Source organism: Silene latifolia, chromosome 3 (assembly GCF_048544455.1).
Source record: "Silene latifolia isolate original U9 population chromosome 3, ASM4854445v1, whole genome shotgun sequence".
Classification (NCBI taxonomy): domain Eukaryota; kingdom Viridiplantae; phylum Streptophyta; class Magnoliopsida; order Caryophyllales; family Caryophyllaceae; genus Silene; species Silene latifolia.
Window position 1 is genome coordinate 130,381,902 of NC_133528.1, and position 72,089 is coordinate 130,453,990.

Consider the following 72,089-nt stretch of genomic DNA (forward strand, 5'->3'; position numbering starts at 1 on the left):
AAACGGCATAACCGTGTAGCAATAGGTTCCCCATTGAGTGACGAAGGCGGTCTTATGCATATCTTCTATGACCATCTTGATTTGGTTATATCCTGCGTATCCATCCATGAAGGATAGTAACGCGCGATCTGCTGTATTATCTACCAATATGTCGATATGTGGTAGAGGAAAGTCATCCTTTGGACTTGCTTTGTTTAAGTCTCTAAAGTCAACACAAACACGGATTCTCCCATCCTTTTTGGGTACGGGTACTATGTTAGCTACCCAGTCTGAGTACTCGAAAACTTTGATGAACGCAGCTTTGAATTGTTTATCGACTTCTTCTTTGATCTTGAGAGCCCATTATGTCCTCATTCGGCGCAGCTTCTGTTTCACGGGTTTTGAAACCTGGTTTGATTGGGATTGTATGCTCTGGGATGTCCCTGTTGATCCCTGGCATGTCTTTGTAGGACCAAGCAAAAACGTCTTTGAACTCGTGCAAGAGGTCTATGAAATTGGCTCTTTCGGTAGGGCTCAAGGTCGTCCCTATCCTAAGTTCTTGGGGTTCTAGTTCAGTTCCTACGTTGATGGGTTCAATATTTTCTATCACTAGTCCCCCTTCCCCCTCTTGTAGTATTTCTTTGGCTATGTAGGGAGGTATTTTGATTGAGTCTGGGTCTGGGTCATCCTCATTATCATCGTAAACAGAATTGCATTCAAGATAACACGAAGAGTAAGCAGAACCTGATTTATTCATATTAAAATTTGAGAAAAGTTGAAACAAGGAAGCCATCTGATCTGTAGTCAGTGGCGGTAAAGGGACAGCCGTTGGGACATTTCCCGAACTACTGTTGCTACTTGACACTAAGCTAGGAGAAACGAGGGGAGTGGGAATGACGACAGGTGGAGACTCTCTAGGAGCTTCTCTAGACTCCGACTCTGACTCTGACTCTGACTCGAATTCATCGTCTTTTGGTTCTCCTTTGAACATCTCTCCTTCTCCAGTGGTGAGCTTGAAGAGTCTTTCTTGATTGTTTGTCCACTTAATCGATTTTCTCCATCCTTTCTGCTGATTGGTGTTGGTTTCTGTGATTAACGCGGTGGGGTTGAAGTGATCGTCTTGAAGTATCATGGTAATGATCTCATCCTGCGCGGCTCTAGCAAATCGATCTTCTCCAAATAGTAGACTCACAGCTTGTTCGTCTAAGCAAGGTGCTTGACGAGTCTTGACGGTAGGAACCGTTTCTGGAGGAATGAAGTAGCAATCGTGAAAGATCTCGATTCCGGCTAGCTTCCTTTCGAGATAGTGCCAAGGCTCGGGAAATCCGTGAAAGATATCTTGACTTCCTTCCCTAACGAAGTATCCATTTAGGGTAGGGAGGTAGGGTCGCATTTGGATTCCCACGTTCTTACGGTTTTGAACTTGAGCGAGCATCTCGAGAACTTCCTCTTTAGTGGGTTTGTATCCTAGTCCAAGGGGTATTCTTTGTGAGTTACCCACTTTGTAGGGTGAAAAGGTGTTTCTTCGGATAGGATTCAAAGGCATTCCCGGAAAGTATCCCTGGGATTTGAGTATGTGGTTGACCACTAAATTAGAGTAGGGATTGAAGTACAAAGGTGACAACTCGCTTTCTATGACGCATATGCTATGGAAGCCCCCAAGTTCATGTACTGGATCCGCAAGGACTTGATTGCTTGACTTCTTTTCGATTATCGCCTTGATGGGTGACGAAGTGATCGTCACCACCTTACCATTTAATGGGATTTTGATTTTCTGGTGGAGGGTGGATGTTACTGCTTTGGAAGCGTGAATCCAGGGTCTTCCCAGAAGTATGTTAAAGGATGCCTCAATGTCCACTATTTGGAAGTTAACCTTTCGCTCAATTGGCCCTGTGGCTATGGTTAGGTTAACGAGTCCTACTACCTTTCGTCGTGTACCATCATATGCGCGAACACCTTGGTTGGTAGGGGTCCAATCCGACTCTTTCATGCCCAATTTGTATGCCGTTTTCAAGGGTATGACATTGACTGCGGAGCCATCATCTACCAAAGTCATTGGCACATTCTTCTTTAGGCAAATGACACTGATGTAAAGAGCCAAGTTATGACTAGCACCAAAGGGTGGCAAATTTTTATCCGAGAAAGTAATAGGATTACTTAGCTTTGATGATTCTTGGAAGACCAAGTTGACCATGTGGTCGGGTGTGGAGTTATGTGCCACATTTAGTTTGGCCAAGGCTTGCAGTAAAGCTTGGCGATGTGGGAATGAGCTTGCCACTAGTTGCCAGACTGAAAGATCAGCCTTTATCTTCTGTAGTTGCTTTAGCAAATGGTCAGTAGAGCCATCTTCATTATCATTTGGTGTGACCACATTGGTTGGACCGTTTGCTATGGGGTCGTTTTGGGAAGTGTTTTGGTATGGGCGTCCCGAACGAGTAAGGTGGTCTACGTCTTGGTCTTCATAATTTTGGACTATTTGCTCACTGATTTTGACTAGGTAGTGTTCAGTGAGATACTCATCTTCATCATCATCGGCCCATATCCCATTGATGGCAGCAAGTTCCCTCATTGTCATGATTTCAGCCTCCAATTGGATAATTTGGTTAACTAGTTCATCGACCATAGCTACTACTTCTTGCATTGTAGTGTTTTGAGAGAAGACTAGTGGTGCACGTTCTTTAGGTATGGCGTTGGGATCACGTAGGGTTGCCATTGCATTCTCTAGTTCCATGACTTGCATATTCACACTTTTTGCCCATGCAATGAAATCGGTGATGGTGGGAGAAATGGTAGAGTAGTTCCTTTCATTCTCTATTGCATGAATTTCATCTTCAACTGGAGAAATGAGGTGTGAACAATTTATGGTAGATTCTTCACTTGTAATCACTAGAATTCCAAGAGGATTCTGAGTGTTGTTAGGCTTACCTCCAGGCGGTATTGGTAGGCGACCGTCTTCAATCATGTCTTGAAGTACATTTTTCAGTTTGTAGCATTTCTCTGTATCATGTCCCTTACCTCTATGGTATTCGCAGTACGAATTCTCATCCCAGAACTTGGATTTCTTTTCTGGTTCGGGTGTAGGGCCTATTGGTTGAAGTTTACCCAGTTTCATCAACCTTTTTAGAGCATTGGAATACGTGTCCCCAAGATTTGTGAATTTCCTTGGTGGGGTACTCTTCTTAGACGGCTCGAGAAGGTTAACTTCATCAGTTTTGCTAGTAGAGCCGTAAGAACGACTTGATGAGCCTTGATATCCACGACCTGCCGTTTTGGACAAGAGTCCTTTACGGATGTCATCTTCGATCCTTGTTCCTAGTACGGTTAAGTCTTTAAAGGTCTTAATGTTTTGGTACCTCAAATGATTTGTATAGATGGGCTTTAGGTTGTCCACGAATTTCTCTACGAGGGTAGCTTCGTCTGGACGTTTAACAAGTTGAGTACTATTCATTTTGGGTAAGAACCTCTAAAGTGCGCATGTTGACTTGAATTTCAGCATTATCCGCGTATTGTTTGGCAAACTCAATTGCGGTATCATCCCAGGTAGCGATCTTCTTATGTTCTAGAGAATAGAACCATTGTTTTGGGATGGTGTCAAGAGATGAAGGAAAGATCCTTAAGAACATCTTGGGTCTAATGCCTTTGATAGACATGTAGTCCTTGAAAGCACGGATATGGTTCAAAGGGTTTTCATGCCCCTTAAATTTAAGGATATCTGTCATGTTGAAGTTGGTTGGCAACTTGGAACTCACGGCTTCATATTTGCGATTGTTTTCCCTATAAATGTCATCCCCTTTGAGATACATCAATTGTTCCTCCAAGTATTGGAGTCGTTTCTCAGCTGTAGTCATACCTATGGGAGGGTTTTCGTCCCCGAAGTTATTCACAAATTCATCAGACACTTCACTTTCTCGAGGAGGCATCGTCGTTTCCACGGCATATATTCGGCCTTCGATTGTATCAAGGCGATCGTACACTTGGTCTTGAGTGACTTGGAGACGAGCTAGCGCAGCTAGGATTTGATCATTACCATTCTGGAGTTGGTTGAAGTTCACGTCGCTTGTTTCAGGCATCTTGGAAACTGGATAAGAGATCGACGACGAATCAAAACACGATCGACCATTCTAGCACACTTACTTGAAAAGAAATGTTTTGACTTGTGAAGTGGGAGTGTGCCACTTGTGTCAAGTGAGTTTTGAGGAAATGACGAAGTTTGAAAAATGTTGGTTCTAGTTAACTTTAGTGTAGTTGTAGGAGTGGACTCGAAGTGAGGCTTTGAAATGGGTTTTGAGGCCCGAATTTTGACTCGACTGAGGAGTCTATTGATCGAATACGAAAGAGGGGGAGGGGGTGAATTGAGTATTAAAAACGATGACCGCTTTTTCGAAATATATGATATAAATTAATTACTTAATTTTATTGATTAAAATCAACTAATTAAATTATTAACAATAAATGCAAAATCGAAATAACAATAATAAAGAGAGAGAGAAAGAGAGACACACGGGATTTTTGAAGTGGTTCAGTTTCACAAGTCGAAACCTACGTCCACTATTCTCGATTAATAATTTTTAGTACCTTTCTCCGGATTACAAAAATTATCAATCCACTCGTATAGTCAACTATATGATTATAACTCAGATTGAGTATCGCTAAATACTCTAGGTTGCTCTTACGTTAATAAGAAAAGTACAACGACAAATACTAATCTCACGTTATGCGAGTGAGTATATTATCCTTGTGTACTTAGTATCCTATAACGATTTTTCTTCAAGTGATTGACAAATTTGATGCGCAATTTTTGTATAAGCAAATTTGGAAAATAAAAATTAAAGCTCAAAGAATTTTGCTTAAAATATTTTTCTCTCTAAAAGTGTAGATGTGTGTGTCAACAATTAATGTTGAATGAATGAGAGTATTTATAGTAGAGTGAATTAGGGTTTAGGAATGTTCTGGAATTAGGGCATAGGAATGTTCTGGAAACATAAATCCCTAAATGACTTGATGAACAAGTAAGAAGCAAAAGGAAGGAGGAGTTTGGCCTCCTAGGGATTCGACCTCCCTAGGGTTTCGGCCCACCTAGGGTTCGGCCACCTAGGGTTTGGCCGGCCTCTAGGGCTCCTTCGGTCCACTTCTTGCTTCTATAGCCCACAACAAATCGAGATAGAATTTAGTTAAAGCCCTAGGTTGCATGACGATATAAATATCGTGTTACAAACCAATAGTTTATTTAACTTAAATTCTAATTAATTAATTCCAATTAAAATAAACACTCTCTTATTTTTATAAACCATTAAAAACATATTTTCCAAAAATTAACGCATCATTTTTGTCTAGCAATGAAGTTATGTCTATTAGGTCATAACTTCACTAACCTTTAAATCAAACAAAGTAAAACCATTACCGGATGACGACCTATACTAACTAATCTTCAGTAGATCTTCAGTAAACGAATCGTCTCTTCACAAGTCTCTCATCTTGAGTCTCGTGGTTGTTTTCTAATCTTGATCTTGCTTGAATACATCGATCAAGTGTATTTGAAGTTGTACCTCCTTGGTCCAAACTTCAAGCTTGCGTCATTGTAATTGTTCCTTTCTAAATTAAAACTTAAGCACACAATTACACGCATATGTTTATACATTAAGTCCACATACAAATCATTACTGTCATTATCAAAACAATTAATTAGGACTAAAGGTCCAACAAATTCCCCCTTTTTGATGATGACAAGTCTCCTATGATTTGTATCTAAGTCTAGTTCCCCCTCAACATAATACTTCCCAAATTATAGAACAGTTGAGCGTAGAAACTAATAATCTCTTCAAAGTTATAACTATAGAACGCCATGAGAGAATTAACTTTGAGACGGTCGCAAATCATAAAAACAATTCCCCCTCTTGGCATCATTGAAAAGATAAGAACAAACATAAAACTACCAGAATAATATATTATGAGACAAGAAATAATCATGAAAAACATATTATATTAAACGCAATCTAGTTCTTAATTAGCATAATAATATTATAAACTTGCAATCACAAAAGGAATAATGCGGAATTGAAAAAGCTAATATCCATAAGAATGGATTTTTATTGTGAGCAAAGGAATTAAAAAAGATAAGGCTAGGTGAATGGATTAGGGCAAGATGGTCAAGGGTAACGTGGGCTCGGCGGGTTGGACCTAGGACGGGTTCGGTATTCCAAGTCCTCGAGTCGCGCATGACAATGGTCTAGGAGTGCAGCTTGGGCAGTCAATCGAGTATCGAAGTTACCAATCCTCAAAGTCATAGCTTTTACTGCTTCATATATAGTTTGCATCTCAGACCTCATCTCCTTCCCAGATTGCAAGAGCTCATCACCAAACTTAACCAAACTAGCCAAACCTTCTTTCATAAGAGTAGACTCAGAATGTGTTCGCACGGCGGCCTTAAGAACACTATCGATTCGTGTATCAAACCGTGACAACACGGTGTTTATACGAGCCGAGTTTACTTCACTTGGTCCACTAGTATCAACTCTCCTTTCTCTTTTAATAAGATCAAACAATTCTTCTAATTTCTTGTCTTGTTCATTAATCCGTCCAAGAATAGAAGTAAAGTTTAAATCCATCTTAGAATCCAACATATCAAAACTCACATTGCTTTTTCCTCCTATTTCTCCTTTTTCGCCTTTTGTCTCGAAACATAATTCGTTGCCATTAATAACGAGCTTCATATAAGATAAATAAAGATCGCTCATCTCGTCATTTGATATCACTCCATAACTATTCTTCCCAATAACTCCTTTCTTCTCTAAAATTCGAGATATCCAATTCCCATAAGGCAAACTTAAAGTAGAAGCTAAATCATCCATCTTAGCTGTTACACTAGCTTGAATAATTTTATGAAACACAAGCGAGGGTAGACTAACCTTTTCTCCTTCAAGCCAAGCCTTCATCATAATCATCTCATGTGCCCCGAATTTATCTCTACCTTCTTTTCGAGGAACAATGGTAGTCCAAAGAAAGTTCAGAAAGAACCTTAAGATTGGCGACAACTTCGCAGTTAAGATAGTCTCAGATGAAGTCGCATCTTGTTTGAAATACCGTTTTACTATCAACCTTTTTTCAGGTAACATACTTCCCCATTCTACGCTTGGATTGATTTCGATTCCTCCTCCAGGAACTCGAGCCAAGTCGCAGAAATCACCAGGTGAGACTTTTATGGAAGTCTCATTAACCACAGCAAACAAATTTTCTTCCTTAAGATGAACAGAAGCATAAAATTGATATACCTCAATAGGAAAGACAGGACCACTTACAATAACAATATTTTCCCATCCTTGATCTTTGAGAAAATTCTTGAAAAAACCAAGTGCTTTATATTTCTTTAACCAATCAAACGAATAAACGCGTCCTGCGTGAATGCGATATCGAGCAACTTGATTGATATTGCTTCGTTCTACTTGAGTTAAACGAAGATTATTCAGTCCATTGTTGGTGTAATCATCCATATGCTGTGCGTAAAGAACTCGTGAAGAACCATCTTGAAGTATATAATTTCCAGTCTTTGAACTTACCTCAATTTCGGAAACCAACTTTCCCTTACCCTTAACCAATTTCCGTCGCTTCTTGTCGTTGTCGGGCATGTCGGCGGTGGTCCGTGGGGAACGAGGGTTGTCGGCCGGTGAGGTGGAGCGGGTTCTTGGCGGTGATTGGGTTACTTTCTTTCTAATAACAACATGTTTCTTGGATTGAAAACGGGTTGTAGGTTGATTGGTCATTATGCATAAAGAATTTGAGTTTAGGTAAGAATAGATTCCTTAAAGATAGAGAATAATACCAATTTCCTTATTTCTTTAATGCCTTTCCTTTTTTTTTCGGCACTTTCCTTTTTTTTTTTTTTTTTTTTCTCGTGCCTTTTTTTTTTCACGGCACTTTTCCCTTTTTTTTTTTTTGACGACATTTTTTTTTCGTGCTTTCCCTTTTTTTTTTTTTGTTTTTTGTTTTTTTTGTTTTTGGTATTATCTCCTATTTGATATAAGATTAGGAAGGAATCTTGTGATGAAGTTTAGGCAGGATTTGTGTAGGAATATAATAAGATAGAAATATCTTTATTATATTTGGCAGTTTATTGTAGATTTTGTCGAATTTTTGTAAGGAAATGTGATTATGCAAAATATAAAATATTACCATACACATAAGCAAGATATAACACGTAAAATAAATATTATTTAACATAATTAAACTTGCAACAAAAATATACGGACACAATCGTACAATCTCATCTTCTTAGCCAGTCATTCAGGTTCCCAGACATAATTATGACGGATTTAATTATCACTAATTAAACCAATCTCAAGTCTCAATAACTCAAAGCGTTTTCTAGCTAATGCCTTAGTCAAGATATCAGCCCATTGCCTTTCGGTACTACAAAATTCAAGTGAAATGTTGCCTTTCTCTACAAGATCCCGTAGAAAATGGTGTCGAATATCTATATGTTTGGTCCTCGAGTGCTGGGCAGGGTTCTTAGAAATTACTATAGCACTCGTATTGTCACACATAATAGGCATACGACCTACATTTATACCATAATCACATAGTTGTTGCTTTAACCAAAGTAATTGAGAACATACCAGTCCTGCAGATACATACTCGGCTTCAAAGAGAGAGACATTGCAACTGAATTTTGTTTCTTTGATCCCCATGTGATAATACAAGGTCCAACAAACGTAGCAAACCCAGAAGTGCTTTTCCTATCTAAAGAGCATCCTGCATAATATGCATCTGAATACCCTACTAGATCGAAATTACACTCAAGTGGATACCATAAGTATAAATTAGATGTACCAATTAAATATCTCAAGATACGTTTAACTGCAATCATATGTGATTCTTTAGGGCACGATTGAAATCGCGCACAGACACATACGCTAAACATTATATCGGACGACTTGCGATTAAATATAAAAGTGAACCAATCATACCTCGATATGTAGTCTCATCGACACACTTACCATGTTCATCTATAGTCATCTTCTTTTCAGGTACCATAGGTGTATCGTATGATTTTGCATTTTCCATACCGAACTTTCGGATTAGTTCCTTGATATATTTCTGTTGGTGAATCTTTATACCTTCCTTTGTTTGTTGAATTTGTAAGCCTAGAAAGTACTTCAGTTCTCCCATCATGCTCATTTCAAACTCAGAAGCCATTAGATCAGAAAAATACTTGCACAATTTTTCATCAGTAGAACCGAATATAATATCGTCTACATAAATTTGCACAACAAGTAAATTAGAACCCTCGGATTTTAGGAACAAGGTTTTATCGACATATCCTCTTGTAAAATTATTTTGTAACAAAAACTTGGATAATCTGTCATACCATGCCCTTGGAGCTTGTTTCAAACCATATAAAGCTTTGTCTAATTTATAAACGTGGTTTTGAAACTTGCTATCTAAAAATCCGGGAGGTTGTTCTACATAGACTTCTTCCTCCAAATAACCATTAAGAAATGCTGTCTTAACGTCCATTTGGAATAATTTCATTCCTTTATGAGCAGCAAAGGCAATAATGAGACGAATAGCCTCAAGTCTTGCTACAGGTGCAAAGGTCTCGTCATAATCGATCCCTTCTTGTTGATTGTAGCCTTGGACAACTAGTCGAGCCTTGTTTCTTGTAATAAGTCCTGCATCATCCAATTTATTTCTGAACACCCATCTTGTACCAATAACAGTTCGATCACTAGGTCGTGGCACCAAGTGCCATACCTTATTGCGTTCGAATTGTTGAAGCTCATCTTGCATAGCAGTTATCCAATCAGGTTCCGCAAGAGCTTCTTTAATATTGGTAGGTTCAATGGTTGATAGAAATGAAAAGAACGAGCAGAAATTATTCAAGGACCTTCTAGTTTTAATGCCTTGCTCTAGATCCCCTAGGATTTTGTCCAAAGGGTGGGAGCTTTGATGTTTCCACTTTTTGAGAACTCTAGGCTCATTATCATTTGATGAACTCGCACCATCTGCAGACGTGGAATCATGATTTGTTCCCCCTGAGTTGAACTCGGGATTTTCTTCAGAAGTATCACTAACTTCATTAGAAATATCATGATTTGGATCGGAAGTTACAACATCATTAGGTAGAACTTCAAGATCTTTTTCTTTATCTAAGGAAGGGTCGATAGTATCATTAACTATGGACTCATCACTTCTCTTAGGATTGTTTGCAGAATTTTCTAGTTCATCATTGATACCTTGAATATCTTCATCTTCATTTAAGGGCTCATTTCTTGCTAGAAAGAAATCGGGCTCATCTGGATCCTCTTCTTCCTGTTCAACTTTATCAAACACATTATCTTCGTCAAAGCGAACATGAACACTTTCTTCTATGCGTAAGGTTCTTTTATTGAACACTTTGTAAGTTTTACTATGATCCGAACCATTATTGTGAACAAAGCATTTGCTCCCGAAGCAACGGAGATGTGATATGTTGGGTTTTCTCCCTCTTAAAAGTTCATAGGGAGTCTTTTTCAAAATAGGTCGGATCATAGCTCTATTATGCACATAGCATGCGGTACTAACAGCTTCTGCCCAAAAGCTTCTCGGAAGGCCACTACACAAAAGCATAGTAGGAGCCATATCCTCTAGGGTTCGATTCATACGTTCCACGATACCATTTTGTTGTGGGGTACGTGGTACGGAGAAGTTATGCCCCACACCATTTTCCCTACAATATTCTATAAATAATTGATTATCAAATTCCGTGCCGTGATCCGTCCGAATCGAAATAAGCTTATTATCATATCTATTTTGGGCAAGCTTCATTAATACCACAAATTCATCGAAAGTTTCATCTTTAGAGGAAAGAAAGATTGGCCAGACATACCTTGAGTAATCATCGACTAGAACAAATATATACTTTGATCCACCACGGCTTCTAACTCTCATAGGTCCACATAAATCCATGTGTACCATCTCAAGTGGTCGTTTAGTGCTAACTATTCTCTTAGGTTTAAAAGAGGATCTAACATGTTTGCAGCGGGCACATGAGTCACACATTGTCTCTTGCTCGAATTTAATTGAGGGTAAGCCTTCAACTAAATCCATGGACTTAAGTTTCTTTAGAATAGTTGGACTAATGTGTGCAAACCTCTTGTGCCACAAGCAAGACTCATCTGAGGTTGCTTTCATACACGCAAAGGAATTTGTATTGACAACATTTAAGTCAATCATATACACATTCCTCATACGGTGACCCTCAAGTAAAACATTACTAGTACCTTCAATTATGATACGACAAACATCGGCATGAAAAACAACTCTATTTCCTTTGTCACATAATTGAGAAATACAAAGTAAATTATGTTTAAGACCACTTACCAGATATACTTTATCGATTGAATGAGAGGTTGAAATTCAAATTTTTCCTACTCCAATAATCATACCCTTCTTGTTATCTCCAAAGGTAACCTTGCCACCAAAGAAGGGCTCTAGTGAAAGAAAAAGATTTCTGTCTCCTGTCATGTGTCTCGAGCATCCACTGTCGAGATACCATAGATTATTTTCTTTCATTTCTACCTCTTCATCCTCTGAATCTGAATCTGAATTTCCAACAAGACACTTCTCAGCATTTGAAGCATTGCTTTCATTGTCGCTTTCGGAGAATAGGTCAAGACTGACGCTACTTAGACAAACGTTGGCAGTTTCTTCTTCATCTTCGGATTCTCCATCTTCAGAGTCCAAGTCTCCCCAACAATATGCCATCATAACTTGCTTGAATTCTCTCTTTGTTTTGTCACTTTGATTTTTGTCTTTAATTTTCTTCCATGTAGGGCAATCTTTGATCATGTGATCATTATCACCACACTTGAAGCATCCACGATTAGAGAAAGACCCTTTTGACTCAAAAGTTTTCTTGGGAGTTTGCTTTGATTTGTTATTTATCTTATTTTGATTTTGAAAGAAAGACCTTTTCTTAAGACGTTTAATAAGCAACGCAGTTTCATCTTCAATATCTGAAGAATCATCAACTTTGCTAGACTCAGCTTGTAAGGCCATCTTTTTGCTTGTGCCAACTTCCTCCTCACCCTGATTTAGAGTAATCTCGTGAGCCATTAAGGTTCCGAGTAGCTCCTGATAGGATAATGAAGTTAGGTCCTTACATTCTTCTATGACAGATACTTTATGTCTCCTGAGTATTTTTCTAGCAATTTCCTCGGAGTCAAAAGTTTTTCCTAAATTCTTTAGCTCATTGATGATGCTAGAAAAGCGAGAGGACATGCTATCAACTGACTCGTTTTGCTCCATGGCAAACAACTCGTATTTTCGCATTAGTAATGCCATACGTTGCTTTTTGACAACAGTGGTTCCCTCATAGGCTAATTCTAGACCATCCCATATTTCCTTGGCAGATGAACTGGTTGAGAAACGATCGAATTCAGTGGCAATCATACCGTTTTGCAATAAGCTTATTGCTTTTGAATTCTTCTCAGCCTTTTTATAATCCGCCTCAATATAGTCTTCTTCTTTCTTTTCGACGGTAGTGCCATTACTGGTTGCAAGTAAGATCTTATTCGGACCATTCTTGATAATCAACCAACACTCCCAGTCGTTTCCCTTAATGAAGTGGGTCATCATATTTTTCCATAAACCATAGTTCTTCCCATTGAATATAGGACACTTTAGGTGTTTGGAATCCATTTGATAAAAAATAAATGCAGCGGAAAAAACGATAAATAGACTACAAAAAAAACGATCCAACTCTAGCTGTTAGGCTATCAAGAGCACGAGGCTCTGATACCAATTGAGGAGTCTATTGATCGAATACGAAAGAAGGGAGGGGGGTGAATTGAGTATTAAAAACGATGACCGCTTTTTCGAAATATATGATATAAATTAATTACTTGATTTTATTGATTAAAATAAACTAATTAAATTATTAACAATAAATGCAAAATCGAAATAACAATAATAAAGAGAGAGAGAAAGAGAGACACACGGGATTTTTGAAGTGGTTCAGTTTCACAAGTCGAAACCTACGTCCACTATTCTCGATTAATAACTTTTAGTACCTTTCTCCGGATTACAAAAATTATCAATCCACTCGTATAATCAACTATATGATTATAACTCAGATTGAGTATCGCTAAATACTCTAGGTTGCTCTTACGTTAATAAGAAAAGTACAACGACAAATACTAATCTCACGTTATGCGAGTGAGTATACTATCCTTGTGTACTTAGTATCCTATAACGATTTTTCTTCGAGTGATTGACAAATTTGATGCGCAATTTTTGTATAAGCAAATTTGGAAAATAAAAATTAAAGCTCAAAGAATTTTGCTTAAAATATTTTTCTCTCTAAAAGTGTAGATGTGTGTGTCAACAATTAATGTTGAATGAATGAGAGTATTTATAGTAGAGTGAATTAGGGTTTAGGAATGTTCTGGAATTAGGGCATAGGAATGTTCTGGAAACATAAATCCCTAAATGACTTGATGAACAAGTAAGAAGCAAAAGGAAGGAGGAGTTTGGCCTCCTAGGGATTCGGCCTCCCTAGGGTTTCGTCCTCCCTAGGGTTCGACCCACCTAGGGTTCGGCCACCTAGGGTTTGGCCGGCCTCTAGGGCTCTTTCGGTCCACTTCTTGCTTCTATAGCCCACAACAAATCGAGATAGAATTTAGTTAAAGCCCTATGTTGCATGACGATATAAATATCGTGTTACAAACCAATAGTTTATTTAACTTAAATTCTAATTAATTAATTCCAATTAAAATAAATACTCTCTTATTTTTATAAACCATTAAAAATATATTTTCCAAAAATTAACGCATCATTTTTGTATAGCAATGAAGTTATGTCTATTAGGTCATAACTTCACTAACCTTTAAATCAAACAAAGTAAAACCATTACCGGATGACGACCTATACTAACTAATCTTCAGTAGATCTTCAGTAAACGAATCGTCTCTTCACAAGTCTCTCATCTTGAGTCTCGTGGTTGTTTTCTAATCTTGATCTTGCTTGAATACATCGATCAAGTGTATTTGAAGTTGTACCTCCTTGGTCCAAACTTCAAGCTTGCGTCATTGTAATTGTTCCTTTCTAAATTAAAACTTAAGCACACAATTACACGCATATGTTTATACATTAAGTCCACATACAAATCATTACTGTCATTATCAAAACAATTAATTAGGACTAAAGGTCCAACATCGACAATTGGACAGAGTTTCGAGTGGTTTTTCGCTAATGTTAGGCCTAAGTTTCGAAATTTTTACATTTAAAAAAGGATTTTGATTTTACAAAAAAAAATCGTCATGGTTTTGTTTAGAAATGGTGATCACATATGGTATAAACATTATACGAGCATTATAACGGGATGTTGAGTGCATTTAGAAGGGTTTTGGTTTAAAGGGTGGGTTGCCATACCGAATAATCAAATCCGAGGTCTGTTGAGAGGCTCGTACCAAACAAGAGTACGGCCGATTCCTAGTCCATTTCCTCAAGTAGTGAAAGTCCTTGATACAAACAAGAGTAAGTACCATGGTATGATGACGTCAATCGCTATTCATCCTTAGGCCCAAATAAGAATTAGGACCGTTTAGACGGGACGGTTGGTCGAATGAGTTGGGTTGGGCCTAAGAAGGCCGAATGAAACGATCTAGGAAGACCGAGTTATGAAAACCGACAATTGTCTTGTACAAACTATTCCCTAACCTTGTTCAAGTTTCACCCTTTTGGCTACACGTAAGTGTATTATCCCTAGCGGAGTCGCCAAACTGTGGACATGGGCCACGGGGGCGCTTGGGAACAAGCGTTTGCATTTGTGGAGTCGCCACCAATTTATTGGGGAAAATTGGAAACCGTTCGAATACCTCGTGGCATGTCAAGACATAAAGTAGTGACATGAACACCAAGAACTCGTTACCCTTAGCATTCTATGTCTAGAATGACTCTCGTGGATGCCAATGAACACGGATGTTCACAGAGATCTGGAGTAAGGGGTGAGGTACGTATTAGGAAGCTCTTTTGATCGAACACCTAATCCCGCCCGCCTCGATAGCGGCCTCTACTAATGATTAGGGAAATTATCTATACTCGATATATTGTCAATTATATGCATGCAATGCAACATCCATTAGATTAATCCTAACATGTGAGAATTAATACTAAGTCGGTTATCACGTAATTACTGAACAATTAAGTCGAATTGAGATTTAGGTTAATTGCATATGAAAGCATACAAGCAATACAACAAAAACAAATACAATAAAGAAAATTACAATAATTACATCGGATTTATTGATTTATGTCGAAAATACATGTAAAACGGATAATTTAGAAAAGAAAGAATAAATGAATTGACGAACAGAAATTAGGGGTGATAATACGAATAATAGTAAATTAAACACGTAAGCTAAATTAGGTCAAGGCAGAAACGGGAGTTCAGGGACAGAAATACCCCGGGAGCAGGCGCAACAGAGCTGCGTCCCTTGGAAGAGGCGCAGCAGTCGCTGCGTATGTTTCTGGGTTGAGCTCTGGTTGTGAAGCCGGAACCGCATCAGGTTAATGTTTATTGGTGAATTTAATGGTCGATTAATGGTATTGACTCGGATGGAAGTGATTAACAGATTATTTACATGTGATTGAGGTCATAAAAACGATAAAACACGGATGAAACTAATTAGAACGAATTATACAAGATTAATAGGTTAATAATGGATTAAAACGAACTAAGAAAAACTAATTAGGTTAGACAAGTTGTTAATGACGAATTAATGACGGTGACGATAAACGAAAGATGAAAATATATCAAAGATGAATTCCAGAGACTCAATATGGGTAAATTGAATCCCGAAAACCCGAATTGATTTTAATGACGAGAACCCGCAAATATGAATTATAAGGGATTTAAGTCGGGATTTAATGATGAATTAAATATGAAGAATTATAAATAAATTACAGGTTAAAAGTATCGTACTAGAATTATTATGCTAACGAAACAATGAACAATTGAAAACAAAAGCAAAACAAACGGATTAACAAAAGACGACGGAAGAAGAAAGGAAGCAGGAACTGCGGCAGCCTCACGAAGAGGCGCAGCAGGCACTGCGTCCCTTCGAAGAGGCGCAGCAGTTGCTGCGTCCTTTCTCGACGGTTGTCTTCTGATAATCCGTAAAAAGGGTTTGAAATAAGGTTTTACAAATCGGTTTTAAACATACTTTCGACATAAATCTTACAATAATGATTACAAAAAATAAAGAACAATAAATAAAAGAAGGATTTACACCCTCAGACTTACATGTTTGACGAAACGAGATGAACTAAGTTAACGTTTAATGATGCTCGACTCGAATGTACGACGAAAGTGCCCTCTAGGAGGAAAACGAACAAAGTTGATTAAGTTGATTTATGTGGAGTTGGTCAAATTGGTCGGTCATGCAAAACGAGGCTGGTACTCAGAAGGATCCGAGCTTACGTGGTCGAAAGTTCAAGCACGTAGGCGCCAAAAAGTAAGAACGTGTTCTAGAATGCAAAGGGAGAAGAGAAGGGCGGACACTCGCGTGAGAAATATGTGAGACCGAAGGTCTCTATTTATACTAATCACACGGAGGAAATAGGGTTTTCGGAGAAACTTTGGAAGTGAATCTCGAAAAGATACGGAAAAAGAGAAAAGGACCGAGGAAGAGGCGCAACAGCACTGCGTCCCTTAGAAGAGCGCGCAAGCTCGCTGCGTCCTTTCTCGATGGTTTCCTCGCGGAAGAAAGATTTCGCGTTTCTATTATGGAATAGCGGATTAATCTCGTTTCCTTAATATTTTGTGTGAATATTACGGGAGATATTTTACCAAAGATTAAAAGATTGGAAAATATGGAATAGAAATATCCGAAACATTCCAGAATATTCTGACTCGGTTCTAGAAAATGAAGATGGTTTTTTGACCCGGACTCCAAATGTACTCTAATTACTGCTATTACGACCGTATCGGCACGTAGATGACAATTAAGAGGTAGACACCCGTGTTTGAGCAACCACTTGACGATAAACTTACGAACTGTCACAAATCGTTCCGTATACCAAACATGCGGCCCAATCATCACCGGGTGGTTTGCGGGAGGTGCAGAAATGAGGTATCTACACAATGGCTCGAAAAAAACGGAATAATCCCAAATCTAATAGAATAATTAGAGTAATATCACAAAATAATTCAATAAAAACACAAAAATCTAGTAATACGCCAAATAATGAAGCTAGTGGATCGAGATTTCAATCTTTGGATCATGATGACGATGTTCTTCTTGCTGATATTCAGTGTGAGGAACACGTTCATGAATCTGAGGATGTTATCCGTCCATTTACTTTAAGTAATAGGATAAGTTCGATTGTGGAGGAGGAATCTGATGACGGTAGTGACTGGACGGAGGTATCGCATAATTCCCGTGCGTCTGAATTGTCTAGGTTAAGTCCTCTTCAGTTAACTTGTGAAGATGTTGAGAACGAACTTTATATATTGGTCAACTGCGGTGTATTGTTATGTGTTGGGTGCTAACCCGCCGTTCAAAGTGGTGGAGGGTTTTGTTAAACGGGTCTGGGGATATACAGAGTATGAGAAAATTTCTTTTCACTCTAATGGTATTTTCCTTGTGCGTTTCAAAACTGAAGAAATGAAAGTGCGTATGTTGCAATCGGGTCCTGTGTTTTTTGATAACAAACCCGTGGTTGTTAAAGAATGGACTCCGTCCTCAAAATTGGTCAGGGAAGCTGTGGATATGGTGCCCATATGGATCAGATTCTATGGTTTACCTTTGAAATTTTGGGGCACTGCGTTAATGAAAATTGCTAGCTTGGTAGGAAAGCCAGTGAGAACTGACAGTAATACCCACCTTAATGCTAGAGTGATGGTTGAGGTTAAAATGGGGATGAAATTACCTGATGTAATTGAATTTGTTGATGAAATGGATGTAGTGCACAGGCAGATAGTGCATTATGAGTGGAAACCTGTTCTATGTGCTGGTTGCAAAGGGCTTGGTCATATACAGAGGGATTGTAGGAAGAAACAGGAGCCTAGACAACAGAAGGTGAGAAAAGTTTGGGTTCCTAAGGGGAGGCCTCAACAACCACCAGCTGAGCCAGTGCTTCCTGTGGATCCTGAACCAAGTTGTTCTTTGGTCCAGTCACAGCCTGTTGGATGTGGATATGCTAGGGGGATGGTCACTCATATACCTATTTCTTTTACTCCATTATCTCCTGCTAGAATTCTTACAAGATTGACTAGGCAGGGGACTCGGATTGGTGCTGGTAGGAGGACATTTATGGAAGTCCTTGAGCATTCTGTCCACTATAGGAGGGTGCTTGAGGAGGACATGACTGGGGAACAAACTATGCTGGAAAATGGGTAGCATTGGCTTCTGTAATGTTCGTGGCATGAATAGTGAGAATAAGCAAAAAGACATTAGGTGATTTTTGCATAATAATAATGTAGGTATCTTTGGTTTATTAAAAACTAGAGTTAGACTTAGTTCAATTAATAAAGTTCACTAGGGTATTGGGAATGAATAGACTATGGTTAATAATATTGGGAGTCATGATGGTGGCAGGGTTTGGATTATTTGGGATGCTACTAATTATAAAGTGGAGGTGCTCAGTTCTGAGGCTCAAGTGATCAACACTAGAGTCACTTTCTTACCTACTGGAGTTATTTGGTGGATGTCTGTAGTCTATGGCTTTAATAGGGTTTCTGAAAGATTATCTCTATGGCAGTCTCTTCAGTTGATGCATCAGGTTGTTAATGGTCCATGGGTGGTAATGGGGGATTTTAATAGTGTGCTTGCTATGGATGAAAGGATAGGCTCTGAAATTTCTTCTGCTGAGATGAGGGATTTCCAGGAGTGTGTGGATGTATGTGGTATTGGGGATATTCCAGCACATGGATCTTTTTTCACTTGGAATAATAAACATGATGTGGGTGACATGGTATTTAGTAGGATAGATAGAGCCATGGTTAATGATGAATGGCTTCTTAAATTCCCTGATACTATTATTATGTTCCATCCTGAAGGCCTCTTTGATCACTGCCCTTGCACTTTGACTATGAGACCTGATAGTGTAAGGAAAAGAGGGGGTTTCAAGTATTTTAATATGTGGGGCAAGGACTCTGATTTTCTCCCCATTGTGAAGGAAGTCTGGGATTCTCAGATTCATGGTCTTAAAATTTTTCAGTTTGTGAAGAAACTTAAGTTGCTGAAAAAGCCTTTGAAAGCTTTGAATGGGTCTGCTTATGCTCAGATTGAGACTACTGCAAAGCTAGCTCAAGTGATGCTCAGGTAAAATTGCATTTGGATCCTATGAATCTAGTCCTCCAGAAGGAAGCCAAAGATGCTGCTCTGCTGTATAGAAAAAGGGAAGAGGCAAAGAGGAGCTTTCTAGCTCAAAAAGCTAAAGTCCAGTGGGTTTCTGATGGAGATGGGAACATTAAATTTTTTCATAGTGTTATTAAGGTTAGGAGAATGCAGAATAGAATTTTGTCTATCAAAGATCTTGATGGGAGGCAGTGCACTAATGCTATAGATATTGAGGAGGCTTTTGTTCAATATTATCAGCAATTGTTGGGGACGTGCAAACCTATGGCAAGGGTACATGTTCCAACTGTTAGGAAAGGCAAAGTGGTTACTGATGAACATAGACAATTTCTTACTGCTGGGGTAACTGAAATTGAGATTAAGGAAGCTTTGGCAGCCATTCCTCCTAACAAGGCTCTTGGCCCTGATGGTTTCACCTTCCAGTTCTTTAAAGATGCATTTGATGTGGTAGGAGCTGATCTCATTGGTGCAGTTCAGGAATTTTTTAATTCTGGCAGGATGCTCAAACAGGTGAATGCCACTACTCTTACCTTGATCCCCAAGAAGTCTAGGCCTGAGAGTGTGGCTAACTTTAGACCCATTGCGTGCTGCAATGTGGTCTATAAAGTCATTTCTAAGGTTATTTGCAACAGACTTGCTAGAGTCTTGCCTAGTATTGTCAGTGAGAACCAAAGTGCTTTCATAAAGGGAAGAGACATTGTGGATATAACATCCTCATTTGCCAAGATTTGATGAGATTGTATAAGAGGAAGACATGTTCACCAAGATGTATCATGAAAATAGACTTGAAAAAAGCATATGATTCCATTGAGTTGGATTATATCAAGCAAATGCTGAAGGCTCTGGGGTTCCCTAGAAGGTTCATTCTTTGGCTTATGGAATGTATTACTACACCCTGGTTTACTTTATCACTTAATGGGAATAGCTTTGGGTATTTTCAGGGTAAAAGAGGGATCCGACAGGGGGGATCCCATGTCCCCTCTGCTGTTCACTCTTTGTATGGAGTATCTCAGTAGGATACTTGCTGAGGTTACCTCTACTATGGAGTTTATTTTTCATCCTCTATGTAGGTCACCTAGGTTGACTCATCTGTGCTTTGCAGATGATCTCCTAATGTTCTGTAGAGGGGATAGAAGATCAATCATTGTTATTCTGAGAGCCTTTATCTACTTTTTCTATGGCTTCTGGATTGGTGATGAATTGTGAGAAATCTGATATTTACTTCAATGGGATAAGAGAAGAGGAGGTCCATTATATTCTCAACATTTATGGGTTTAGAGAGGGTCAACTTCCTTTTAGATACCTAGGGATAATAATCTCTCATAAAACAATGGCCATAGGAGATTGTTCTAGATTGGTGGAGAAAGTGGTGATGAGATATAGAGGGTGGGGGGCCAAGAAGCTTAGCTATGCTGGTAGATTGGTCCCCGTTCAAGCTGTTTTGACTCAGTTGCATAACTTCTGGGCACGCATCTTTCTTATCCATGTGACTGTTTTGGACAGAATTGAGAGGATCTGCATGAATTACTTGTGGGGTGGCTCTGATCAGTTCCATAAAATGCCTAATGTTGCTTGGGAGAAGGTTTGCAGAGACAAGAAATATGGGGTCTTGGAATTGTGCATTGTAGGAATTGGAATTTGGCTATGTTGGGTAAATTTGTTTGGTGGTTTGTGTCCAAGGCTGACCATATGTGGATCAAATGGGTCAACCATATCTACACCAAGGGGCAGGACTGGCTCACTTATACCCCTCCTATGCATACAAGCTGGTCCTGGCGTATGATTTGCAAAACCAAAGAAAAATTGAAAGAAGGCTTCTGTACTGGGATCTGGAATGAGCAGCATGGTTACTCTGTTGCAACTGGGTACCATTGATTGCAAGGAAGTCAGGTCAAGGTGTCTTGGTTTCCTCTGATTTGGAACAAAGATAATCTACCTAAACATGCCTTTATTGGTTGGATTGCTATTCAGCAGAAACTTATGACCAAGGATAGGCTACTTAAGTATGGGATTATCACCGATGGGTGATGTGAGCTATGCCTGACTCACATTGAGACTCATCAGCATATTCTATATGATTGTGTGTTCAGTGCAATGTGTTGGAGCCAATTGAAGAGCTGGCTAGGGATCAATATGCCTAATAGTGGTATTCTGGAATGGAGCATACATTGGAGATGCAGATCACTGATGAAGAAACAGATAGTCTTTGCTGCTATCCTTGCTTTGGTTTATCATATTTGGCATGCTCGGAATTTGTGTAGAATAGAACTCAGGGTTCCCCTACCTGCTGTGATTATTGCTAAGGTGAAGATTGATGTTCAAATGCGAGGGCAGTGTATTACTTGGGGGACTAAATATCAACAGATGTCTTGGACACCGTGGACTAGTATTTGTTAATGGCTAAGTTAGATGGTGTCTTAATAGATTGATGTAATGGTGACTATGTAATCCGAAATTTTAAATTATTCTAATATAATTCACATTTCACCAAAAAAAAGAACATGGGCCATACTGTTATATCTCACAACAGTGTACTCAACACGTCTTCTCTGCTAGGCTTATATCTTACTAATTGTGATCTTCATATTCCCTTATTTCTTAGCCTTTTCTCTAATTCCACTTGGCTTTCAAATATTCAACACCTTGATCTTTCAGCGAACTCATTGAATGGAACACTGCAGGGAGGTGCGATCATGGGAAATCTTTTGGCCAACATGACCTCCCTAAGATACCTTGACCTTTCAAACAATAAATTATATGGCTCAATCCCACTCTCGATAAGAAACATGAGAAATCTTGAATATCTCGACCTCAGTTCCAATACTTTTACTCGTGTGCAGGGAGGTGCGATCATGGGTATATTAGGGAACTTATGCAAGTTCATAAATTTTGATTTGTCATACAATTCTATTGGAGCAAGCATAGAAGGTAGCCATAAAAATAACTCCAAATGCGTCAGTTATGATTTGGAGATTTTGAGGTTGCATGGAAACATGATCGGAGGCATGTTACCTTCCTGGCTGGGGGACTTCAAATATTTGTGCGAACTAGATTTAAATAATAATAGTATTAATGGTCCTATTCCAATATCTATAAAAAGCTTGTCATACTTGGAAGATTTGGACCTCTCCCTTAATACTCTTACTGGCCCTCTCCCTCAAGGTTTGGGAGAATGCAAGTCCCTTGTTCACATTGACCTCTCATCGAACTTTCTACAAGGTGCACTGTTAGAATCCCACTTAGATAACCTGTCAAGATTAGAGTATCTAGACCTAAGCTACAACGTTGTGGAGTGGAACATTAGTTCTAATTGGTCACCGCCATTTCAACTCTCTTGGCTCAATATGGCATCCTGTAAAATCTAATCTCAGTTCCCACGGTGGATTGGTGAGCAGACCAAGCTCAATACATTAGATTTTCAAGTAGGAAGTATCAAATGTAGAAGTTCCGACAAAAGAGAAGGTCGATGTTGTTCACCAGGAGGCAAATAAAGAAGATGTTCCGCCGACAGCAAAGAAGGATTGTACTGGGATACTGATTCTTAACACAGAATTGCCAATTCTTCGGCAATCTCCTAGGAAAAGGTAAAAACCAAAACCTAACATTTACAGTTTTTTATGCAAAAAGGTAGAAAGGAATTAGGACTGACTATAATTATTGTTATACAAAAATAAAAAGTGTCCAAAAATAATAACTGACTATTATTATGTATTTGTTTTACAAAGGAGCTGATTCCGGAAGAGATGGTGAAGATGGTAGAAAGGAGCCCACAATAACATACAAACGAGGTAGAGTAAAGACCGTTGCAAATCCTAAGAACCGAGGTAGAAGTAGAGGAAGGAATTAGGACTACTAGATTCGTTAGCACAAAGTTGTAACTGGAACAAATTGTAAACATTCCGGATGTAATGTTTGTAGGACAAGGAATATAATGGTAAACTTTTTATAATAGTAAACAAGTAGTGATGGCTCTTTTGGGTCTGATATAACTCTTGGTAAAGTGTGATATTCTTTCAAGTGTCGTGTGATATTGTGCTATAATTGTTATGATATTGCTTCCCAATAAAAAAGAAAACAGATATGCAGTAAAACAATATCACACAGTTTGCTAAACAATATCATACTTAGAGGTGGCAAACAGGTCAATCGGACCAGTTTCGGTTCGGGTTCTTTCGAATCGGTTTATTTTGGTTTATCTTTTTTTCCGATTTCAGTTCGGTTCAACTCAGGTTGGATTCAGTTTTCACTTTTAATCGGTTGTAGATATTTCGGATCGGTTCAGGTTCGAGTTGGGTCAATATCGATGCAAAATAAAGTTCGAGTCGGGTTAATATCAGTGCATATGAGATTTGAGTCAGGTCATAAGCGTATCGGATGTCAATGGATTAGGTCTTTATTCAAAACATTGGATATAATACGAATAATTTTTTTTTTAAAAGTAAAAATAATGTTTGTTTGCATAACTACGATATAATATTAATTCATTGACGTCAAATGGGTGGCACTCATGTAAAAAAAGACACCCTAGATGTGACGCCTAGGTACATTCGGGCCATTTCGGGTTTCAATGTTGGGTTTCTGTCATCAATATACCGGTTGAAATCGGTTCAGATATATATGGGTTCGGATTAAAACAATTCAGGTTGAAACAGTTCAGGTTCATTCGATTTTGGGTCTATTTCGGATATTACAAATTCGGTTCGATTTCGAATCAATTCAGGTCGATTCAGGTTTCGGGGTGAAGTTCAGTTATACCTTTTGGGTGTACGGTCAGGTGTCGATTCAGGTATTTCCGATCGGTTTTTCGGGTTCGGTATACTTTTTCCACGTCTAATCATACTTCTATGTGGTATTATGAGCTGCGATATTTTATTTTGATGTTTGTGATATTGTTTTACAGTTTGTGATATTTGTAAACATTGTGAAACAGTATTACACAGTTGCTAAACAATATCACATAGTTTGCTAAACAATATCATACTTCTATGTGGTATTGATTCTCAAAAAACAGTGGATATGGATTTTTACATCTTACTTTGATATTGTTTTTAGAATGTTGTGATATTGTTGTGTACACATGTTGATATTGTTTGACAAAACTGCAGAAGCATAATAAATGTAACAAACAATAATGATGTTTTAAAAAAATGTGAGCTTGTTTATTATGAATTGCGATATTTCATTTTGATGTTTATGATATTGTTTCATAGTTTGTGATATTTTTATACACTGAGTGTGATGTATTTTGATAACACACAAAAAACGAGAGGCATGTAAAGTACTTCTGAAGTAGTGATACTGTTTAGTGTAAGATGTGAAATTATTAAATATAACGTGTGATATTGTTTCTCACTATCACAAAAAAATACAAAAATAAGACAACTAAAACGAATAAAATGATCCAATATTATACCCGAGTATATTCTATATAAATAACGTATAATCTATACTCTAATAATGAAGTTTGTGGTGTATATCATATACTAGTAATAAAGTATGTAACACCCTGTATTTTATAATAATATTTTATTATTAAAGTATTTTATTAAAATGATTATTTCGGAATTTAATAATTTATTTTGAATATAAATATATTTATCGCTTCCGTTCTATAATTTATTATTCCTCGTTTTGGCCTACTTTTGGAAGGGTTAAAATTTCCGGGCACAATTTGACTATTCTAAATTAATAATTACTTTTCTTATATAAGCTCTCCTTTCGTTTTTATATCGTGCAATCCAATTTACAATCAGGTAATCTATTGTATGAACTAATGGACCCAAAACCCATTAGTTAAGCCCCTTATAAATATAAAACTCTAAGCTAGCAACTAGGTTGCTCTATTCTTTTCTCACGCGTGAAAGTGCCGCGCCTCCTTCCTCATTTTTCTCTCTTTTGTTCTCTTTTCTCCCTTTGACTCCATTGTTGAATATCTTTCCTTCTTCCCAATTCAAAAGAAAATTATATTTTCACAATCCTTGCTCTTATCCTTACAACGTATTTATCTCCAAATATTTTATTCGAAATTATTTGTATGGACCTTTGGACCTACCTTTAAGGTCTCTTATTTTAATGGATAAAGAAGAAGATGTCATTCCTTTGGCGTTTTTGAAAGAAGATTTGCGTGGTACGATTTCTATCACAAGGGTATGGATTTCCGCATTCTTTAGTATCGATTAATGGGGATGTTGACACGTGTTGGAGACAAGTCTTGATGAACGTGTCATTCATGAGGCTTTCTTTATTGCGGTCTTTAATTGCTAAAAAGGTAACTAGGTGTTTTCCTTTAATTGTGTTTATGCCAATTGATGTAATTAATGTGATTTAATGATTGATTTGTATGATTAGTACATGTTTTGATTGTTTATTATCATGTTAATTATGTTTCGCATATTTGCATATGATTTAATGTTTTATTTATGTCTCGTATATTGTTTACATGTTTATTATGGGTGTCATGAGCGCAATTAGGGTTTGCGAATCAGACCCTAGTGGCGGCATGATAGGCGGCCAAGAGTTCTCTCCAAAGTTATAGCTAAAGCTAGTATAACCTTGATGATGATTCAAGTGTTATAGCTAAAGTTAATACAACTTTGGGTAGTTATTCTAGTTATGGCTGAAATAGGTGCAACCTTGGAAATATGAATCCCGGTTATAGCTGATTCTACTATAACATTGGATACGAGTTAAGGTTATAGCTGAAACTAACATACCCTGAGATTTATGGCTCAAGGTTATAGTTGGAACTAGTATTACTTTGAGTTACGTGCCTAGGTTATGGTTGAGGTAAGTATAACTTCAAGTTATATATGTTGAAGTTATAGTCGAGGTTACTATAACCTCGCATCCAGAGTTTATGTTATGGTTAGGGTTACTATAACATTGAATGGTTAATGTTAAAGTTATAGCTGGAGTACTATAACATTGAACGGTTGGTACTTGCTCACATGTTGTGTTGTGTTCAGTTATTATATGACATTGTGTTTGCATATATCTTGGTTACTCTTGTTCATATGATAAGTAGGATGATCAGTTATACTATCTTATGAGTTGAGTCGTGATGTTGTTCACGCATGTTAGTACAGTCAGTTATACTGTGCATTTGTTTTGTTGGCTGGTTTGAATAGATGACGGTAGTATCAGTTGTATACTATCGGAATGAACTAACGCTACCCTTCGGGGATTGGTGTATGGTCTATGGTCGGGGGGAGCGAGAGGCAGTGCGTTAAACGCTCTGTTCCCTGAGTGTCGTTTGGTTTACCGAGAGTCTGGCCAGGTCTTAGACATATAGGCAGTGGTTATACGCTATACATAGTACCTTCGAGGCAGTGTGTTATACGCTCCACACCGATGGAGGCAGTGCGTTATACGCTCCATCAGCTAGAGGCAGTGCGTTATACGCTCTAGCAGTTAGAGGCAGTGCGTTATACGCTCTAACGGCGTTCGCTCTATTCGGCTATGCTTTGATGATAACTTTGTGCCTTCTGTTGCCGTGGATCATGTGTCACCATGTTTGCTATGCTTTTATGCTAGCTTTGTGCCTTTCGTTTATGTGGGTCGTTTGTCGCTTCTAGTCTTGTAAGTGTTCATGGTTTAGTGATTGCATCTGGTCTAGGTTTGCATGTTTGCACCCGTCTAAGATTGATGAAGTTATGGTAAGTTTGTGATGGGTTTCGTGAGTATAGATGATCTCACATGTTTACTGGTTTTACATTTCAATTGTTAATGATTGTTGGTTATATTCAATTGTAGTAAACATGACTGGGAGAGCATCTAGTTACTCCCGACTGATTGTCGACCCCCATTCTCAGGTTGTTCAGGTTGAACGCTTGTTGCTGACTGGTTGATGTTTGCTTGGGGAATGTGCGAAGCGAGCTTAATAATGAAATAGGAGTTTGCTTTTTAAGTTTTAAGAACCCTTTGAATAATGTATTAGTTTGTCTTTGTTTTAGTAGCGAACCGGATTGGTCAGGTATTTCCGCCACCTTGACCCTTTTATCAGTATCGTACTCTGATATTTATTTTATATAAGTTTTTCCTTTGTTTTATAATCCGGGTTGTTACAAAGTATATCTTCTATTTGCTGCTACTATATTTAATGAGCGCCATCAAAAGAAAAATCCTTCAACCGATCAACCATCATCAGCATCATCCTGATCTGAACTCCCCTGAAAAATATAAAAATAAGCTGAAACAATAATATTTTTTTATATAAGGAGTGATATTATTTATAAAAACGTGTGATATTGTTTCTGACTCGTGACATATGTAATAAACAATATCATATTTTGTTATCCTGAAAATAGTGATATTATTTAGTATAAGGTATGATATTATTTCTCATAACGTGTGATATTGTTTCTGACTCGTGACCATAGACCATATATAAAGTTTCTTAAAATATAAATCATACACATACTTGTCATGGTGAACATACCTTATTGTCGGCATTGGGTACAAAAGCATCAGGACAGTTACGCTTATAATGGTGAGCCATTTGTTTGCAATTACGGCAAAGCCTTTTGGGCTTCTCTGCTTTGGCTATGCATTGTTGCTTTTTGGAGATCATTCTCTTCCCACTACCCTTGTTCTTTGCCTGACGAGGTGGTAGAATCCTCACCTAAGTTGAGGAACTGCATCCAAGAAGCATCTCCAACTCCTGCTCTTTGGTCATTGACTCTGATTGCGGATTGAGTTTGACCCTTAATTGCTTCAGTGTGTTAGCAAGATCAGTGATCTCATTGTTAGACACATTCTTGAGCACATTGATAGTTGCGTAGAACTCTGACCATAACTTGCACATCTCCAACTTTCTTAAACCAGTGGCATCAATGTCGTCCATTAACTCACCATGTAAACCATAAAGAGGGATCTTGTGTGCATTCTTGGTCCACCGCATAAGGATGTACTTATCAAGCAAAGTGTCTACTTGTTTCCCGGAGGAAACCCAGATAATGTGTCTGCAAATAATACCCTTTATGTTGAACAACTTACAAGAACATTCAGCATCATTGGTTGTAGAATTGTAGACGACTTGATAGGTCTTCTGCGTTCTAGCATCAGCTATACCAATTACCTCTATACCGTTGGTAGGTGGTGTGAAGCCACCAACACTAAGGGAACAAATAGAAGCAGTAGCTTCTAGTAGAAAATATGCAAAAGCAAAATGTGTATAAAGCTTGGAAGCATGAGCTTCCAACTTAAGAGAAGTAGATAATTGTGGAAGAGTACAGTCATCGTCTCTATCAAGTTGCTTTTAAGTATGGCGCTTTGAAACCGCATCCAGAATTCAACAAGTGAACCATGTGCATTTTCAAAACGCTTGAAAAAATTATTCTGACTCTCAGATTGTTGAGTTGTTCTTAATAGACAACCCATAGGAATATCACGAAAATGAGCTTGGATCCATTTTCTAAACATGGTTGACAACCAAGAATTACCTTCAAGATTATGCTCATTAACCAACTGAGACCACTTTTCTTCAAATTCCAGAGGTTGTAACTCAGCATCACAAACAATAGCATTCAAACGGCTCACAAAATCAGTCTCTTTCGGTATTGCAGGCCCAACTTTATCAGTCAGCTTTTGCATGATATGCCACATGCAATATCTGTGCCTAGCATGTTTGAAAACAGCATGCAAACCCAACTTTATTCCAGCACATGAGTCAGTAATGATACAGTGTGGCTCTCGCTGACCCATAGCATCTAGGAACTTTTCAAAGACCCACTTGAACGAGTCTTCATCCTCATGAAATAGCAATGCAGCAGCAAAAGTAACTGACCTTTTATGGTGGTCTACCCCAGTAAAAGGAGTAAAAACCATACAATACTTATTCGTACTGTAAGTTGGATCATAAATGATGTAATCACCAAACAAAGAGTAGTTTCTACGAGACTCTACATTACACCAAAACGCACGAACCAAACATTTCCCAGAATCCACCTCATAAGCAAAGTAAAAACCTTGATTGGTATCACGTTTATCCTCGAAATGGTTAATAAACAGTTGAGAATCCCGGTCTCCTATGAAACATTTGATATCCCTTCCAAAATTCTTAAAATCAACGAGTTGAGCTCCCACATTTTCATAGCCATCTACATATTCCTTAACATTTCTAAATGTCGTTGTTGGGCCTTGATTAACCTTTGAATGATCAATAATTGTCTTTTTATGGTAAAGATGGAGGTGCCTGTGTTTTTTTTTTTTTTTTGAAATTGTTTATTTCTAAGTGAACAAAGACGGTGATTATGCCACTCACTAAATTGGAAAACAACATACCCATCCCCATTATAGCAAAACTCAATCATAGTAGTACAACCAATCCTAGTTAGTTTAGTGATTCTGATATCAAATGCCTTGGGAGTTGCATGGTCCTCTCCACTATATAAAACAATAGCCTTCCTCTTATGATCTCTAAAACCTTCACGTTTACAAACAACAAATTTATACTGAACATCACCAGAATCAGACCTTTTTGGGGAAGACTTCCTAGGTTCAAAACCACATGTTTCTGCATACACACCATAAAAACTAATAGCTTCTTCCAAGGTCCCAAAAATTACTCCAATATGAGGTTTAAACTCAAGTGCAACTTTCCTTGTCCACAATTCACTACCACCAGGTGTGGAGTCCAAAAGAAGTTGATGCACACGAGAAGGAACAGAATGTTGTTCAACATGTGGAGTAGAGCTAGGTCCATCAGGTGGTTCAATATGTACAGTAGAAATAATTGAAGACTCAAGAATATCGTTATTATCGTTAGAGGTAATTGCAGACTCATGAATATCGTTAGGGGCAGAAGAAATTACAGTACTTGTAGGATCTGGCAAGAAGTAACAACAAAAGTACAATGTAAACAAACAAGTAAAAGTTAAGAGATATGAAGGAAAACAATATCACAGAAATGTCTGAACAATGTTACATATCCCGCTAAACAATTTCACAAATTCGTGAAAACAATATCACATATTCTGTAAAACAATATCACACATGGTGTAAGGAAAACAACATGACACAGGTCACTGAACAACGTTACATATCCCCCTAACAAATATCACAAATTCTGGAAAACAATATCACATATTCTGTAAAACAATATCGGACTTGCTGTAAGGCACAAAATGAGACTACATGCATATCACGCCCATCAGCTTTTACTAAATTAGACAATTCATATCACAACAATCTTATTTTGTAAGAATATCAATATGACAACTTAATCTTAGGGCAAACAAAAACGTAAAACATGAAATAAGAATTAAGATGCACATAAAATATTTTTAGGTACAAAAATTATAAGAACAACAGTAAGATAACTAATAATTGGAAATATTTGTCAAAAAATAAAAGAACATATAATTTAAAGCTGAAAGTACAAAATAAAGAGAACATAAAGCTGAAATTAAGAACAATAACGTACCTGACATCAGGATTATGATTGAATAAGCGCAGATTAGTGCAGAAAACCTAGAAGAAAAAAAAAACAAGACAAACATAGAAATAAAAGTAGAAGAAACGTAGTAACATGACTACTAATTCGAAACATAGGTACGAAAAAACGAAAAATATGTGATTTAAAGCTAAAATTACAAATTAAAGAGAACATAAAAGATGAAGTTAACAACAATAACGTACCTGACAACATGAATATGATTGAAATAGTATGATAATTGATAAGAATGAGAAGAATAAACTGAGATCACGCCTAAACTGAGATCACGCCGAGCTCAATAATGGAAAAACGAGTTACAGTAGATGTTAGAGGGAGAAGGAGATTTGTGAGATAATGACGGTTTTGGCTGATAAAAAGGGGCTTATATAGTGGCTGGGTGAAATTATTAATTTGCACTTATTTGGTCCGCCTAAATACTATGAAGGTATTAATCCTCAATCCTCAAATATATGAGCCATACTTACATGATCCGATTACTATATATGTATAATATATATATAGAAACTGCATCTGGTGAGTCTAGGTATTTTAGGTGAGTTTGTCCTATTAATCTCCACCATTAGATCTAACACAAATCAAGGGCTGAGATTAATCCTATCTCATACTATATAAACCTAAAATTATAACCTAGCAGCCCCATAACTGATTCCCACTTTCTCTCTCTTATTCTACTTTCTCTCTCTCTCTCTCTAAATGAATTACGATCTTCAACTTTTTTTTCCCTTCAGTAACTCAACTCCCCCAAAATTTTAAACCTAATTATAATCACCCATATTTCGTTCTCTTGTAACATAAATTCCTTTAAATTATTCAAACCTAGTGTTAATTTGTAATTCAAGAATCAATCAATTGAACAATTCAATCAAACTCGCGTTTCAGATCATTGGATTGATCGCATACCTAATGTCAATTTACAATTTATGATTTACGATTCAATAAATCAGAGCAGTTTAATTAAACTCTTTTTTCGCAAACTTAGATTGCTCGTCTTCAATCGATTTCCAGGTTTGTTCTATTTGCTTTTGTAATTCTTATTCAATTACAACAAATCGTTTTTATTATTAGATTTCATTTTCTTTAATTGATGTTCAAATTAAAATGTCAATTTTATCAGTTCAAGAAATTCATGATTCCATTAGTTTAAGCAGTTCAACTAATTCATGATACAATCAATGCAAGATTGAATCAGTTTAGTAATTTAAACAACTTAATCAATCTCTGATTTCAGATCTTTTAATTAAAATTGCATATTTCGATTGCATACCTTCAACTAATTTATAGGTTATTTCTAGATCTAGATCTTGTAGTTGCTTTTAATACAATTACAACGATTCGATTTTGTTGGCTTTTAATTGATATATGTGTTTGCTTTGTCGTCATTTTGTTTGATTTGTCAATTTTTAACTATTTTTAGCGTTGTTACTTACCTGTTCATTAAGTTCGTTGCGGATTTTATAACGGACTGTAACATTATTACTGTAACATTATTACTTCATGGAATAATATAGTTATTATTCAGGTTTGAAAATCAGCCAACAAAAAAGTTGAGTTGTGCAAAGAGACGATACAGACAAAAAACCCTAGTTGTGCAAAGAGACGGTACATAGCAATGCAAGAAAGAAGGAAGAAACATAGAGATTAGGGCATGTTCTTCGTTTAAAAGTCATCAAGAAGATAGGCGTGAAGAAGACGATATTATTCAAATTTCTTCCTTCCATTTTCTAAATAATGTTTTGTTTTGAATGTCAAAAAATTTGGAAAAGAAGGTTTGAGAAATCGAACAACACAAAAATATCGCCAAAAAGTGGATGATAGTCCTATCTAGTTACTTTAAGATTGTACTTCAAATTTTCTAACAGGCCGTATAGTCTAATGTTGTTTATTGTATGGTCAATACCGCTTTGTTGTTTTAGTTTATTAGAGAACTTTGTGCGTTCCTCTTAATTATGATACAACCAATCCTTATTCTGCCATGTTACAGTAATAGTGTTACAGTAACATCAGTCATTCATTAGAGTAACACATTGTTACTATAACATCTACGTTTCATTATTTACTTCAAAGGTAGACCAATATTACAGTAATAGTGTTACTGTATTAATATTACAATAAAAATTAATTATTTCATTTATTATATAAGACAGGTATAATGTAATTCTTAAATGTAATGGTAAAGATTAATTTTAAACATATTTAAAGTAGCGGTGTTACTGTAACATCATTTGTTCATTAAGGTAACAATGATACACTAATTATGTTACTGTAACAACGTTGATTCATCAAAGTAACACGAAAACAGTGTTTAAAGTTCAAACTTAAATTATTTCCACTACAAAATGCAAGTGAATACACACCAGTCTAGCCGACCCTGATATGCTAAAATGTTTTTGCAATATCACATCACAATAATGTGAAAAGTTTACAGCAAATATACATCATAATCACACATAATGTTAAAAGTCTCTACTAGCATTTCAACTTCAATAAAGTTTCTCTTTTTACTCCTATCTTCATAACTGATTTGTCAGCGTCTTTCTCTTCTTTATATACATCGTCTCTTTGCGCGACTTGTTTTATGTTGGTTCATTTCTCAAACCTTATTCTTCAAATTTCCTGACATTTAAAACAAAACATTGGACCATTAATGATTAAAATATATGTGAAAGCCGATAATCCATCATTAGTGATCAACATCTCTTGTGAATTAATGACAATGTTATACCAACAAATTTAATTGGATTAAATCACACAATATCAAATATACAATGTTGTAACAATATTTCAAGTTCAGTTCAATAGTAACGAACGATTTCTCAATAATAACTACATCATGGCATGCAGTAATAATGTTACAGTAAAAATGTTACAGTAACAAGGTTACAGTAATAGGTGTCGAGTATTTGACGAAAGTTAATTTCATAAATCGCAATTTAACAAGTACAAAATAAAACGAACATTATTACTAAATTTTATCATGTCTTAACCCTAATTTTTTCGCACAAACAGTTGGAACACATAAAATCGACATTAACAACAACAACAACAACAATAATATGAAATGAGAATTAATTTCTCAATTTCTAAGTTAGAAAAAACGAACATACAATAAATTGACAGTTTATTTATATAATTCTAGATCTAGAACAGCAACAATCAAATTAAACTTAATTTTTTGGCGAAAAATCAATTACTAAGTTCGAGCAAAATACTAACCGTAAATCTACAACAACAACAATCAAATTAAATATTTTCTTCATATCATTCAAAATCGACAATAACAACTTACAAATTAAATTTAAAATTATGGGATAACATTAAACACAATAAAAAAAATTCTAAAAAATTCGCATAGAGATAATCGATTTATACCTCTATATTATGTTTGAAACGGAAGTATTAGATACACTAGCGATTGAACAACTTGAAGATCTTGAGTTGATGTTTTTGAAGATTTATTGAAGAATTTGGTTGCTTTTGGAAGTTTTTTCCTAGTGAGAGAAAGTGATGCCTGTCGTTGTGTGCACCAAAAATAATATTTATAAAACCTATTAGAACTAACAGAAGCTAGTGGTAACATGGTCGATCCGCAGGGAGGTAGGGAGATAATAGTTGCTTTCAATTTTAGTCTAACGGTAACAGTGAGGGGGGTTTTGATATAAATTATAACTAAGTCTAAAAACATAAACTAAATAAACAAATAAAAGTAAAAAAAGGACGTAAACAATGATAAAAGAAATGCTAAAACGGTCGGTTCACTATAGCTGCGATGGCACATAATCCTAGGTAAGTCCGAAATACAGTCGTGTAGGATGGGTAAAACAAGTCCTCTCGGTCCAAGTTAACTAGTAGCTCCTTTCGGCCTATGCTACTGGTCCCTAAGTCTCACTAATACTAGTTCTCGCCCTGAAAAGTGATTCCTAAAGCCTAAATTACTTATCTTTCGATCTTAGCAATTTAGTCGTCTTAATTCATTAAATAATGCCCTTCCTATCTCTCGATCTACGGGTTGGTCAAAACTAAGCATCTAACAAGTCTCCTCTCGGTCTCATTGTTAGATATTGCACTTAACGAATCAAACAAACGCTAATCAAACACGGTCTGGTCGATCGACCAACTACTTCAGTCGACCGACCACACGACTTAGTCGATCGACTAGTTAAGCCAGTCGATCGACCATGCCCTAATTCGGGGTCACTATTCTAATGCCATCTACGCCATAGATCCCCTACATCTTAGCATGGGGTGTTTAGCTACTCATACTGTTAATACTAACAACAGAAAAATTAACATATAAAACAATCGATTTCATACTTAAATTAACTAAACAAATAACTAACATGAAACGAGAAATTGGCTTTGGGAAATCTAGACTAACAATTTTAAACTACAAAGAAAGAACAAAATCAAAACAAGAAATACCAGAAACAAGGGAGGCGGAACGAATGAATCCGAACGCGAGGAAGAACTTTATTAAAAGATGCTCAAGGAAACCGTAAACTAGATACTGATAAGTCTCAACCCTAATGTGAATGAATAAAACTAAGCTAATCAATCCCCCTTCAGGAATAGGAAGGGGTTACGTTATATAGGAATGTCACGTAAAACCCTTATTCCTAAACCTAATTACAATGGGCTTCCTCGTCTTTTAATTTGCGCGTCAGCTCGTGGAGTGGTCGATCGACCACTGGGACCAGTCGATCGACCAAGAGTGCTGTACAGTAATGCATTCTGACGATTCCTGCAGCGCCACCGATCTTAAAACAGCTGCCATTTCTTCGTTACTTGGTCAAATCAGGCGTTCTACGCGGCGTTGGAAAGCTAAAAGGATAAGCTTTCACTTCCAATTGGAATCACTCGATTATCCGCTCTATAACTCGAGATATAGCCATCTGAATAAGGCAACAATGTCGAGAAGCATTCTGACAGTCTATCGACCATGTAGATCAGTCTATAGACCACTGTAGCTGGTAATCCACTTCTAAACTCTCGGAAATACGTCTTTCAGGCCTTGAAATGCGCACCAAGTTCGCTTCCCGAGTCTTTACTCCACGTCAAATGCAATGCTAAGTACTTAGGGACGGATTTGGCTCGATTTCCGCTGGATTCTTCACATCTCTGCAATATTATACAAAAATACGAAAGTAGACGGAAATAGGGAAAATAGTAGCATAAACTACATATTTGAGCTCTGAAATGCGTGTAAAATAGGGTGTAAAACATCATATAAATGACACGCATCAAACTTCCCCAAACCAAACCCTTGCTTGTCCCCAAGCAAGAACTAGACTCGATCCTAAAACCTAATGGAACGAGTTCAATCTCAGAGCGAAATGCAAACCGAATAGCCTAAACCAATTTAATTCAACAACTAACAATCAATTAGCAATATGAATCATGCAAACGAGTTATGTAGTCGTTAAAAAATTGCTGAACCGTCGACCTTGCAAGACCTTTAAAATTGGACTCTCACGGGTCACTCTTCTCTCATGAAGCAAAGGATAAGCATATACGTGTAAGAGAGGAAGATAAATAGCCTCTCACCTAGACTACGATCCACATAATCATGCATGCAACTAATATGATAGACAATTCTAACTACCGTACATACATTCCAACCAAACAAGGTCCTGTCACAGCCGAGGGCTTACAAAAAGATGGTAAAGTGAGGCAATGGGTGAGAAAAGGCAAAACATTTATGGAAATGTGGAGGTATAGGCGGCCAAGCTAGTACCTAAACAAAACCATATGACAACATCCATTTCCAACTCACTTATAGGATTAAGCACATGCGCCCTTCATTTGGCACAAAACTCACCAAACCGAACTGAAAATACTCCTTATTAAATGTAAATAAAGCATAGGAGTGAAACCGTCTACAAACAACATCTTTTCCTTTCACGGTTTCTTTCTTTCATCATTTTTTCTCATTTTTTTGAATTTTTCTCAACTTCTTTTTTCTTTTCTTTCTTTTCCAATTCTTTTCTTTTCATCCTCCTTCTTTCTTTTCTACCATCTCCAAATAACGCAATACAGACCAAACTTGGCACAATAAATTATATACCGCAAAAGCATACATTATACTAGCTTGACAAGGCAGGCTAAATTTGGATGTAGCTAAGGGTCAACAGGCAAATTTGGCTAATGTGGAGTTCAATAGGTAAAATAAAATAAAGGGGAAATTATAAGCACCTCCCTGCATGTGACACCAACCACTAACCCGAATGTATGCAGGCAAAAAGCAATTGAATTTCATAAATGTGCAAATTAATGATACATGATATGCAAGGAGTAACTACTCACAATCCTACATGAAACCGGTCACAAATGACACCAGTTATATGAGCTCTAATCCTTAGAAATTATAAGTAGGTTGCCAAAATTCAGGTCAAGTCTATAATCCAACAAATATTTTAACAAAAACTCGTAGGTATGCATATGTGATTCTACTAATAACATGTCAATTAAGCATGGCTTAGGCATAAACAGCTGCAAACGCAATGTCATCATTGAAATACTACCGTTCCGACTCAACCTATATGCTAAAATAAACGTGCATTTTTGAATTTTTGAAAATTTTCAAGTTTTTTGGTATTTTCTGTATATAAGAGGAAAATAAACAACAAATGCAAACTGAAATGCAATAAAACCAATGCAAATGCGACGCAAAACCCTTCCCCAAACCAAATCACACAATGTCCCTATTGTGCAAAATCATATAAAAGAAACAAAAGGGAAATGGGATTTTTGCGTTATTATAACTAAATAAGACATGAAGTTAAACTCAGAAACTCACAAGATTTTAAGCGCAAAAGGAAACCTCCCCAAACCAGCGTGAGCTTGGAGGTTTCAGTAGCCATCAGTGCTACCGTAGGTACCTGAAAAGACAAACAAAAGTACCGCGCGTAATTCCGAGAAAGCAATTTACGAAACGCAAAATTATGTGCAAGATAAGGAAACGGAAGAAAACAGAAATGAATCGGAAAATAAAGTGGAGAAAATACTCCCTCAACTCCGCAAATCGACCAAACACAGCAGGGGAATGATCGAAAACAGGTACAACAGCGAACATGGTTGATCGACCAGGGTGACAGGAACAGAAGCTCCTGGAACTGTAGCGGTCAGTCGATCGACCACACAGGCCAGTCGATCGACTGAGATACCTGCTGTAAGTTTCTGATTTCTTCGAATTAGCTAATATGGTCTATGAACCTGCAATTACACATAATAACGCGCCCAAAATTGCGCAAAACCCAAAGTAACAGTCTATAGCCTAAATAAATCCTAAGCAAACCAATTAAAATGCGAAGTCTCGCGCACACGAAAAACGATAAATAGTCTAAAAGCCATAAAATAGTCTTTAAAAGGTCTAAGAAACGAATAGATCAACGGAAACTGTGGAAAATCTCCGACCAAGGCTTCTGTCTACATGAAGTAGCTTCCGCAGTGCTCATCTCAGAAGCTGGACTCCACTCTACTCCGACTGGGATACTCAATGGATCATCTCTAGCATCTTCCCAAGCATGGCCATCATCTTCTAGCTCCTCACACTCAAGATCCGACTCCGAAATTTTGACTGGCTCCTTCTTCTTAGGCTCCTCATCCGGCTCCTCGTCAGTTGCATAGCTCAGACATCCCAAACCGCCTCTCTGAACAATGGGCTCCTTCACAACTGGAGCGATCCGCGGTTCTTTCTTCCCCAAACCAGTTCCTGCAACAGTCAAAACAGAAGAATCTTCTTCCAATTTGCTCCCAATTTGGGGCGGAGGTGTTACAACAGGAATAGGCATAGGTAAGGAAGTAGGAATCTCAACATAAGATTTCTTTTCAGAAATCACATTGCAAGTAACGGGGCACATAGGATCTCTCTTTTTATGAGACTGGGCAAACAATATGGAGTGCTTTCCTACCTTAAATCTCAAAGTTCTTTCCCCTACATCAATTATTGCACCAGCAGTGTGCAGAAACGGTCTTCCCAAAATAATTGGGGTGTTGACATCTTCAGGAATATCCAAAACAACAAAGTCAACAGGAAAAAAGAACTTTTCAATTTGAACAGGCACATTTTCTAAGACCCCTACGCATTTGAATCGCAGAACGGTCACCATTTGTACAGATCATATCGATAATGATAAATCTAGTTAATTTCAATTTCTTAGCCAGACTCAAAGGCATAACACTGACACTAGCCCCTAGATCATATAATGCCTTCTCAATTGAAAAGGTACCAATATTACAGGGGACAGAGAAACTACCTGGGTCAGACAGTTTACGATCAGCAGTGTGAGTTAAGTATGAACTAGACTCTTCAGTTAAATGCACAGACTCGACAGCATTCAAAGACCTTTTCTTAGCTAGCAGTTGTCTCATAAACTTCATATATGCAGGTATTTGATTAACTAGCTCTAATAAAGGTATTTGCACATTAAGACTACGCACTAAATCTTTGAATTTATCGAATGTTTCCTCATCTTTGGTTGGCACTAGTCTCTCTGGATAAGGGGCTATCAGAAGTAGCTTTGCCCTCTCTTCTAAGTCTCTCATACCGGCATCAGTGGATTTAGGCTGAAAATCCACTACTTTGTCCTTGTTGTAGCTCGAACCTTCTTCAGACCATCTCAAGAATGAACCATTGACCGTTGTCGGGTCATACTTTGGAACCGGAACTGACCCATCAGCATTTGGATCTTGTCTTGATAATTTCGGGGCCGTCGTACCCCGAAACAAGAAGTCCCTCAAGTTATCTGGCATTGGAGGACGGAATGGTTCGTCATCAGCTGCTTCCTCAGTCGATCGACCAGTGGGGTCGGTCGATCGACCACTCTCCTTTTTTCCAGAATGGTCAGAAGGATCAGAAAGTGTCGCTGAAGAATTAAGGGTGGTCGATCGACTGGGTGATGCGGTCGATCGACCGTGATTACTGTTGATCCTCTTTTTCTCGCCCTTTTTCTTCTTCCCTTTTTCAGCAGCTTTCTCGGGTCCATCAAGAGTAGCCCCGCTCCTCAGCGTCATTGCATGTACGGTCTCAATACGCTGATTCAGAGAGTGAAATTGACTCGGTATCTCAGCTGCATTCTTATCTAATGTAGAAAATTGAGATTTCAGCTCCGTGATTGAGACCTCATTCGTCGCATTACTTTTCTGTACCTCCACCATAAGCAGCTGCACTAGACTCGTCAACTCTGCAACTTCATTATTCGACTCTTGCTGTGACGGAGTGGATGGTGGTGGGGCTACATAAGGAGGCACATATGGTTGATGCGGTGAAATAGAAGCGTAATTATACGCATTGTCGTGCCTAAATCGATGAAAAGCAAACATCTTCTCCATAGGGGTCCTGCATGTATCAGCTATGTGTCCCTCTTCGCCGCATCTCCTACAAAACTCCACCTGCTGCTCCTGAGAATGGAACATGGGTGGACTCTTAATCATGTAGATAGGACCTGTAGGACCTAACAAAACAACACTAGAGAAGATGGTAAGAACTGCCTCAAGGTACTCAGTCTTCCCTTGAGGTGAAACACAAACTAAAATAAAAAACAACTAAAACTAGCGCTGCCTCCCCGGCAACGGCGCGAAAATTTGATGCCTGTCGTTGTGTGCACCAAAAATAATATTTATAAAACCTATTAGAACTAACAGAAGCTAGTGGTAACAGGGTCGATCCGCAGGGAGGTAGGGAGATAATAGTTGCTTTCAATTTTAATCTAACGGTAACAGTGAGGGGGGTTTTGATATGAATTATAACTAAGTCTAAAAACATAAACTAAATAAACAAATAAAAGTAAAAAAGGACGTAAACAATGATAAAAGAAATGCTAAGACGGTCGGTTCACTATAACTGCGATGGCACATAATCCTAGGTAAGTCCAAAATACAGTCGTGTAGGATGGGTAAAACAAGTCCTCTCGGTCCAAGTTAACTAGTAGCTCCTTTCGGCCTATGCTACTGGTCCCTAAGTCTCACTAATACTAGCTCTCGCCCTGAAAAGTGATTCCTAAATCCTAAATTACTTATCTTTCCATCTTGGCAATTTAGTCGTCTTAATTCATTAAATAATGCCCTTCCCTATCTCTCGATCTACGGGTTGGTCAAAACTAAGCATCTAACAAGTCTCCTCTCGGTCTCATTGTTAGATATTGCACTTAACGAATCAAACAAACGCTAATCAAACACGGTCTGGTCGATCGACCAACTACTTCAGTCGACCGACCACACGACTTAGTCGATCGACTAGTTAAGCCAGTCGATCGACCATGCCCTAATTCGGGGTCACTATTCTAATGCCATCTACGCCATAGATCCCCTACATCTTAGCACGGGGTGTTTAGCTACTCATACTGGTAATACTAACAACAGAAAACTTAACATATAAAACAATCGATTTCATACTTAAATTAACTAAACAAATAACTAACATGAAACGAGAAATTGGCTTTGGGAAATCTAGACTAACAATTCTAAACTACAAAGAAAGAACAAAATCAAAACAAGAAATACCAGAAATAAGGGAGGCGGAACGAATGAATCCGGATGCGAAGAAGAACTTTATTAAAAGATGCTCAAGGAAACCATAAACTAGATACTGATAAGTCTCAACCCTAATGTGAATGAATAAAACTAAGCTAATCAATCCCCGTTCAGGAATAGGAAGGGGTTACGTTATATAGGAATGTCACGTAAAACCCTTATTCCTAAACCTAATTACAATGGGCTTCCTTGTCTTTTAATTTGCGCGTCAGCTCGTGGGGTGGTCGATCGACCACTGGGACCAGTCGATCGACCAAGAGGGCTGTACAGTAATGCATTCTGACGATTCCTGCAGCGCGCACCGATCTTAAAACAGCTGCCATTTCTTCTTTACTTAGTCAAATCAGGCGTTCTACGCGGCGTTGGAAAGCTAAAAGGATAAGCTTTCACCTCCAATTTGAATCACTCGATTATCTGCTCTAAAACTCTAGATATAGCCATCTGAATAAGGCTATAATGTCGAGAAGCATTCTGACAGTCTATAGACCATGTAGGTCAGTCTATAGACCACTGTAGCTGGTAATCCACTTCTAAACTCTCGTAAATACGTCTTTCAAGCCTTGAAATGTGCACCAAGTTCACTTCCCGAGTCTTTACTCCACGTCAAATGCAATGCTAAGTAGTTAGGGACGGATTTGGCTCGATTTCCGATGGATTCTTCACATCTCTGCAATATTATACAAAAATACGAAAGTAGACGGAAATAGGGAAAATAGTAGCATAAACTACATATTTGAGCTCTGAAATGCGTGTAAAATAGGGTGTAAAACATCATATAAATGACACATCAGAAAGTTGTTCAAAGATTTGACGAGCGTCTGATTTTTTTTTGCTTCAGTTAATGTTTAGAGAAAGAGTAAGTTATTAGAGAGAGAAAATTTTTGATTATTAGGAGACTTAGATGACCCGCCTCTTTGCTTTTTATTATTGTGTCAAATTGTTTGGGGCGACGTGGCTTAACGAGAGCCCTTAGATCTTTAGATCCAATGGTTGAGATTAATAAGACGGACTTACCTAAGATGATGGACTCACCGAATGCTCACTCACTCTCTCTCTCTCTCTCTCTCTCTCTCTATCTATATATATAGTAATTATACATATTTTGAGAGGATATCAATGTGATGAATGAATAGAAGTCAAAGCTTGGAACTGTCAATCGTCACGACGCTTGGGTGGCCGGTCACACTCCTAAGAATGGACAATTAGAATCTCCATATGATAAGGCAATCAAAGAGAAAACTGTAAGTTTGAATAAATATGTCACTTATATCACTGGTGGTCGGTTATATAATTGTGATTTGTGAGTTTAAATAAAATTTAGTTGCATAATGGTTTTTTGTGTATGTAGAGGATTTGTGAGAAAGAGGTAGAGGAAGGAAAATGGAAGCCTCAAGGACGTGATGTCATTCTTGTTAGGGCAATCGGCAAAGCAGAGCATCCAGGTCGTGTGAGAGGGGTATCGACGCATGTTGGTATCACTAAGTATTTTGGGAAAACTACTCGAAGGACAATGAGTGGTGATGATAAGGTATATAAATACTGTATTTTATTCAACATAATTTATAAATATATTTGCTGAAATTATACTACGTATTTTAATCATATTCATTTCTATTACACAGCTACAAACAATGAAGGTCGTGAGAGAGGAGGTAGAAGTAGTTGATGATGACATGTTCTTATCATCTCCAAATCCGGCTTTTGACGAGGTATTAACTACTACGACTAGTTTATAATTGCTATATATATACTAATTAATTAAATTTATTAATTAAAGTAGTGCATGTATCTATACTAATTAATTAAAAATGTGAAGGGCGTTTGTAAGAATCTTTGTGTTCTTTACTACAATGCCCCTATAGTACCATCCGACAAAACTGTTGTTGCTAGGGGAGCAGCGTTCTATTACGACCAGATTCAAGAAGTTGAGGTTCAAGGCATTGCCCTCCGTCAGAATTGGAGGGAAGTAGAAGTCACCGACATATATCTGGAGGAGTATGGTACTCTAATAGAACCAATTAGTGATAATTGGTGTTTGCAAGATGTCGTGGGTTCTATTAGGCAATGGCCTGAAGCATTCATTATTGTTGACATCTCCGGCGTAATTATGCTAAAGCTAACACATTTTATATAATGAACGCCTTTAAATTTATTAGGGTAACCTTATCTAACATATAGTAAGTATTTTAATTTTTACATTTGCAGGAGTTACACGAAGCCATTATGGCTGAAATTAGGACTATTACGTCAACACACAAAGTCACTAATTCGACTGCCTCTCCACCCAAAATTCAAGAGGTAGTAATAATTTGAAAAATAGATTGTGAGTTTTTCCTTTTTTTTAGTTATTTAAATTATATATGACGTCTCGTCTAATGTATATATATATAGAAATAGGATCTCGTGCGAACTGAAACTTCGGTGCGAACCTACAAACTAACTTAAAAACCTCAAACAAACAACTCACGCGCTAATATATACGGTGTAACTTTTAATCACTCACGCACTCCTCATCTACTCTCTGACACTCAACGTCATCCACATGCTCTCTTTTATCCCTACCCACTACCCACAACACCGATCATCGGCGCCGGACTGTCAGTCCTTGTCTCGGTACTCCGGCGATGTCTCTATTCCTCATTCTCTTTCTCCATTTCCCGTGTTATCTCCGGCAACTGTGAAAGCACCATCTCGCCAGTCGCCATCAGTCCCACCACACCGTCGCCAACTCACCAACGATGTCGACCAATTAGACGTTGATAGCCAAGAGCCGCCTGATGTCACTGTAAGACGTCAAATTAGTAGATCTAAATAATTAAAAAAGGACATAAGTGTTGGTTGTTGGTTGTCTGGTGTTCGATTGGGATGCGTTTTGGATTGGGCAGGGAGAACGTTGATCTTGGGAGTGTTGGTGGTGATCTATTAAGTTGTTTGGTGCGGTTTGATAATCGTAGGCTGCTCGTGGGCTGGATAGGTGGTTGTGTGACGATGGTGTTGAAAAGTTGAAACGAGAAGGAATTGGGAGGAAGGGAGATTGTCGGCGCCGTCAGTGGTTGCAAGTGAAATTGTCGACGTGTTATCGGTTGTCGCCGGCAAGAACTGGTGGTGCGGTGGTAGGTTTAATTAATGGGGGTAGGTGACGAAACAGGAAGAGAAGAACGAGCAGAGAGGTTATGGAGCCGGGACAGTTCGTCGGAGTAGGTTGATGTGGGGTCGGTGGTGGTCGTGGGGATTGGCGGTGATGTGGGGTCAGTCATGGTGGTGGTCTGGTGGTGTGTCCTATTTGTGAAGTGATGAATGTGTCATGTTTGGTTGTGAGTGGTGGCGGTATGGTGTTTGTCGGTGGTGGTGGCAGCTGCGGGGGTGGTTGTGGTGATGGTGGTGACAGTGGATACATAAAATACCACCCTAGATACATTTCATATAACTACTAGATACATTTCATATAAGTACTAGATATACTTCGTATAACTACTAGATACACATGTATCTAGTAGTAATACCATGTGTATCTAGTTGTAAAACCATGTGTATCTGAGGTAGTTCGTACGGTTCGCACCGTACTTTAGTTCATACCTGACCCCGCCGCTATATATATATATATATATATATATATATATATATATATATATATATATATATATATATATATAGAGAGAGAGAGAGAGAGAGAGAGAGAGAGAGAGAGAGAGAGAAAAAGAGAGAGGATCTTGAGAGTCTAGGTTATTAGGGTGAGTCTGTCCTACCATCCCTAGCCGTTTGATCATGTCAATCTGATGGCTGAGATTTAATCTAAGCTTAATATTGTTTATAAAAATAGTTGCGCTGACTAATATGTGTCATAATTCTTACGCAACTTTCTCTCTCTTCTTTCTCTCTCTTTGCTTTTCTCTCACGCTAATCATCACTTTCACGCTCAACTTCGTTTTCTGGTGAATTCTGTTTCATCATATTGCAGTATTTGATTACTTTTCTTCAATTTTTCATATTGTTCTTACACAATTCATTATTTGCTTTATTACCAGGTTTGCGCGTTTACTTCGATCAACATATATCTTTTCAGTCTTCGATTCCTTTCGGTTTAGGTAATTTATGTTCTTATTGTACAATTGTTATTCAATTTCGGTTTCCTTTTCATCTAATTGCTTGCATATTAGGTTTTTAAATGATTCACGCTTCTTCATCACTGCTTTTTCGTTTTTGCAGGTCTCTGTTTTCATGTCGACTGTTCCTTCTACTCCATTGATTCGCGTATCGATTGAAGATGACATTCATCTAGGTATTACTATAATTCCTTTGTTTTTCGAATTAAAATCGTTTTATTGTGTCTGCATGTGTATTTTAACTGGCTTTACCTGTATATTTTAGTATTTTACATTTATTACAGCTTATCCTGTTCTGAATTACGTCTTTTCCTGTCAATTGTTTCTTTTTTAATTTAATTTTTTATCTATTCACATGTTTACTAACTGTAACATATAATTTAATTCACTATAACAAATTTATTCTGAATTACGCATTGTTTTTTGTTTATTTGTTTGCATTTTAAATTTAAGTTAAATATTTTGACATGTGAAATTACTATAACAGATCGGCTAAATCGCTGTAAAAGATTCCATGTCACTATAATATGTATGCTATATTACTGTAACATGTGATAAAAGACTATAACATATGTAATATCTCATATTAATATCATTTTGCTCTTAGTATAACATCATCATAATGTTACTATTACATCGTAATCAAACAATGTGATTTAGTATGATTATTTTAACAGATTCCATGTCACTATAATATGTATGCTATATTACTGTAACATGTGATAAATGACTATAACATATGTAATCATTACTGGAATAGCAAACCATATCCCTATAACACCCATTCCATGTCACTGTAACATGTTTTATTTTAATGATATTAATACACTGTAATCTACCTTTTAATGTGCTATGTGTAGTCTCTTATTTTCTATTTTCATTTTGTTTTATTCAGAAGTCCAATATTGTCGTGATTCTGTTTTTACTCCAACGTGCACATCACACCCAACAAAAATACATCCACTTCAAGTGAGCTACACTCCTGGTGGTAGTCAGAGATGGACTAGGCTAGTTGAGGAGGGGTTCACACCTAAACTATCTATGCATTTTTTTGATTATGATTCAGCAATGTGTTTTTATGTTGTGTATGCAATTTCCTGTGGGTTTGAACCAAGGCTGCATACCACAAAACGTACCCGTTCTGGTGAATTACTTAGAAAATCGATTGTTTGTAATCGTCAAGGCTTTAGAGATAATAAGAGGAAACTGAAGTGTCCTGCTCAAGAGGTTGATACTGATTCTACTGTTAAGACTCAAGTTTCAAGGAATGTTAAAGTTACTAGGATTGGTTGTCCAGCAATGATGAGAGTGGAAGCGGTGGAGGGTGGAGGTTATAGAGTCGATCAATTTGTTGCTGTTCATAATCACCGTCTTCTTTCTGTTATAGACAAAGAGTTCCATAAAGTTGTCAGGCATCTTTCTGGTTTCCAAAAAAAGTTAATAATTGGTAATTCAAAGTTGAATATTGGGGCAGACAGGAGTTTTCAACTTTGCAAAGTATATGCAGATGGTTATGCTAATGTTGGAGCGACTTTGACAGATTTTAAGAATTTTGCAAGGGATGTCAAATGTTATATAAGTTTACAGGATGCAACTTTTTTTATCAATCACCTTGAAGAGTTAAAAAAAATGAAACCTGGTTTTTATTTTGCGTATGAGGTTGATGATGATAAGTGTTTGAGCAGGGTGTTTTGGGCAGATGCTGAGTGTAGGAGGAATTATTCTATATTTGGGGATGGGCTTAGCTATGACGCTACTTATGGAACCAATAAATATCGTATGAAATTCACCCCGTTTACTGAAGTTGATCACCATAAGCGGTATGTTACGTTTGCATGTGCTTTACTTGCTCATGAGGATGAACATTCTTTTGCTTGGTGTTTCAAAAAAAATTTGGACTGTATGGATCAAAAAGAACCATTATGTCTCGTAACAGACCAAGACCCTGGGATGTTACTTGCCATTCCTAAAGTCTTTAAAACAACCCGTCATCGTTTTTGCATGTGGCACATTATGGAGAAAGTCAGTGCTAAAGTGGGTGCAATCACATGCAAAGAAACTGATTTCCTATCTCGTTTCAATTCTGTTGTGTAGGATTCTAGTTTAGAACCAATGGAGTTTGAACAGAGGTGGCTTGAAGTTATGAACGACTTCGACCTTGGTGGCCATAAATGGCTTTCTAGTATGTTTCGTGATAAGCATCTCTGGATTCCAGCATTTTTTAGGGACATGCCAATGGGAGGCCTATTAAGGACAACTCAGAGATCCGAGAGTGCAAATTCCTTCTTTAAGCGTTATCAGAATCACTATGGAACTTTGGTTGAGTTTTGGTTGCGTTATGAAACAGCCATTGAACAACAGCGTTACCTACAAAAGTGTCTAGACAAGGACAGTGAGCACAGTTTACCAGTTACTACTCCATCTCCGACTAAGATTGAGTTACATGTTGCATCTGTCTATACTCATAATGTTTTTTATGATGTGCAAGTTGAATTGAAGCACACTTCTATCTGCGGGCTTGCTGGTATGCCTTTGAATGGGGACATTCGTGTATATGATGTAAATGATGAGCTGAGACATACTACATTTCAGGTCTCTTACACTGCCACAACAGAAGATGTTAAGTGTACTTGCAAAATTTTTGAAAGTAAAGGTTTACTTTGCAGACATGTTTTTTGGGTTTTGTCAGCTAACCTTCTTAAAAGCATTCCTGGAAAATACATTGTCCCTCGCTAGTGCAAGGTTTCTTATAGAAATCCTTTTTCAATTCTCCCTGGGAATCTCGTCGAGGATTGTGAGCCTGCTGATGTGGTCGTGTTCCCTAGTGGGGTTTAGTTTTTCGGTACTTGTCGTGAGGAGCACCTAGACCAAAACACAATTTATAACTTCACAAACAACTCTACAATTAGTAAAGAGGCAAGTAAAGGTCGGATCCCAAGGGACGGGAATTGAGATGAGATTTCTATTGCAACTAGTGGTGTCTTAGGGTGTCACAATTGGGGTTTGATGTAGAAGATCACTAAACTAAATAGCAATAAAAGTAAACAAGCAAGATGAATTGAAAGGGATGTAAACAATTGATAAAAGGCACTAGGGTGTCATGGGGTCATAGGGGATTCATGGGAATTGATCATACAAACATATTCTCAAGTTATAAGCAAGCAATTATTGTTGTGATGGATCGAGTTGGTTTATATCTTACAATCCTAGGAAAGTTTGGGTCCCGGAGCCGAATCGATTAGATTGTACAACACCTACAAGTCGACTTAGTCTTCCCTACTCAACAACATGCATGGTCTAATGAGACTCGAGTTGGTTTATGTCTTACAAGTCTCATTGAAAAGATAGGTGATGGGTAAAAAATGCAAGGATTCATAGGCTCGCATTTCATCAAACATAACATGTGCATGAGTTGAGATCATAACAAGCAAGCAAATAAACTATGAAAGCATATTAATTTAAGCATGAATCATTCCCCATGTTGGTTTCCCCTAATTACCCATTAACCCTAGCTAAGGAAACTACTCACTCATTATCATGTTGAACATGCTAGCAAGGTTGTCAATCATACCAACAAAGTGAAACATGATGAATAAATGAAAGTAATTAACAATAATTAAAAAGGGATTAAGAGAATTATACCTACTAATGATTCCAATAATAAAGCAAAGAATAATAGAAGTACTTGATGATTGATTGGAAGGTTGTCAATCTCCCAATAATAACCCAAATAATCTTCAATTACCCAAAACAAAGGATAAACAAGAGAGAGATTAAGGAAATAAAACTTGTATTAAAACTTGATTAATTGTTGATTACAAGATTAAAGAGAGATTTGATTGATATTAACTACACTAAAGATTGCTAAGAAGAACATGCCCTTCTAATTAGACTAATGGGGTATTTATAATGGGGATTAGGTACATGAATTAGGGTTAACTAAGGGCTTAAATGACGATTAAGTCCCTTGTTGAGGAAACGCCGGTCTTTTTGGGAAGACTCCGGTCTCTAGGGAGACTCCGGTCTCTAGAAAAAGATGTGCATCCTTCCTTGAAGCTTGAAGAAGACGAAATGGGTCTGCCTAGGAATCCGGGCGTCTTTAGCACGGGACGGGCGGATTTGGTGGTTTCTGCCCGGGCGTCTTGTGGAGAAGACGTGCGTCTTCTGGAGCTTCTGCCCGGGCGTCTTCTGGAGAAGCCGCTCGGATTGTGGCTGGGTGGACGGGCGTCTTTGGGGGAAGACGCACGGATTGTTAGGCAGTCTTGTTTCTTCTTCTTTCCTTCCTTTATCTTCATAAAATCCTTGGGGATTTCCTCGGGGATGTAAGGATCTTTTCTCATCATTGCCCATCTACTATAGTATGTACAAAGGCCTTCTAATCTTGTCTCTCCTTGATGCTTGGTCATTGAATTCAATCAATTTAGTCTCATTTTGCCATGAAAATGCAAGGTTTGCACTCCTTTCCTACCAAGGGATCAAAACCTCAAAGAATATGCAAAACAAAGAACTAAAGACAATAAATGACCCAAATATGCACTAAAAAGTATGGGAACAAGGCTAATTCGGGGACTAAATATGCTCTAATTATGGTCACATCATGATGTTATTAACATGGAGATTTCTAATGTGTGGTCAGAGTTTTATTCTACAATGGCTGTTGCAAAAACTCTTTCTGTAGATCGAATTAAAGAGTTAGCTGCAACTTTGAAGGCTTTTAGAGAGGAAGTCAGTCCTGCATCATTAGAGGTATTATCCAAGGAGAAAGAGATAGAGTAATTATTGGGCTTCAGAAGTTACAATCTTACCACCAAAAATCTCAAATAACAAGAGGCAGCGGGAAAAGGCTTTTGTCTACCAGGAAGGAGGCTATAGCAAAATCACAGAAGCCCAAAAGACTGTGCGCCTGCTGCAAAGAAATGGTGAACCATGACAAACGCAATTGTCCTAAAAAGGATATATATTCGGTATTCTCTCTTTTTTTTGTTTCCCTTATTACATGTTTATATATCTTTTGAATTTTGTTTTACTAAATATCATTTAATTGTTTTTATTTAAAACAGGACACTTCTGAAGAGGATGTTTCAGTGTTGGTGATGCAGCAGCATGGACATTAAGTCAATTCCATTTTAGACATTACTTTACTTTGTTGTTTAGACATTACTTTACTTTTTTAGTTTTTTCGGATAAGAACATTTACACAGTTTATGTAATTGTTTGAGACATGGTTACTTCAATAAAAAAAGTAGAACATTTACACAGTTTCTGTTTGCAATAATTTTTTTGCCAACAAGTTATAATTCTATTACAAACGTCATCTTGTTTCACAGTAACACCATTTTCCTTTAACTGTAACATCAGCACACTATTACTGTAACAAAATTAGTTGAACAGGTCAGTTACCTTCAGTGTAACATCAAAAACTTGTTACTATAACATGTCAATATAGTCACTGTCACAACGTGATCTTGTTTCACATTAACACCATTTACCTTAAACTAAATAACATCAGCACATTATTACTTTCAGTGTAACATCAAAAACTTGTTGCTATAACATGTCAATATAGTCACTGTCACAACGGCTATTTCATTTTGTTCATTTGGCAAATTTCATTTCAATTATCTTGTTTTCACAATAACATCATTGTTCCACACTGTAACATCAGAACACAATTATAGTAACAAACTATTTTAACAACCATAATAAACTGTTACTCGTCTTTACATGTCTTAACTATTTCACTACCATTTCTTCTCCTTAACATAAACTTCATTTCTTTTCAGCATTTCCGCGTACTGGCTGTTTTTTCTTGGGATAACCTTCTTTCCTTGCTACCTGTTTTCTCCTCCTCCCATACGTAGCAAATGTGTTTTGTGAACCACTACCATTCTTTGCATTTTCATTTTCATTCCTAAATTAATTAGAAAATTGACAGTTATTGAAATGTATTAATGCATTCAAAATACATTTTATTCTGTAGATATAAAAAATTACCCAAGTTGTTGCACCATCGGCCTTGCATGTAAGACATGCATCTCGGTTAGGACAGTGTTTGTAGCAGCAGTTTCACCTTCACTCTTTTTCTTCTCATTCAATGTATCCCTTCTACGCTTAATCTAAGGCCAGAGTTCTGCTTTTTTACTTGTAAATGCCTCAACTTTCTTAATCACTTCAGCTCGTTTCTTATTTATATCTGCCAAGACCAATGAGGCTGCCATTTCGGTACAAAATATGCGCCTCGTAATCTTTTTCTGCAACTCTGATGCATACGGTTCACCCTCATATGCAATCATGTGCATCATTAAAAAGCATCCCGATTCCTCATCAGTGACATCAGGCGACCGCCATGGCAATTTTGTCTCATTGATCATGAATCCTGCTATCTCCTCTGCGCCTTTCACTCCTTTCATTTTCAAATAGTCACTCAATACACCAGCCTGTACACAAAGGTCACACAACGCATATTTAACTAGTATTTTTAAGAAGTCAGAAAGTGTTGTGTAAAAGGGGAGATAGTCTACAGTTACATACCACAACTCTTGCAATATTGTAAACTTTGCTATTTTTCCATGATTTATGAATCAGGCAGTCGAGCACTTCAATTATCTTCTTTGACATATTGATACATATACAAAAGTAGTGGTTTTCAAAGAACTATTGGTATGAAAATCAGTTCAAAGATTGATGTTGCATCTTTGCGTTATCATCTATAAACTGATTCCAACAATCATACACACTATTGGCCTGTGTATCAACCTGTGTACCGTTGGCTTCTCTTTCAACCAGTGCATTGACTTCCTCCTAACATATGAATAATAAAAGTCATCAATGCAAATTCATCCAGTGAAACAAATACATCTATTTAGTGAAAACAGACTAAGGCATTCAGTGTATCAGATTTAACCATTTAGTGTAACAGACTTATGCATTTAGTGTAACAGCCTTATGCATTTAGTGTGTGACCTTTTGTATTTAACTGTAATGAATTATTTGTCTAGTGTAACAGATTTACCATGTGATTTATGCCAAAAAACATGATTGTTTTTGTTCCTTGCTCGATGTTTGCTATGTTATTCAAAGAAAGATAGACCAACATTCTACCACATTTGGATTCAGATGTACTGTTGGCATCAGTGTTTGTATCTTTTGTCTCTTCAAAGTCTTTGTCGCATTGTATTCCACCACGCATTCACTATTTCCAAAAATAGCAGTAAACAGATTATATTTACCATTATAACCAGTTTTTTAAAAATTAAAAACATTCATTTTTCAATACCTTTGATCAAATATGTAGTCATCCAGGAAGCAATAGTCAGCCACTTCTTTTCTCTTATTTAAAATTAAAGAGAACATGCTTCTATTTTTTCGCATAAATCTTGCCACCACTTCAGCTTTAGGTTCTGGTTCTCCACAGTATAATGTGCATCCAATGCCATCTGATGTTCCATTTTTACGACTACCCAATACTGATATAGGGGTCTTCAGATAGTCATCATAGTTTTGCTGTATTTTTGCTGACGGTGTTGACCATGCAACCTCTTCTTCTTTTCCTGTTTTCCAGCACACACAGTCAATTCTTTAAATATATATGGTAGACTATGCAAAATACTATTAATAAAGAGGTTTACTATCTGCTTACTTCTTGCTTCTTCTTCAACCGCTTTCCTAGCTGCTCAACAAGGACTGGCAGCAAACTCTCTCTTTCATTCTTTATTTCTTCACACTTTTCCAGCAGTTTATCTCTTGTACTGTTAATCTCACTCATAACAAGTATCGCCAATAACTCTACGCGATATAGAATCCTCGATGTTGCATTGCCAAGGTCACAATCGAAAAGCTCGCCTATGTAAAACAACATGTGAAACATCAAAAACACTCCACAGTCCACATTGCCATACAATTCCTTACACTTCCACTTGAACAACACGTTTCTCATTTTAAAACTTTGAACCATTTGCCCCTTTTGAACACCATTTTCAACAAGAAATGTTCCAAACATGTGAGCCTGCAGTACAACAGTAGAAATTAAGTGTTATCATGTGAATGTGCACAAAATAGATTAATTTGTATTACAAAGGGTCTAGCATCCGTACTGTTATCTTCGCCATGTAGACATATTCATTTTCTGTAAAGATCCCTTCATACTCTCTATTGTCTAAGTAGTCAATCTTCTTGTCAATGAAATTTATACAAGCACAAAAGAAGTGCTTCTTAAATATCATTGGAATGAATATCTACCAACACATCAAGAAACAAAATATTTTAGATTCTGCAGTTGTACATAATTAATAATGCGTGATTTGAAAAAGTTTTAAACTGTTTCTCTTACCATGTCGGAGTCCAAATTCAATTTGTTTTTACAACATTTTCCCCATCCTCTCCATGGATTGAATAATTCTGTCACATATCCTGCTCTTTTCCCATCAATTTTCTTATCCTCATCTTCTGTTTGTAGTACTCTAAGGATTTGTTCCTGAAAAATTGCATTGTAACATATGTTTACCAATATAACATAGTCTAACAATTACTATAACAGATATAGCCCTTAGAGTAACATACCATATGATTAATACCAAAGTATATTCTGGAGGGTTCATCAGTCAATATTCTCCTTACAATGAGTTCATTAAGCATAATTGACCAACATTCTATTATTGATGTTGTTATCAGCTCATCGGTCATCATACTTTTTGCATCATCCTTTGACAGGAAGTGGAGTATTCCATATGTTGCTAGCCTTTCACTATTTAAACAAAAACAGTGTTGTTTTAATAAAATTCTAATAATGTAAATATGTAAGAAATAGAAATGTGTACTTACTCATTGACGTAGTTGTGGTCCATTAGATAACAATAGTCTACTACCTCCTTCCTTAGTCGAAGCATAGGTCTCATTATGTCACTGTTTTCAATCATGTACTCTGACAACAGTACAGTCTCATCGTCTGCATCAAAACAGTTGAGTAAACATCCGAAATCATAATCTACTACATCCATGCATTTTTCTTCTCTGTTTGTGTGTACTAGATATGAATGTTTATCAGTTGCTATGTCTTCCACGTCGTCTGAAAGTTCATTTTCTGGTTCATCCTCGCCACTGACCAGTGGACTATGTGTATTGTCTTTGTTCTGAGTACCAGGTTCTAACACGTAACTGAAATCACTACTGTTCGTATTCTGTGAAGTTGGCAAGTCCTCTTTGTTTGTTCTTATGTCGTCCAACGTTTCTTTATCCTTTGCATTTCTAACGTCATTGTTCAGCATGATGTCATCCAAGTTATTATCAATATTTTTGTGATTCTCGTTTCCCGTTCCACCGTTATGTTCTTCATTATCCATCGACTTGTTGAATACATTTACCAATTCTTCATACTCTTCAAAAGAAGGTATATCAAGGCTTTTTGCATGCTTCGTTCTCCTCACCAGCTCATCCATATACGCATGTAAGGATGGCAATGGGTCGGGTTGGATCGGGTTTTGCAAGATCCAAACCCGATCCACTTACTTATTGGATCACAAATCCATATCCATACCCGATCCATATTCAAAATTTTAAAATCCATACCCGATCCATTATACTTTTTTCAAACCCATACCCGCTCAAAATCCATACCCGATCCACTACATAATCCAAAACCCAATACGAAACTTGAGTTGACTACATAAAAATTTAATCTTATATAAGAAAATTTAAATTTCAAGGTTAATAAAGCCTAAATTTTCAATAATATCCACTTGGATCTGGTTCGGGTATGAATGGACCGGGTTTGGATTTGGTTCAGGTTTTCCAATAGTGGATATGGATATGGGTTTTTAAATAGTGGATCGGGAATGGGTTTCTAAAGAGTGGATTTAGATCGAATTTTTCCCTTCGGTTTGATTCGGGTGTGGTTCGGTTTGGGTCATAATTGCCATCCCTATACGCATGGTATACAGGATTGTTGTACAGTTGCTGAGTTGCTTTTTGAGTAACTTGTGTTGCCGATGCTGCATTCCTTGTCTCAGAAATACTTTAACCTGCCCGTACTTTTTCCTTGAACATCCTCATACGTTCAACATTCCTTGCATGAAAAAGATCAGAATCCCTTTTTATCTCAAGGAAAAGCAAATGAATGTCCTGTTACATAATCCTCATATTAACATCATTTTGCTCTTACTATAACATCATCATAATGTTACTGTTACATCATAATCAAACAATGTGATTTAGTATGATTATTTTAACATTATGCTATTACTATAATTTGATAATACTGTTAATGAAAAAGTCACTATTACATTGTAATATCTCATGGATTTTACAAGCATTACTTTTATTTAATATTATGCACAATCAACATTAAAAATTTAATTTAAAATAACTTACATCAATGGCCTTCTTCTTTAGCTGTTCGTCTGATTCAATCCCAGGAGGCAGCTCCATTGCTACATAAACTTTTCCCCTTTCTAAGACAGATCCCCGACTTCCATCCTTTTTTACTGTTTTTTCAGCATCATTTTCATGGTTTTGGAGGCATATTGGATAATTTGTCTTTGTTACGGTTCCATCTCCTAAGTATCCTACACTTTTCTCATCAGATACTCTTTTCTTGAGCTTTGCATCTGTCCAATGCTGATCAAGGGAAGTTCAGTGGGCTGTACTTCTCCTCTAAACTCTATTCTGTGCATGTATGCTAGCATGAGGAAAATAGTGCACCCGCAGAGTGTCTTATTACCACCTTTAAATTCTTCCACTCCTTTAACCAATTTATCAAATACATACTGGCACCAATTCATATTTTTGATTTCTTCAACATCTTGTACAGCGTTCAGCAGCCTGAAATCAAGTATATGACTTGTAGTCGGTGCTAAGAAGGTGCACAAACTGTAAAGCACAAACACCCGTTTGAAGTCATCTCCATTGTCATCTGTTTCTTTTAATCTGTCTGATAGGTGGTTTATCTTGATCATTTCCGTAGTGCCTCCTAATCCAAACCTGGTACGCCACTCTTCCTTGAGAGGTTCTTCTGCCGACGCTTTACAACGCCCAATCGGTGTAAATTCAACTTCTTTACCTCCCCTAGGTAACATGAAAAAGTCATGTACATCGTCCATCGTCAGAATAAACTCCTTCGTTCTTGAAGCTTTGAACAGAAAGTTGTTTTGATTGAATGCATATATCACCCATTTTAATATTCCCTTTGGAAATTCAGTTATTTTCAATTCTAACAGGCCCCCAAACCCAATGTCTTTAACTGCTTGTTTCTGCTCATCTGTGAGCTTGTTAATAATGTCGACCAAAGTTGTCGATCGACATTTAACTACGAATTCCATAGGCCTGTAATGTAAATATTATATGTTACAGTAAAGTAATACAGCAACAACATTAAAAACATTTACTAATTGAACGGAACAAATATTTAACAATGTAAACAATCTTATAGAGGCAACAAATTTATTTACTGTAACATACATATTGGATAACAGTAACAGTTTAAAAACTGTTCCAGATTAAATTTCATAACAGTTTAAACTTCATAATAAGTAACTATAACAAACATATTTAGTTATTATAACATACATATTCAATTACTATAACAGGTAAAAACATGAGTGTACCATGTCAACAAATATCACCAATAGTTCCTCATTATAACATACATTCTCAGTTACTATAACAGAAAGTAAAATAAGTTAACAGAAACGCTACATACTTTTGTTTCCTTTTAGGCTTTTCAGCATTATCAACAATGTCCTGATTCGCACTGTTTTTTCCTAATTCTTTATCGACATTTCTCTTCAGTGTCACTTTCAATTTCTTCCTACTAGCAGTTGGATCTTCTTCTCCTACTTCCTTGTTTTTTCGTTTCCCCTTCTTTGTTGTAGGACTTGAATCTGCTTCTTTACATTTTTTTCGCCATGTCCTTCTCTGATTCCTGCATTTTAACAATGTAAACAATCTTATAGAGGCAACAAATTTATTTACTGTAACATACATATTGGACAACAGTAACAGTTTAAAAACTGTTCCAGATTAAATTTCATAACAGTTTAAACTTCATAATAAGTAACTATAACATTGCTAAAATTAATTCGTCAAACTCGCATATTATCGCCCATTGTAACATACGAAACATCAATAAACATGAACATTAATTGACAGAAAACCCAAAAACACATCATAATCCTAAAATTAATAACCTAAATCGTAATTACATAATGAAAAATATAGTTAAAGCTTGAATTTACCTATATCAATTGATTATTGTTCTTGAATTTAGCAGCAACTGATATTAAATTTTTGTGATAGTTATCTTGTTGTTTCTGCGTTGTTATTTTGGGGGTAAAACGGTTGAGAGTGTTGTGAAGAGGAGAGAGAAAAAAAATCTAAATTTTGAAACCAGGCGTGATAATTTTGTGTTTTGTTCATACGTTAAAATTGACGTGTCACATGCAACGTGGCATCATCCTGTGCATTCATTGTCTTTGATCGGACGGTCTGAAATGGTAGCACAGACTCATTTAAAACCCTAGACTCACCGGATCCTTGCTGTATATATATATATATATATATATATATATATATATATATATATATATATATATAGTAAAGTTCTTATAAGTCCTTCATATGGCTTTGAGTCCATGAGTCCTTTCCACAACCCTTGGATCATGCATGGTGGAAGGTTGAGATTGAAAGGAAGAAATACACTTAACACTAATTAATTCACTTCTCTCTAGTTTTAGTAATACATTCACTAATTCATTATCATACACAATTAACACCACCTTTTGTCTTATACTTCAAAGTTTATGAAACTTTTGTTAACATTTTTCCTGTTTCGGTTTTATTTCGTTTTTTTTTTTCGAGACAAGTTTTCGACATTTTAGGATTTTACGAGTGTAATTCTAACAGCAAAAAGTTTAATTTTAAGGAATGTTTACGAGAATTTTGCGTTTTAAAAGTTTAACTTCAGTCTTTTTCGAGTGATTTTGACGAATAATATTTTGAATTTTTGTAATTTTATCACAAGTTATTGTAATTTTAGCATTTTACGAGTGTTATTTTAACGACAAAAAGTGTTATTTTAGTCCAGGTAAGTGTAATTTTAGTCCAATGAGATTGTTATTTTAGTCCAGGAGAATGTAATTTTAGTCCAGAAAAGTGTAATTTTAGTCCAGGAAAGTATAATTTCAGTCCACTGAGAATGTAATTTTAGTCCATTGAGAGTGTAACTTTAGTACATTGAGAGTATAACTTTAGTCCTTGAGAGGGTACCCTTAATAGAGATAAGTGTAACTTTAATGGAGATAAGTGTAATTTTAATAGATAAAAGTGTAATTTTAATGGAGAAAAGTGTAACTTTAATAATAGAGAAAAATGTAACTTTAACAGAAAAAAGTGTAACTTTAATAGAAAAAAGTGTAATTTTAATAGATAAAAGTGTAATTTTAATGGAGAAAAGTGTAATTTTAATAATAGAAAAAAATGTAACTTTAACAGAGAAAAATGTAATTTTAATAGAAAAAAGTGTAATTTTAATGGAGAAAAGTGTAACTTTAGTAATAGAGAAAAATGTAACTTTAACAGAGAAAAATGTAATTTTAATAGAAAAAAGTGTAATTTTAATGGAAATAAGTGTAACTTAAATAATAGAGAAAAATTTAATTTTAACATAGAAAAATGTAACTTTAATAGAAAACTAGAAGATTAAAAAACAACAAAAAAAAAAGTTAAAAAATGAGATCTCACAAAATATAAATAAGATCTAAGAAAAAAATATAAAGAAAATTTGAAAAAAATATGTATAACAAGACAAATTTACAAGACATTTGAAGGGAAAAAAGACACAAAATATAAACACCAAATCTGAAAAAATAAATAAAATAAAATAAAATAAAATAAAATAAAATAAACTAGATCTGAGAATACAGGAAGAGGAAAAAAAAGAAAAAAAATAAAGCAAAAAATAATGAAACGAAGGACAACACCAACAACTACCTTCACCATAAAAAAAAAAAAAAAAAAAAAAAAAAAAAAAAAAACTAGATATGCGAAGACAGGAAGAGAAAAAGAAAAAAAAAAACACCAACAACGACATTCACCATCAACCACCAAAAACCAATATCTAAAAAAACAAAAACCACCAACAACAAAAAACAAGATCTTAGATGGGAGGATGAGGGAGGCGACGGTGGTGGAGGAGAGGAGGGAGGCGGCGATGGTGGAGGCGTGTCGTTTTTTACGCGGGCAGAAGGTGGCGGTTGGTGGAGGTGAATGGTGGTGGTGGTGGTGTCGGGATGGTGGAGGTGAATGGGGGTTGGGTGGCGTGATGGAGGTGTGGTGGTGAGTCGGGGCCGTGGGTGGTGGTGTTAGTGGTGGTTGACGGAGTAGGAGACTGTAGTGATTTATTTGGTTTGATTTATTTGGGTTTTATTTTTTGGGGTTTTTAAGAGAGAAGTTGAGAGAAATGTGTGAAATGTGTGAGATGAGAGATAAGTGGATCAGTGGAAAAATGATATATAATGAATTAGTGATTAATTAGGATGAATTAGTGAATGTAGAGAGAGATAGTGTAAATTAGCTAATTAATCTCTTTTTTTTTATTTTCATCCTAGCCCTCTGTTTCCCTCATCCAATGATCCTCAAGAGGACTTATGGACTCGCCCTTACAAGGTTGATGGTTGAGATATTAAAGTTTTGAGATGAAAACTTTATTGTTTTATAAATGTAACTTTAATTTATAAATTTAACTTTAATTCTTTACAATTACAACTTTAATATTTTAGGTCATTTTATAAATAAAAATTTAAATTTATGTTACAAAATTTTATTTTAAATATATAAAATTGATTTTTGAATGTAACTTTAATGGTAAAAATTGAAACTTTAATTTTTTTAATGAATTTATTTAATTTTGTTAATTTTTAAATATAACTTTAATGTTTTACGAGTGAAACTTTTATGGTAAAAATTGAAACTTTAATTTTTTTAGACAATATTTAATATAAAAATTTGAATTTATTTAATTTTACTGATTTATAAATATAACTTTAATGTTTTAAGAGTGAAACTTTAATGCTAAAAATTAAAACTTTAATTTTTTTTAGACAATTTCTAATATAAAAATTTGAATTTAATTAATTTTACTGATTTTAAAAGTTTATGTGAATATCGTAATTTTATTAACGTAACTTTAATGTTTTACACTTGTAACTTTAATCATAATTTTTGAAACTTTTTTTTATATGAGTTTAAAATTATACTAATTTGAATTTATGTAGTGTAATTTAAATGGTTTATGAAACTTTACTCTCTTACGAATGTAATTTTAGTCCATGTCATGTGAAACTTTAGTCAGTATCAATGAAACTTCAGTCCATATCTTTGAAACTTTAATCCATTTTTACCAAACCAACCCCTTACCCAGCACCAACTTTTGAGTGTAACTTTAATGGTACACCAATGAAACTTTAATGCTTACGAGTCGAAACTTTAATATTTGCGAGTCAAAACTTTAATGCTTGCGACTTGAAACTTTAATGCTTGCGAGTCCACCACGACCCACCACAACGCCCATCCCCGACCACGACGCCAACACCGCTATAGTCCCCCCACTATCCACTACAACCATAGATCTGGGAAAAAAAAAGCAGCAGCAACCAACGACCACCAACACAGCATCACGGCAACACCACCACCACAAGCAGCCGCACACATGACCACCAACACACAGATCTGAAAAGAAAAAAAAAGGAAAGGAGAAACGTGGAGGGCAACGGTTTAGATCGAAAGCACAACCACACCACGACCGTACCTGACCTACCACTACCAACCACCGCAAGCACAACCACACCACGATTTAGATAAAAAAAAAAACAGGCGACAGCCTTCACCGACCGTCACCAACGACCAGGCAGAGACGTGGAGGGCAGCGGTGGCTATGGGGCGTGGCAGTGGAGGCCAAAATACGAGAGAGGAGAAAAGAGGGATAAAAGCGGAGTGAGGGAGGCAGAGACATGGAGGGCGACGTTGGTTATGGGTCGCGGCAGTGGAGGCGGCGAGGTAGAGGGTTGTGGCAGGAGCGGAGTGGAGGCGTGAGGGAGGCGAGGCAGAGGGGTGTGGAAGGAGGAAGTGGGCGGACGGTGGTTGTGTGAGGTAGAGAGATGGACGGAGAGAGAAAGGGAGGAAGAGAGAGAAGTGAGAGGTTGTAAAATGAATGGAATTAGGGTTTCTTGAGTTTTATATAGGCCATTTATTTTCAGAATTAATCTTAGCCATTGATTTTGTTCTAATCTAATGGTTTAGATTAGGACTCATGGGACTCACCTATACTAAGGGACTCACTTGATCCCATTTCTATATATACATGTATTTCGTATATCTAGTACTTATATGAAATGTATCTAGTAGTTATATGAAATGTATCTAGGGTGGTATTTGTTGGAATATGTGTCCTCCGACAATTATGCGATCACAACTATCGATCATGATGATCACATGTTTAAGTCTCATTTTAAGAATACAATTGGGAAGTAATATTTTACTGTCAACTGGTCCACACATATCGGTAATGATTGGCTGACTAGAGTTTGACATTACTGTCGTGCGACGGTGGTGATCAGTTGATCCCCTTAGGTCATACCTAAAGGGTAACACTCTTAATTGATTATTTAATTGATCGTATGACGATACGGGTTAATTAAATTACTTTAAATTGACGGACGATTTTGGAAGTAATATTTACGTATCTCATTATAATTTGATTAAATAAGATACGGTCTAAGTGATCGAATTGTTTTATTACTTAGATGAAATTATTGTTTACGGAAACAATTGAATTTGAATGAATAATTTATTATAAATACAAGATGTTGTGATTTATAATTGGTAAATTATTTTGGTACAAGTAATTATGAATTACTAAGTCGATTTTGTACATGACGTATTTTTATTAATGCGTTGATTTTTAATATGTTAAAAATGCATAACAATTTTACATGACTTGTGACATGTGACAAATTGACAAATTGATAAAGATAAAATGGAATCCATTTTATCTCAAATGGACCGAAATAGAGGGTGTATTAGTGTGGGATATATCTGTATGCATCCCTTTAACTTTAAGGATTATAACGAATTATAGAGATGATTACGAGTCATAAAACTAAATTGCATAAACAAAAGCGTAAAGGATTAAGAAATAACCTTCGGTCCTAGCTTTTATGGCCTATGAACAATATCGCAATGATATTCTCCTATCAGTTGCACCCAAGACGATATGAGATATGCCCTTGCTTCTTGCTAGAATCGATCCCTAAATTTTCTGTAAAATTGCTAGGGTTTTTCGGTTTTTGTGTTTTTAGATGAGAGGCAAGAATGAGTTAGAAAATTAGGTTAGAAAAATTCTCCCCTTCACTCCCTTTAAACCGTGTAAGCTTGTGATTAGGGTAGATAATTTTTCTTTTTAATTCTCAGCCCATATTAACCGAAACAGGTACATCAGTCGATCGACTGATGCACCCGGTCGATCGACCATGTAGATAATGCATTATATATTAAATTGTCATTTATATAATTCCGTATTAATAAGTCTATACACAACAGCTTGCAGTGGATTTATTAATGCCGGTCTGTGACAATATCGTATAATATATACTTTAACTTGCTAATTAAATATAACTGATTACATTTAATTACGAATTAACATATTAATTCGTCCAAGCTTAACATTATATACATTAATTAAATATAACATATTGTATTCAATTTACGAATTGACAGTTAATTCGTCTCAGCTAATATTATTTAATCGGCATTAAATAATCGTCTCATCAACACGTTGACTAACTGTTTAGTCATATAAGGCATCAATGTGATTACATTTCCATAACCACATCTCTCAAACACATCCTTTAGGTGTGACCTTTAGGGACCAGTTGATCACCGCCATCTGTAAGATAATAACGTCAAACTTTCTAGCAAGCCAACCGTTATTAGGTAATCGTTAATCAACTGATAAAATACGAAGTATACCCTTGTGAACCTATAAGAGATTTATAAATGTTATCACACTAATTTGTGGAGGACACAAGCTCCAACAAACTCCCACTTGTCGTCACAAGTGTATGTGCGATAACCGATTCTCATATCCTAAAATTTCTCCCACTCAATGTAAAACAATTTGCAAATCCGTATTCACAAAGGTCGTATTTTACAAGCGATCTGTATCAAGAGTGGTTTCCCCGACTAGAGAGTAACTTAAGCGATAAACGAATCATCATTCGAGCATGGCCATACATTTCAGTTACAACTCCTCGAGTGGCCCTGAGAAATAACTATACCTGATAAAGGTTGGATATTTTCCTCAACTCGAATCCTGCAGATGTAAGCATAGTATGAAATGACCTAGAAAAAATCTACTTAGCCTCCAGTTACGGCAGACCGTGAGAAAGAAACCAAAGTCACCCAAAAACTGCCTTAATCTCAAGAGACAGTCGATAGTCAAAAGAATCGACTCTAGGAACACAATGGATGTCCTATCCACGACCGGCACTCGAATGTTTTAAACATTTAGGACTCCATTACGTTGTCACAAAAATTTGTCCTACGAGGTATCGTTATAATCTCGCATCTGTGATCGATCAGTCAACCGATTGACTTATGGCTCGTTGAACCCACCATCAATCGAATGCACAATATAATAGCCAGAGTTATCAGCTCTTTAAGGCGATTACGGACCAAACAAAATATAATGTAATTCAGTTCACTTTGTGGTGTTCAAAGTTGTCAATACAATCCACATGAAAAACAAAATATTATAAAAAACGATGAAGTTATAAATAGTATATGAAAAAGATAATGTATCAAATCCATAATCAACTACTACAACTCAGCAACACGTTTAATTCCCATGGAAATAACGTGCCCTACATGCTTATCATAATTCAACGGTTTAGTGAGAGGATCCGCGATGTTATCATCCGTCGCAATCTTGTCAATCACTATCTCCTCTTGCTCCACGTAATCACGGATCAGGTGAGCTTTCCGATGTACATGTCTAGATTTGTTGCTAAACTTTCGCTCCTTAGCCTGGAAGATGGCACCTCTATTGTCACAATAGATGGTGATCGGGTCATTCGAACTAGGAACTATCGTAAGTCCTTGTAAGAATTGACGCATCCATATCGCTTCCTTTGCTGCCTCCGAAGCGGCATAGTACTCGGATTCAGTAGTAGAATATGCTACAACACTCTGTTTGGAACTCTTTTAGCTGACCGCAGCACCATTAAGAGTAAAAACGAACCCGGATTGAGATTTTGAATCATCCCGATCCGTTTGGAAGCTAGCATCTGCGTAACCGATTGCGCATAGCTTAGTATCGCCTCCATAAGTCAATACCCAATCCTTAGTCCTCCGTAGGTACTTGAGGATGTTTTTAACAGCTATCTAGTGTGTTTCACCTGAAGTCTTTTGGTACCGACTCGTCATACTCAATGCATATGCCACGTCTGGACGTGTGCATATCATGGCATACATGATTGATCCTATTGCAGATGCATAAGGAACACGACTCATGCGCTCAATCCCTTCAGGCGTCGTGGGTGACTGAGACTTGCTCAACTGCATCCCAGTCGTCATTGGAAGATTCCCCTTCTTGGAGTTGGTCATGCTGAACCTCTCAAGAATCTTATCCAGATAAGAGTCCTGACTAAGTGATAACGTCCGTCGTGATCTATTTCGGTAGATACGGATTCCCAAAATGCGTTGTGCCTCACCCAGATCTTTCATCTGGAAATGGTTCTTCAACCATTCTTTAACCGAAGATAGGAGAGGAATGTCATTCCCAATCAAGAGTATGTCATCGACATTCAATATCAAGAATACAATATTGCTCCCACTCGACTTGATATATAAGAATGGTTCCTCGACCGATCGAATGAAACCATACTCTTTTATCACCTGGTCGAAACGATGATTCCAACTCCGAGAAGCTTGCTTAAGTCCATAAATGGAACGCTTAAGCTTGCATACTTTCTTAGGATGTTCAGGATCTATAAAACCTTCGGGTTGCACCATGTACAACTCTTCCTCCAAATAACCGTTTAAGAAGGCGGTTTTCACATCCATTTGCCAAATTTCATAGTCATGAAATGCGGCGATCGCTAAGATTATCCGAATGGAACGTAGCATGACTACAGGTGCAAAAATCTCATCATAATGCAATCCGTGTACTTGAGTGAAACCTTTTGCCACTAGTCGTGCCTTATAGGTATCTGGTTGCGCGTCTACAGAACGCTTTATTTTGTAAAGCCATTTGCACTGTAGAGGTTTTACCTTATTGGGTAAATTAACAAGATCCCATACGTCATTCTCATACATGGAGTCCATCTCGGATTGCATGGCTTCGAGCCATAGCTTTGAGTCGGAACAGGCCATAGCACCTTTATAGGTAGTGGGTTCATTACTCTCTAGGAGTAAAACGTCATTCTCCTCGACCATACCAATGTATCTGTCCGGAGGATGAGAGATTCTACCCGACCTCCTAGGTTCCTCAGGAATATTAATCGTATCATCAGTTGGAGGAACAACTTCCTCCATCTATTCCTCTGTTGTTGGTTCTGGAATCTCCGACAGCTCGAAGGTTCTATTACTTGTCTTGTTCTCGAGAAATTCTTTCTCTAAGAACGTCGCACTAGCCGCAACAAAAACTCGATGTTCGGTAAGCGAATAGAAGTAATGACCAAACGTTCCTTTTGGATAACCTATAAAGTATGTCTTGACCGATCGCGGGCCGAGTTTATCCACGTGTCTCCACTTGACATAAGCCTCGCAGCCCCAAACCCGAATAAAGGACAAGTTAGGGACCGTTCCCTTCCACATTTCATATGGAGTCTTGTCGACAGCTTTAGTCGGACTTCGGTTAAGTATAAGAGCGGCTGAAAAAAGAGCAAAACCCCATAATGAATCAGGCACTACCGTGTGACTCATCATGGATCGAACCATATCAAGTAAGGTTCGATTTCTCCGTTCGGACACACCATTTAATTGAGGTGTTCCAGGTAGAGTTAACTGCAAAACGATTCCACAGTCTTTAAGGTGTTGATCAAACTCATTTGAAAGATATTCACTTCCCCGATCTGAACGGAGTGCTTTAACCTTTCTACCCAGTTGGTTTTCAACCCTGTTCTGGTATTCCTTGAATTTCTCAAAGGACTCACTTTTATGCTTCATTAAGTAGACATATCCGTATCTACTCAAATCGTCCGTGAAAGTGATAAAATATCTATAGCCATCTCTAGCGGTAATTGACATAGGTCCACAAACATCAGTATGTATGAGTCCTATTAGGTCACTAGCGCGCATTCCAACACCTTTGAAGGAAATTCGAGTCATTTTGCCAATGAGACATGATTCACACGTGCCATATGTAGAAAATTCGAATGCGGGAATAGTCCCATTATCGACGAGTTTCTTTACACGTTTCTCATTTATGTGTCCCATTCGACAATGCCTTAGATAGGTTTGATCTTTGTCACCAACCTTTAATATCTTATTATTCACGTGTAATACTTCCGTGGTTTGATCTAAGATGTAAATTCCATTCATGGAAACTGCTTTGCCATAAATCATTTCATTGAAAGAGAAAATACAGCTATTATCCTTTATTAAAAATGAAAATCCGTCTTTATCAAGTACGGAAACTGAAATAATGTTCTTAGACAAACTGGGTACATAGTGTGATTATTTAAAAATAACTCAAAACCACTAGGGAGTTGGATTACATATGTTCCCTTCGAGACAAGAAAGCAACTCGGCTCCATTCCCGACTGCAGTCCACATCACCCTTTCCGAGAGGTGTGATGTTTCTTAGGCCCCGCAAATGATTACACAGATGAGAACCACAACCAGTATCAAGTACCCAAGTTCGAAACTTGCATGGTTAATCTCAATCATATGAATATAAGATGACATACCAACAGAACGACGCGGCCTGCTTTAATGTCCTCACGGTAGACGGGACAGTTCCTCCTCCAATGTCCAGTCTTGTGACAATGGTGGCACTCAATGTCACCGCCCTTGCTCTTTGCCTTGCCCTGTGAGCCACTAGTCTCACCAGGCCCACTCTTACCGTTTCCTGGCTTTTTAAACTTTGGCTTACCTACAGCTAGGTCGCCATGAGCCTTGCCCTTACCTTTTCCCTTGTTGGAAATCGTGAGAACATCCTGCTTCATGCTCCCACTCAATTTCATATCCTTCTCGGTCTGTACGACAAGGGAGTGTAGCTCATGAGGACTCTTTTTCAAGTCATTCATGTAGTAGTTCGCCCTGAAAAGGGCAAAACCATCGTGAAGAGAATGAAGCATTCGGTCAATGACAATTCTCTCACTGATTTTGCAATCAAGTGCCTCCAACTTCTCGACATTCTCAATCATGTTAAGAATGTGTGGGCTAACCGGTTGGCCCTTTTGGAGTTTCGCATCAAAGAAGCGACATGTATGCTCATAAGTAACGATCCTCGGTGCTTTTGAGAACTCGTTAGTGAGCGTGGTGAAAATCTTGTTTGCACCTTGGGCAATGAAGCGTCTCTGCAAATTGGTTTCCATTGCAAAGATGAGTACGTTCTTTATCGCACCCGCTTCCATAACGAAATCACTATAAGCAACTGTATCGTTGACTCTTGCATTTGGGCCTGGGTTTGGTGGTATTGGCTCAGTTAAATACCTGAGTTTATCATCAGCAATGGCAGCATTCCGTAGTGCTGCCTCCCAGTCCGCAAAGTTGGACCCGTCATTTTTCAGACGTGTGAACTGATTCAATTGGTCCATAAAGACTTTAAGCCATGACTCGCGTCCAAGTGTGGCACTTGGCATTGGGATTTCGTTATTTCCAACCATTAGTTGTAATAGTAATGTAAACGTGTTCTACACTGCGAAAAGAAGAATAAATAATAAGCATGTGCATCGATTTTAATTTAAGTCTAATGATCTAATGTCATAACGCGAAGACTCAAGCATTTATACAATTGACCTTCCTCAAGAATTATACAAATGATCCCAAGACTCAATTATCTGTAAATTGATAAGCCAACCTTTTGGCTAATTCTACTGTTAGAATTCTTGGTCGATAAATTTCTGTAAATTCTATCCTTAGTCCATCATAATCACGAGAAACTCTTCGGACTATAATGTTGAGATAAACTAAGTCAACACAAACTACTTACCCAACGTAGAAGGGGTCATATTATGCCTACCGACGAAGAAGGGATTCATAGTTGTTTGCCCTTATAAAGACTAATCTCAATTTCCGTTTTAGAGGAAGATCCCATCAACTTTATTTTGATTCATTTTAAGTGAACTAATATCTAGCATGCGAGAATGAATAAACTAAGGTGATGGCTTAAAAACATGTGACATCTGTATGTCTATGAAAACTAACATACAACCTATATGTGTCAATTTTCATGCATTTTAGTAGGTGGTTTGGTTTTAGGCGGAATATGATGCATTAACTAGCATGTGAATGAAAAGCAATAAGAACGGTAAAACGTAAAACAAAAATAAAGTCCTAGTGTGGCCTATCCTATCAAAATGAACATAAATACATCTTTGGAATCCATCCATGGACCCGAGAAGCTTGTCTTGATGTTCCATCTTGATCCATGTAGCGGGAGTGAGCTCCAATCTCCATCTTTAGTCTTCTTTGAAAATTACAATAAATAAATTTACATAATAAACCTATTTATTACATTCTAATTTCAATACCCAAAAACTAAAGAAAAATAAAGGAGATTCGAGATCTCAAATTATATAAAAATTATGTTTCCTTCATAACGAAAACATAATTGACTAAGGCCACACTAGGTATTACAAATTACAACCGATTGCAAAAATACGTAAATAAAACCATTCAACGATTCATTCAACTGAAATAAAATGCATCAACTAAAAAAAATTAAACATGCAAGACATAATTCTTTAATTATGTAGATTAATTTTATCCAAACCACCTATTTAAATGATCAAATTAAGTGACAATTTCTCAATTAATCACATTAATTTTAATCTTAATTCACATTAAACTTGTAATATTAATTTAATCCATCAATATTTTAAACTTCTTTAAAATAATTAGGTATCTATGAATTATGAACCGCTTCACAATAATTTATTATACATTGTAAATTTAATGTATAATCTTTCTAGGCCAAAACAAACCAATCAAAAATCCTTTTTTTTCTCTTTTGATCTCGGCAAAACGAAAAAAAAAACAGAATTTTTTTTTTTTTAATTTTTTTCAGCTCGGCCGAAAAAAAAAACAGAAATCAAAAACAATTTTTCTTTCTTTCGGTAATTCTGCAAAAACCGAATCCAGCCTTTTTTTTTCCTTTTTCTCGGCTGGATAAAAAAAAAGAGAATTTTTTTATTTATTTCGGCAATACCAAAAAAAAAAAAAAAAACAAAACAGAAACTTTTTTTTTCTTTTGGGGCTCTCGGCAAACCCTAATAAAATAGCCGTCATATATTTTTTTCTTGCGGCAAAAATGCCCTAAAACAAAAAAATTAAGATGAAGAAAATCGTTTATAGTTGCTATTAGAACACGATTAGCATATGAATTAATGAAACGTGATTAACCGTATATGCTAAAAACTATATAGCAAAAACGAATTTTATATCATCAACATGACGATTCCATTTACAATTTAATTTAATCCGAATTAAATCAAAGCATCTACAAATTCATTTTATTATCATCTTAACTGATTAAAACAACAATATGTATGAATCAAATGGAAATAAAAATATCAAAACGAATTTATATGCTTGCTCATAGAAACATATGATCATCCACTTAAAGTGATCTAATAGACAACTATAATGATGGGATTCATTATATGTCCACAAGCTTAAGGCTTGTGTATGATCAATTATAAAGTGATCTTGAGTTGATGAACTCTCTTAAAGGAATGTCAATCATCAAGTACACTTATCAAATCTAAAAAAATTGGTCAACCTATGAGATAGTCCTCCTTATACTTCAAAATCACTATTTGTGTCTCATAAGCTATCTTTGAATCTCTAGTGTATTTATTCTAAAGATAGAGTGGGAGAAAAATAAAGACACAAAGAACACGAAGCTAATTTGTATACTTGTGTAAATGAGATAAGCGCAAGTAAGAATGATTGTATACCTATATAGATAGTGTACTCGAATAGATGAGATCTATGGTCTCAAATAGATGAAATCTACATGACAAAAGAGACCAAGTGAAGTAATCAAAAGAATATGTTCTCAAGATAACTACACGAGGAGACCAAAAGAATGTTTTGGAAGAAGAATGACTAAGGTAAAGTCTTAACAAGAGATTTGGCTAGATTATGAATGACTTTTGACCAATAGTTTCAATATTGAAATTTACTTAAGAGCCTAAATGAAACAAAGTTGCATCCTCGAAAATAAATGAGATTTATGACTAAAAGTTGCAAAGAATGATATACCGATATCCACAAGAGCTAAGTTAAGTGTTAACCATGCTAGTGTCATTACTTAACCTCATTATGAAAATGAAATGGTTAAACCTCCTTCCAGAAAAGGGTATTTTGAGAAGGACGTATATTAAATGAAATTCACATTTAAATAATGACATTGCTACGCATCATTATAAAATGAATGAGTTAGAGATTAAAATCTCTTTCCATAAAGTTTAAGGTTGAAACCTTTTATAAATAGGTATTTTGAAAGGATATGCTGGTAACATATGTGGTTTTATCTTAATAACTTGGCAAAGCAATATATATTTCAATTCTTGAAATGTTTCGATTGAGTAGTCAATTGCGAAACATGTGGAATTAAGTGGGAGCTGGAAATTATCATGTGAAGACATGGAATTTAGTGGGAGCAATCATCTTGTAAAAAATTTATAACTCATTACTCATTGAGAATGACGAGCTAATACTATCTTTCACAAAGAAATATTTGAGTTTTCAATTCTGGATGAAAATGGACTATGATGAATCCAATCACATCATGAGATGTTGGATAGGTATTGAGATATACACATCGATTCAACGAGAAACGTAGGTTATTCATGTCGATGAAAATGGAATTGCCATTGGCAGTCATGGTCGTTCATTGAACCTAAGAATGGTTGATCACATGATTATTAATTACTAATATTTCCGCCATTAGAATAATCATACATATGTCCAATAATGAATCATATGCATAAGAGCATGATGATTCATTGGCAAGCCATAGAAGAATCATCATGAATTCTCGAGAAGAACTAATGAACGATTCCAGTGATGGACAGAACACTCTGTTATGTGACAAGAGGTTGCACATATTGAAGTTCGATCACACGTAAGGATTTATGAAAATCCTAAGCTATTCAAGCTAAAAGGAGAAATAAGAAGCTTGGAATGATACTTAGTTAAAGTAAGAAGTTACTCAAAACTAATATTTTCAGAAGTGCTAGGCTAATCATCTTGACAATTGTTGCAAGACCATGCAAACGTATACCTAGTACATTGCGAAATGGTAGAACACTTGATCAGTGCAAGTTATATAATCCACCACAAATTTAGTTCGTTATGTGATAAACAACAAGAAAGTTCTTTCAAGATAAAGAACTTAAACCTAGGTTGGGAACCTATATGTGTACTTGGTAAGGTTCATGCTATGAAAGATAACGTGAATATAAAGGA

The 72,089-nt window shown here is 36.8% G+C and overlaps 3 protein-coding genes across 3 annotated transcripts; 2 read left to right on the forward strand and 1 right to left on the reverse strand.

Moving 5' to 3' along the window:
• The first annotated feature begins 18,519 nt into the window (after nt 1–18,519).
• LOC141649687 (uncharacterized) lies at nt 18,520–19,284 on the forward strand. The gene has a single exon (XM_074458369.1). The coding sequence runs from the start codon at nt 18,520–18,522 to the stop codon at nt 19,282–19,284; it is 765 nt and encodes a 254-aa protein (XP_074314470.1).
• Nucleotides 19,285–27,936: 8,652 nt separating this feature from the next.
• On the reverse strand, nt 27,937–39,780 carry LOC141649688 (protein FAR1-RELATED SEQUENCE 5-like). The gene is made up of 4 exons (XM_074458370.1): nt 39,690–39,780; nt 29,598–30,141; nt 28,757–29,508; nt 27,937–28,457 (listed from the first exon to the last, which is right to left on the reverse strand). The coding sequence occupies exons 1-4, from the start codon at nt 39,778–39,780 to the stop codon at nt 27,937–27,939; spliced, it is 1,908 nt and encodes a 635-aa protein (XP_074314471.1).
• A 3,149-nt stretch (nt 39,781–42,929) lies between these two features.
• On the forward strand, nt 42,930–48,137 carry LOC141649689 (protein FAR1-RELATED SEQUENCE 5-like). Its single transcript, XM_074458371.1, has 6 exons — nt 42,930–42,950; nt 43,115–43,399; nt 44,253–44,411; nt 45,505–45,577; nt 46,297–47,372; nt 47,496–48,137. Exons 1-6 carry the CDS (start codon nt 42,930–42,932, stop codon nt 48,135–48,137), a joined length of 2,256 nt encoding a protein of 751 aa, XP_074314472.1.
• Nucleotides 48,138–72,089: the final 23,952 nt, after the last annotated feature.

Excerpts from the sequence above, each read along its gene's own strand:
- LOC141649688 (XM_074458370.1), bottom strand. The coding sequence starts at position 39,780 with ATGACGCTGAGGAGCGGGGCTACTCTTGATGGACCCGAGAAAGCTGCT. Across the intron at positions 30,142-39,689 it reads CGAGAAAAAGAGGATCAACA|ATCCTACAAGTACTGTAATT; the intron begins GTAATCACGGTC and ends ACTTCTTGCCAG. Across the intron at positions 28,458-28,756 it reads TAATGAGCATAATCTTGAAG|AAGCTACTGCTTCTATTTGT; the intron begins GTAATTCTTGGT and ends ATTTTCTACTAG.
- LOC141649689 (XM_074458371.1), top strand. The coding sequence starts at position 42,930 with ATGAAGGTCGTGAGAGAGGAG. Across the intron at positions 42,951-43,114 it reads TGAAGGTCGTGAGAGAGGAG|GGCGTTTGTAAGAATCTTTG; the intron begins GTAGAAGTAGTT and ends AAAAATGTGAAG. Across the intron at positions 44,412-45,504 it reads CAAGAACTGGTGGTGCGGTG|GTCTCTGTTTTCATGTCGAC; the intron begins GTAGGTTTAATT and ends TCGTTTTTGCAG.
- LOC141649687 (XM_074458369.1), top strand. The coding sequence starts at position 18,520 with ATGGTTAATAATATTGGGAGTCATGATGGTGGCAGGGTTTGGATTATT.